Consider the following 60,948-nt stretch of genomic DNA (forward strand, 5'->3'; position numbering starts at 1 on the left):
AACCTGAAGTGCGTTCCACGGGACCAGGCGGAGGTGATGCTGCTACCGAGGCACGCACACGTGTTCAGCGCCAGGGAGCACGATGAGCACGTGCGGGGTAGCTCGGTGGTCACGACGGACGGCTGGTGGTGACGACCAACCCCCGCGCCCTGTACGTGTACGGCCTGGATAGGCCTCCGCAACCCATTCCACCGGCGGTATATTCCCCGTCCCGTGAATCTACTGCTGCTACCTACGACACGCGGTCAGCCCTGGTTGGCCGGTTGCGCGTCTGACGAAAGCACCGTGAGAAAAAGCCTCACGGCCGGTCAATGTTGGAGCAGCAGCAAAACTAGTTTTAGTGAAAAGGTTAGACTCACTGACTGAGTCTGAGTAAGCCCTTGTTTAGTGCCTAAAAATTTCCCTTAAAAACATCGCATCAAATCTTTAGACATCTAAATAGAACATTAAACAGAGATGAAACGAAAAACTAATTGTATAGTTATGCGAGAAATCGTGAGATAAATCTTTTGAGCCTAATTAGTTCATGCTTAGTCATAAGTGCTACAGTAACCCATATATGCTAATGATGGGTTAATTATGCTCAAAAGATCGTCTAGCGGTTTTTAGGCGAGCCGTGAAATTCGTTTTTTTCATTCGTATCCAAAAACCTCTTCCGACATCTTAAACGTCTGATGTGATATCCAAAAATTTTCATTTCCAACTAAACACCTCCTAACTTTATTTTTCACTCAAGCACACGTGATCATATCTCTACTGCTTAACTCTACTGCTTAAAACGTAGAGTCATAAGTCTTCCTTCCTACCCCTCGTCATAAAAAATGTGTTTCCTCCTCACCCCACATCACGTAAAAACCACTGTTTATATTAAAAAGTATTTTCATAAAAATTAGAAAAAAACAAATGATTTATTAAAAAAGAGTTTCTTTTCTCTATGATTTTTATACACTTGTACAGTGCATAATCAATTATATTGACTACTGTCATGCATAGGCGTATTATTAGTAAAAACAAGAGGACTCAACACCCTTTACTTTATCAAACTATAATTCAATTATTTCTATTTATCTAGTGACAGCGTGTTTATTCAATACTTTTACAAATTTGATGTAATAACTACTGAAAGATAAACTTATGTTAAGATAAATAAAATAAAACAAGATACTCCAGCTTTTTAAGACTTTCTAGCTTTTTTAAGATTCGTCAATGTATCAATTTATTTGTTTTGTATAGATACAGATTTATTAGCATATATACAAATCTAGATAATATTAAAATGTCTTATAATATGGAAAGAAGAAATATTTTATTTTGGAACAAGTAAATTTTTTTTACTTTACTACTTTTGAAGTGTTTCCTTTTTCGGCTCCATTTCGTATACTACCATTGAGGCCTTGTTTAGTTCTCAAAATTTTTTTCTAAAAACATCACATCGAATTTTTGGACACCTAAATAAAGCATTAAACATAGATGAACCAAAAAACTAATTGCACAGTTATGTAAGAAATCTTAAGATCAATCTTTTGAACCTAATTAGTCCATTATTAGCCATAAGTGCTACAGTAACCAACATGTGCTAATGACGGATTAATTAGGCTCAAAAGATTCGTCTCGCAGTTTCTAGGCTAGCTGTGAAATTCGTTTTTCATTCGTGTCCGAAAACCCCTTCCGACATCTGGTCAAACATTTGACGTGACACTTCTCCCAAAAATTTTCTTGATCTAAACACCACCTTAATGCTAGCTACAATTCATGAAGGAATTCTGGATGTGGTAGTTTAAGACAAATGCATCAATCACATCTACGGATCTACTAGTATACAACAAATGTACTCCTACTACGTATGTCCGGTCATTTTCTATTCATGTCTAAGACGGTGGACACAGTATGACAGTACTATACACTACAGTATCGATCCACAGGACCTAGAAAAAATGGAGCATGTACAATTGTACCATCGTTGTGGCATCAAGGCAAAATGGACTTACCGGAATGGCCTAAGCACGAGCATCCCATGGGAAAAAAAAAGTCCAACCAAGACATGATTAGAGAGATGTCCAACTTAAGTGGTAAATAAAATGTCTCAAGATAAATTTATTTTTTTATCCCTCTCATTTGTCAGAAATAAGTTTACATTTAGAGTAATCATTGCATTGAAGTTTATAAACCAAGTTGTAAATACATTGGGAATAAATAGAATAGCGGATAATAGTATTGATATTTAATAAAACATTGGGTATTTTAGTCTTTTGTGTTGTTAGTTATGTTATGTGTGAAAATTAAACTTATTCTGGGTCAGAGCAAGTAGGTATTTTTAAAATGTGGAAGAAATATATTCTTTTTATTAAAAAGTGAGGACGGCATAAGGTTTTATCGAAACCCTAATTAAACCCGTCGCCCACGACTATTCCCGGTGGCTGGACACGATCAATTATCGTCGCATTCCTGTAAATCCGGTATTGCTCTAGCCAATGGTTTCGGAAGCAGTACCGGTAAGCAGTACTACAAGATGCTCTGAGGAAACAAGAAGCCAGTACTACAAGTTAAAAGCACATAATTGTACTGCTAGGGTACGGTGCAACAGCATCCGGTTCTGATTAATGTTCGTGTTAACTAAAGCGAGCAATGAAGCAAACAGCATTTGCACTGTCGCACAAACTCCATCGATTAATCACCTGTGGCCTGCCGCGTGATCAACAACACAGTAGCACGCTAGCACTACCCTCTGTCTCCACAGGCATGGTAGTGGTTAATAATGTTGGATTAAAGGTTCACTTTTTTTTTTCACCGTGGTAGAAATGTGCAGTGAAAGAACAAGCGAAGGAGTACACTGTACACGGCGCGTTGGTGGCTTTCCGGGGAGGTGTCTGTGTGTGGGGCTCGTGTTAGAGCAGGTATATAAGTCATCTATAAACATATTTTAAAAAGATAAAAAAGGAGAGAGAAGAGACATGAGTTACTAATTTATAACCAGTTACACACGGGTTTCAAAACAAAATATATATATGATATGTGCAACCATATATTAATATTTTATAGATAAATATTGTATAAATTAACTATTAGATTAATTATAGATGAATTGGAGCTGATGATCGGCTATATACTACTGAACTTGCTCTTGCGTGGGCATGCGTGTAAAACCACACACACGGACCGAGGGGCGTGGGCCCGGGGGGCGGGAGGGACACGTGGCCCAAGCCCATATGGCAGCACGTGGTGGTGCTGCAGGATCGCGGCGGCGGCGGCGGCTGCGGAATCGAAGGCCGTCAAAGTTAACCGGATTTGATGAGAGAAGGTATCTTGGCCGCCGGTGACCGTTTTGCCCTCCCGTCGCAGTGAGCACTCGCACTGACCGCCACTGCTGCTAGTGCTGTCCTTGCTGTAGGCTGTAGCCGCCGGATCTTGTGCGGATTGTCTAGACTGCATGGAGGTGGCTGGCTACTGGCAAGCGCCAATTTGTCTTTAGAACAAAGGCATTCTTGAGGAATTTTGAAGGAATTTAATTCTAGTATGGTTTTTTCTATATGTATAGCTATCTCAAATTCATACGAAATTCCTTTAGACAGGCTCAAAGTACATAGATTTTAAAGAAATTATAACTCGATGTCCAACTTGTTAGAAATAAATTCCTACGTCTATCTCAATTCTTGCGATTTTACTCTCCATTCAATCTGTTGTTCCAACATTTTTCTCTTGTTTTTTATCCATAGGAATTGTATATAGTATTTTTCCTCATATTATGGTACTTTAAGAATCTTGCATTCTAAATAAAACCTCTTTTAGATGTATTGTCCCAAGAAAATGTAGGCTTACTGATCCTTTATATCCAACTTGCCTAACACATAGTTTAAAGAGAGTCATACCTTAGTTAGCAAAATCAATACGTGCCTTGTCAATAAGACCTAAATATAGCTAAGAAACCATGTCTTAAGTGTGGGTACAAATCAAAGAGATCCATAACATGGTCAAACGTGGCTAACTTATGATATGGCAAAGTAAGGTAGTCTTTCGTGATGAATTAAATATCATGTTGGTGCTATTCTCTCTTTTAAAACAATTATATTCAAAGAACGCACTATATATATTATAAAATATAAGCATTTTTTGATTGCTTATAATACACTAAGGTGGGATGATTAGATTTTCTTTCTAAGCACTTGATTTGGTTGATAATCATTGTCATGATTGAAATAGTGGGAATTGGTACAAAGTCTGAATCCTAAAAGTGCCCTTTTTTGGAATATATGGAGTATGCTCTAATTAATGCAAGGTATCTAAGTGAATTACTCGCCTCCAAATAATGTTCGCAAATGTGGTCAAGGCAATTTCATTATGATTTGTAGTTTGCTGCAAAAGAAAAATATTGCCTTGTTCCAAATGTAAGAGTTCCTAATTTTTTTTAGTATATATTAAGTATGACAAAAAAAGATTATATCACTCCTCAATAAATGAGAAATTGATGAGCGTGCAAGAGTCTATGAAGATAAAATAGAAAGTATCTTGAATGAGAACCCAAGAAATGGTTATATTGCGTACAAGATTTAGATCATAAGGGGTCATTGTTGGCTTGTTTAGTGGAAAAGTCAAATGATATATTTGCGGACAAAAACAATTTATAAATTAAACTTTTATATGCATGTTCTTAGTGATCTAAAAGCATAGATTGGAAATTAGACTACGATGAACCCCCGCTAGAAAATCAACTTTAAATTTAAGGTTGAAAAATCAAAATTTGGCTTATAAGTATAGATAGAAGCGAAACAATGAGGGTGCTACATGCTTACATTTTGTAAAGAAAGGAACAGTTCTCATTTAATTGTATAGTCCAATTAAGGTAAAAACATGTTATAATTTTTACTCATTAATGTCCAGTTTTATTTTATTTGTTTTAATATTAGAAACATATACACCAAATTAACCTTTAACTGAAAATGAACAATTTTTGAAGTAAAATAATATACATAGAAGCAACAATGAACCCACTCATAACAAGGTTTTAACTGATTGCGAATGATATGAAATAATTTAATAGATGACGGTTGTTTCTACGGGCGGTGGAGTACGCTATTTGAACTAACTTGCATGCTTATCAACGTCCTCCTAATTTAATAGAAATTGTGTTGATATTTTTATATGTTTAACTATTTGTTTTTTAAAAAACTTTATATAAGTATGTAAAAGTATAAGTTATAATTAAAATATATTTATATTTAGTTATAAAACAACTCATAACAAAATAAACTATAATTTTATATTTTTTTCTAAATAAGACTAAGGATTAAACGTGCATAAAAATCACATCATTTATTAAAATACAGATATATCTCGCTATAATTTAATGGAGTTTACGGTTCAATAACAGTCGTACTTATTACACGGTCTGCCCTACCTCGCAGGCTAGCGACCCACATGTCTGCCTCGTACCAAAAACTCATCATGGTTTACAGCACAGGGATAAACCACCGTCTCCGAAAACTACAAAGGCCCGGTGCGCAGAGAATCACTCTCTTCCCTGTGTAGCCTCTGGAGAAGTACCAAAGCTGAGAAAACAGAACCGGGACAGGCCATCCCACGGAGGGCAAAACGGTATTACGTCCGTCCATATTAAATTTATTTTTTGATTTTTGTGCCTAATATTTAACCATTTGTTTTATTTAAAATATTTTCATAAAAATTTTAAAAAAATTAATTATATATAAAGTATATCTAGTAATAATAAAAATATTAATTACAATCTCTTTTAAATAAGATGAAGAGTCAAAACAGAAAAATAAACGCCCTCCTAAAGTAAATAGGTAATAACCATGACGCCCTCCTGAAGCCAGCTAAGCTCTCGGGTAGTCGGATCCCAGCCCCACATGTCACGGACAGAAACCTCCTCTTTTTTCACCTCAGCCTTTCGTCTCATTACCCTCCCCGAAACAGTGGCAGTTACTCGCCGTCGCCGCCGACTCCGGCTCTGGGCTTTTACCGGAGCGAGCCGCCGCCGCAGCGGCAGTTCGTGGGAGGAGGAAGACTAGTTTTTTTTTTTTAAGGGCGGATTATAAAAGGGAAGGTCCCTGTCGCTGTTGCACCCGGAGCCACCACCCATCCGGCGCCCACTTGCCGATTACTTTTGTGCCCCCGCGCGCTGGCTGGCTGGGCTGTTCTTATCTCCCCCACTCGTGCCTGCCTCCTCCCTCCTTCCCTTTCTCCTCTCCATTCCCCTCTCCCCTCCTCTGCTCTCCTCCAAGGTCATGGCAAAGGAGAAATAACAGCGGCTGGGGAAAAATAGCAAGTGGGAGATCAGCTGGGAGAGGTAGGGAGATCTTGCTAGCTAGCTGTTGCTACCACCCCCTACTCTCATCTTTTGTGCTCTTGTGTGTTTGCGCGCGCCTCTATGCTGTTTATCTTTGTTCTTTTGATTGATGGTTTGCTTGTGATTCTGTAGTATCTTTTTTTGCTTGGAGGATGGTTGTGTTCTTGATAGGTTGGTGGCCTGTTCTCTGTTTGGCTAGATCTTGTCTTCTTTCCAGATATTTTGTGGATCCTAGAGTTGCCTGCGGTAACCAATTCCTGTTTGGCTACTTCTTCGTTGCCTTCTCTACTCCCGTTTAGTTTTTTTCGGGTGATTTTCTGTTCTTGTGCATAGAATTGTTTCTGCCAAGCTTGTGTAAATCCATGGCTGAGGTCAAAGTTTGCAGCTTTTTCCAGATCATGCTGTTTGCCGCCAGCCAGAGAACTAGGGAAATAATTGTTATTTTTCTTCCTTTTTTTTTCGATCTTGAGGTGCTTATTAGATCTCAGAGGTTAACCTAGGCTATCAGGAGTACATGGCCGTTGTAAATTCTGCTCTGGAAATGCATAGTGGTACGGGAGCATCTTGTTTGGCATCGAGTTTATGGCCAAAAGCAATCGTTTTTGGCTTTCTGCTTCCTCTTAGGCAGTGTGCACTTCCATCTGTTCTCCATTTGATGTGTGCTTGATCCGTTTCTGTTTCTTGTTTTCTTCTCTTCTTATGGATGTCCTCCGATCCCTTTTGATAAAGCACATGGCTACATGTTCTTGTTTCCAACAGTCCATGCCTCTCGGGGTAGAGCAAAAAATAAAATCCATAAAAATATATTCTTTTGTGAAATGTTTCTCCCGTGCTTCTATAATCCTTTTTCATCTCCCGCTGTGATATGATCAAAGCATGTTGTTTCATGTGTTTCAAAATACTTTGCGGAAAGGATAAAAAGAAGAGATATTTCACATGCTTCGGTTTCTTTTGATTCCTACTTGATGCAAAGCAGTATATAAATTACTGAATACCTTCCAGCTAATCCTGTATTAAGAGAAAACGTTTTCATGTTCCAGCTTTGACTAATTCTTCCGTTAGTACTTTACGATCATGCCTGAATCATGATACCTTTATGCTCTGCAGTATGATTATGTCACAACAAAAGATAACCATGTCCCATATGCCTGTTAATTGTGTGCTTTTAACTCTGTTAGAGGATTATAGGAGAGATGTCTATGTATTGTCTGATCAGATAAAGACCTCCGTTTGACCAAACACATGCAAAATTAGGCTCTAGTTCTTGCTTCAATAGGCAAAAAACCTAATTTAACTCACATGATTATCCCCTGGGCTCCTGGCTTTCTCGATCTAGGATGTTCTCTCAAGGGAAGCAAACTAGTACTGCCTCTTTATTTTTGGCAATGGTGTAATTGCCGAATTAGGATATGCTGCAGTAACCGTGGCTACTACATCTTTCAACTCTTTATCGTGTCGCACATGCTTTTCAGTTTAGGAGTAACTAACTGTTAATTGCGTTTAGACGAACCAACTAATCAGTTGCTTAATTCCGCAATTAACATAGCTTCTTCTCTTGCTTGTGTTGTGTGCAGGTGAATACTACTTGAGTAGAGGTGTAGAAGTGGTATAAAAGAAGGCTCGTCTAGCTGCGAGTGAATTATTCCCGGTGTGTGTTGCGATGATGGGAGGTGGGCTGGTGATGGACCAGGGCATGATGTTCTCCGGCGTGCACAACTTCGTGGATCTCCTGCAGCAGAACGGCGGCGACAAGAACCTCGGCTTCGGCTCGCTCGTGCCGCAGACGTCGTCGGGGGAGCAGTGCGTGATGGGCGAGGGAGACCTCGTGGACCCGCCGCCGGACAGCTTCCCGGACGCCGGGGAGGACGACAGCGACGACGATGTGGAGGACATCGAGGAGCTGGAGCGCCGGATGTGGCGCGACCGCATGAAGCTTAAGCGGCTCAAGGAGCTGCAGCAAAGCCGCGGGAAGGACCCGGCGGGCGGCGGGGGCGACCTGTCCAAGCCGCGGCAGTCGCAGGAGCAGGCGCGGCGCAAGAAGATGTCGCGCGCGCAGGACGGCATCCTCAAGTACATGCTCAAGATGATGGAGGTGTGCCGCGCGCAGGGGTTCGTGTACGGGATCATCCCGGAGAAGGGCAAGCCGGTGAGCGGCGCCTCCGACAACCTCCGCGGTTGGTGGAAGGAGAAGGTCCGGTTCGACCGCAACGGCCCGGCCGCCATCGCCAAGTACCAGGCCGACAACGCCGTCCCGGGCTGCGAGAGCGAGCTCGCCTCCGGCACCGGCAGCCCGCACTCGCTGCAGGAGCTGCAGGACACCACGCTCGGGTCGCTGCTCTCGGCGCTCATGCAGCACTGCGACCCTCCGCAGAGGCGGTACCCGCTCGAGAAGGGCGTCCCTCCCCCGTGGTGGCCCACCGGCGACGAGGAGTGGTGGCCGGAGCTCGGCATTCCCAAGGACCAGGGCCCTCCCCCGTACAAGAAGCCCCATGACCTCAAGAAGGCCTGGAAGGTCAGCGTGCTCACCGCTGTCATCAAGCACATGTCGCCGGACATTGAGAAGATCCGCCGGCTCGTCCGCCAGTCCAAGTGCCTCCAAGACAAGATGACCGCCAAGGAGATCTCCACCTGGCTGGCGGTCGTCAAGCAGGAAGAGGAGCTGTTCCTGAAGCTGCACCCCGGCGCCCGCCCTCCGGTACCGTCCGGCGGCATCGCCAGCGCCATTTCATTCAACGCCAGCTCAAGTGAGTACGACGTCGACGTCGTCGACGACTGCAAGGGTGACGAGGCCGGCAACCAGAAGGCTGTCGTCTCCGACCCATCCGCGTTCAACCTTGGCGCGGCTATTCTGAGTGACAAGTTCCTCATGCCGGCGACCATGAAAGAGGAGACCACCGATGTGGAGTTCATCCAGAAGAGGAGCGCGCCTGGAGCTGAGCCTGAGCTGATGCTGAACAACCGCGTCTACACCTGCAACAATGTCCAGTGCCCGCACAGCGACTACGGATACGGGTTCCTTGACCGGAACGCGCGCAACAGCCACCAGTACACCTGCAAGTACAATGATCCCCTCCAGCAGAGCACGGAGAACAAGCCATCGCCGCCGGCCATCTTCCCAGCAACCTACAACACGCCGAACCAGGCGCTCAACAATCTGGACTTCGGCTTGCCCGTCGACGGCCAGAGGTCAATTACAGAGCTGATGAACATGTACGACAGCAACTTCGTGGCCAACAAGAGCCTAAGCAACGACAGTGCCACGATAATGGAGCGGCCTAATGCGGCCAACCCAAGGATGCAGATGGACGACGGCTTCTTTGGACAGGGCAGTGCCATTGGTGGCAGCAGCGGAGGTGTGTTCGACGATGTAAATGGCATGATGCAGCAACAGCAGCAGACTACCCCGGTGCAGCAGCAGTTCTTCATCCGCGATGACACAGCATTTGGTAACCAGATGGGCGAAATCAGCGGTGCATCGGAGTTCAGGTTCGGGTCTGGTTTCAACATGTCAGGTGCCGTCGACTACCCTGGTGCAGTGCAGGGCCAACAGAAGAACGACGGCTCCAATTGGTACTACTGAGTACTGAAGAAATAAACCTGTAGTGTTTAAAGAAAGAGCACGTTAAGCTTTTAAGTTCACCATGGTCATCATCTGCTTCCATGGTGGAAGCGTCTCCCAGTCCCAGTGAACCTGGTAATTCTATAGGTCTTTCTCATATAGGTTTTGCATTAGTTGCAAAATGGCTGGAACTTGGAACTGGTTTATATACATGTATGTCCGTCCAGCCAGTAAACCTCCTATGGAAACTTAATGTTATTTCTAGTTTCATTTGTTAGTTAAAATGCTGTTCATATGTCTGGTTGTTAAATCACCTATGCTTGTTTGGGTATCTGGTTCTGTATCTTTTCATTTGGTGAATGTATGAAGTGCTCTCTCTTGGGTAATTCCACGGGCCTGTCTACCTGGTAAGTCTTCTATTGTTCTTTTGGTGTTCCTTTTCTGTCTATCATGTTTTTGCCCACACATGTCTGATTGGTGAGGTACATTTGCCGATGTCAATTGCCAGTTGGGACAAATTTCAACCTAACCTATGCAAAATTTTCCTGCTCCTGTATCTTTCGTTCATGGAAGAATTTGTCAAGATGGTAACTAGACAGCTACTTTTGTTTTTGCCAGACCAGAAGAGAAGGAAATTACCTGCACTCTTGTTCACTTCGATGTTGATATCTCCACTGGTGCTAATCCAGATCCCATTACATTCCCTCTATCGGCGGTGGAAAAAACTACCCTGAATTCCTGATCAAGTTGCTTCTCTTGTTTCCTGTCAATGATCTTAATGTCTTTCACATCAAGATGCTTGGAAAGTTAGGATTTGATAGTCTCGCTTTCCTTAAAGCCGAGTCAATGCAAAGCTGCAACCCTAAGAAAAGTTAGGCAGCCCAAAGCTCTGGACCATTAAGAGGAACAGCAACAATCTTTCCTTGATCTTAAAAAGGAAGAAGATGAATTTCTGGATGCATGGTCCCTTGTTTGATCATCACAACTCCAAAGAACAACCCATCTCTCTCCTAGCCTAGCCTCCATGGTTTCCATGGCCCTTTTATTGCTTGCAGCTGCAAGGTGGCACCTATCATCCGTCCTCATCTTATCCCTTCGCCTGTGAAGGTAGTGTGGGACTTGTCACTTGTGACCCCTCCTCACATGCTAACAGGGACGCCCCCTATCATGGAGATGGATAGATAGATAGATAGGGATCAGGACAGTGACAGCTTAGTCGACAGCACTTGCCGAGTTAACGTGGCAACGGATCCAGTCGCTTGGCCACAAGAAAGGCTTTCATGTACCTGGGACCATTTCTTATCCTTGTCCCTTGAAGACAAATCTTGGGGAGTAACTTGAGGCGAAAATCGTTTTTATGAGGGGAGTTTGTAGGGGTGTAGAAAGAACTGTGGGGAAAGGTGAGGAGTTGAGTCAGTTGAAAGGTAGTACTGCAGGATTAGGCACTGTGAGGCCACCAAATCAGGGGCCTTGTCGGCTCCATATCCTTCTCGAGATCTGCTTAATCTGCCCCTAAGTAACCCCTTGATAATTTTTATTATGAAAAGAGTTCCATTCAAGATACTTAAGAAAAGGAAATGGCTAATGTGACTTGAAATGGTCAAATTGCCTTTGGGGTATTCGTGAGGCACCAAAGGTCCTCTGTGGATTAAAATGAAAAAAAATGTTTTTGCAATTTTAGAAAATTAGTCCAACAACTTAAATATTTTATGACGTAAAAATAGTATATTGGGATTCACATATGAAAGTGCTTCTACATGGTTATAAGGTTTCATACTTCCTACGTTCCAAAAAAGAAAAAAAATTCTACGAATGAATTTAGGCATCGTGGTTTTTTTTCGAAAGGAGTTATTTATAACATGTTTAAAATTAAGAGAACGATACTTCCTACGTTCCAAAAAAGAAAAAAATTCTGTGAATGAATTTAGGCATCGTGTTTTTTTTTTTGAAAGGGGTTGTTTATAACATGTTCAAATGATGGTCAAGGTTCAACAGGAACGACCTTGGAAAATCAAGTCGTTTTACAATTTCCTGGCCTAAAATTGTCCCCAAAAGATTAAACTCTAGAACTTAAAAAGACATTTCATATAGACAATTTTAAAAGTCTGATAACGAGAGTAGAGAACAACTCACCAAAACTAATCAGTAGTACTACTAGTTATTCCGCAACACGGGCGTGCTAACACGTGCTTAGGACTTTCCATTCTTTATTTAGGCCCGTAGGATGTTGTTTATTGGTCGAGTCGTTTGGATCGGCCACAAGCCCTCGGAGCTTTAAAAAAGGCGATTAGAAAGCAACCGCTAATCATTGTTTAGCGCCAAGAGGCACTAATAAAATGACCAAAAGAGGTGGGAAGAAAGGACAGGATCAAACTGCCCATAACAAAGAAACGCAAAACGTGTGGCGCGAGATCGGATTACACCCGAATAATTAGTCTCAAGACCCAGGTTCGTCGCCCAATTCAAAGGACGCTCCTCTCCTCGTCATCGGTCATCACCGGCCTAACAAAAGCGTCAGCCACTGGAATTAACCCATATGCATCTCCCAGATCTTCTCCGTAGTACTGCTAACCGAACGGAGCTGACGAGACGACGACGTGAGCGGCTAGATAGGCCGAAGTGAGGGACAAGAACGACGCTCTGGCGACGCAATTCGGTTAGCCGGGCGCATCAGCGTGAGCGCGCGGATGATGCATGCATCGATCCAGGAACCCACCAGATCGACCAGGGTGGCATGTAGATGCAGTGCAGGGGATGATGAGGTCGCCGGCTGCGCCCGCCCGCCCGCCTGAAAGCAACAGGTGCGAGGCGAAGGGGAGGAGCACACGCGCGGCGGCTTACGATCTGAATCCGCGTTTACCGTACGTACGTGGCGCCTTGGCGGGAGCGCGACCCAGGCTGGGTCGGTAAGCGCTGGACCGAGCGCTCGTAGATATTCCTACGGTACGTATCATCAATGCGGTCGACGACCACCGGGACGGGATCGGTGAATGACCAACGATCGGGGAGGTGTGAGCGGAATGATCGTGCACCTGTTCACCTGCCGTTTCGGCGGTGCGTGCATTGGCGGGACGGAGGCAAAGGGCGTAGCCGGATCGGTGATCCGGGATCGGATCCGCTCCCGCCTGGGGACCGTCCGATCCGCCGAAGAGGTGGGCGAATCAAATGAGTGATGACTAGGGATGGACCAGCATATTCCGTGGCGCGCGCTCGCCGTGGGGTGTGCGCCGCGATCTCATTCTCGCGGGCGCACGGGTACACCATGATGATAGCCGGGCAGCACTTGCATCTGGATTCCCCTGGCTGGCTTTGGGGCCAGTGGGCACTTGGGTGCCTACCAAGTTGGGCCAAACCACTAGGCCTAGGCCTAGCTAGCATATCTCACCTCCCATATGCATCCTCTGCTGCTGGGCAGGTCACAGGTGTCAGGTGTGCCATGACTGACTGACTGGCTGTGCACAGTGGTACAGTGCACCGGTGAGATCTGTTCCTGCATGCTGCTGCTTTCGCTGACTGCTTCAACAGTACTCCCGTCCAGCCGGTGCACCGGTGAAATATGTTCCTGCATGCTGCTTCTTTCTCTGACATCTTCAACTCTTCCATCAGGTTGGAGCGCACAGTTGCATCTCGCGCGTGTTCCGCTGCACGTTTCTTCTCTTCTGCATCAGTGCACCGCGCATGCGCGTGGGAGAAAAAATGGCCAAAGAAGCGAGCAGTTCTACCAAGACTGGGTTCGTCCATCGAATTATCCTTGGATATTTTTTCGTTTTTTAAACTTTCTATACAAAATGTTATCACTCCGTCTTTGTAAAGTAAAGCTTTATCTTTACAGTAGTTATTTTTATTATTAAATAAATATAAAAAATCAGATAATATTTCATTTTTCATTTTTCATCCACCAAAGACAGATAATATCCCAAGTGTCCAACTTGTTTTCGCGTTTCTTGAATATCGATAATGAAGAGCGCGACAGGTCACAGCAACTACCTTCGCTGCTCCCCCTGATGCATATACAGGGTCTCAGGAGTAACTACGGTTTGCAACCTGTCTGCAAGTTGTAGACGGCCACTAGCGAGGAGATTGCCGGTCCTGTGACAAGTAGCGCATGACGCATCGGCTTTCGCCCTTAATGGCGGGTAACCACCGGTGCAAATTGAGCTGCGAGTTGCAGATCCTGCGTCAACATCTTGACAAAGAAATTTACATGGGCAAGTGGAGATGTACAGTGGCGCAAAACCAGTGGTCCAGTGCTAGTATTGATCTCCCTGTTTTTCCTGTTTGGAGCAAAGATGCGGCGTATATATTCTGGTGGTTCTTCTCTACGGAGCGTGATGGCTGTCGGCTTGGTGCAACGCACCCAGATTACGGCTGTACGTGTTGTTAGTGTTGCTATCGCTGTCAGGAATTCAGGCTTTATTGTTTGTGAGGAGGAAGGAATTCAGACTCGGTTATTGAGTAGATGGGCTCACATATCACATGGGTATGAAAAGGCAGGCCTTCTATGCTTGACGGGCTTCCCGCTGTCTCAATATGAAATAGGACAAAAGTCCATTTTATCTCCTTGCTGGAGTCCATCAAATATCAATAGCGGGTTATCTTAACTGACTTGGGTTTTGGAGAACGATTTCATCCTACGTGACACATTATTGGTTACCCAGTCAATAAAAATAATTTTAAAACATGTGTGAAACCCACATGTAAGTCTAAACCCCAGGTAGGGGTATCAATGGCATCTCAATTGCGATGCAAGCGCCTGGCCACGCTGCAGTCCAAGCTTGCTATGCGGTTGACGGAGAGCGAAGATGGCCTCGGTCATTGTGGCAGCGAGTTCAACTTCGCTCTACTCGCGAGGCCGGCGTCAGTCAGCTTCGTCGGTTGCTAGATGTAGCATAAGGTCGGGGAAGCTGATGAAGACAAAGACGTAGATTCGTGACAAAGACGGTGATAGAGGAGTCTTCTACGTACATGTCATTAAAAAAGTTGCTCCTTACCTGTGTACCTGTGTGCCACTAAAAAATTTGTTTACACCTATATGCCACCTGCACACCATTTTGGATGGCTGAAATCTTAACGGTGTTAAATAGAGACGTAAAAAGACTATTTTGTCCTTGTTAGTAAATAAATCACAAACATTATTTTAAAACAGTAAGTAAATATGAAAAATCAGTAAAAATTTACAAAATGACAGAATTAATTTTAATCAAGAAATAAGTAAGAAAATTCGTAATTAAATTATAAAATGCCTATAATTTCATAAAATTCAGGAAAATTGGATCATAAATCCGGAAAATTGTAAAAAATAATGGAAAATTCGTAAATAAATCCAAAAAATTCGTGAAAATCTGGATAATTCAAAAAATCAGAAAAATACCCAGAATAACAGTCAATAAATATGGAAAAACAGTAAAAAAAATTAGAAAATTACAGAATTAATTCTAAATCAGGAAATAAGTTAGAAAGTTCGTAATTTAATTAAAAAATGTCAAGAAATTCACGAAAAATAATGAAAATCGGCTCATAATTCCAGAAAATTGTAAGAAATAATGGAAAATTCGTAAATAAATCCAAAAAAATCACAAAAAATCAGGATAATAAAAAAAATCAGAAAATTATCAGAATAAATCAGAAAAATATGATAATAAATCATAAAAATATGGTACAATAGTTAAAATACATGACATTAGTACTAAATTACTTGGGTCATATCATCAACATTCAAGTAGGTGCATGACCATTGCATACCTACAAAAAAGAATGGCATAACCATTGCATCCATAGCAATAAGTTCATATGAGCAACATTTAAAGTAGTTCATCAGCACACTAAGTCTACACATAACAAGATCATCAACATTTAAAGTAGTAATTCACCACACTAAGGTCACACATAAAAAGTCCGTATATGTCTTAAATTACATCAAAAGTAGTAGTTCTTCCACATAATTTATTCAAGCTAAAGTTTCTTTTTGCTTCTAGTATTAGAAGCTAAACTGGATGGGTTGGCCAATTCAACTGGAACCCTTCTTGGTGTACACTTCTTCATGACAGCTTGCTTCTTCCTTGGTGTCTGCACTGTCTGTGGAGAGACTTCATAGGATGCAATGTCTTCACGAACAACTAGAGGGTGCTCAATTTGGAGAGCAAAGGGATCATTTGATCCAGTTGCAGACCTCGTGTGAAAGTGAAAGTGAGGTTGTAAATGAGATCGGTGAGGTTGTAAATGACAAGATCAGGAGAAGTGAAAGTGAAAGATAAAAGATATCACCATTACCATGCATTTTAATCAACTGAGCACGGGAAAAAAAGAGCATTCTCAGCACGGGAAAAAAGGCTAAAATTATCAACATTACCATGCATTTTAATCAACTGGAAATTTACAATTCAAGTGCAACCATATGCAATCATGGTTATGTCATGTCATTGAATAAGAAAACATTTGAGACCCAAAATTGCCTCACTGGCTTAGTGCAAGATGACTGTCTATTCATAAAGAAATCTAACAACATGACACCTGAACTCTGAAGATATTACTTGGACAGTAGGGGAATGTCTCCTGCTAAAAAGGTGCAGCAACTAACATACATCTAATTTGTCCAGTGAAATTGGTTACTTTCCAATTGCCATGACTGCCTGCCTGAAACAGAGATGCGTTCAACATGATCAGGGATAAATGAACCTGTCATATTAACTTACAAATTGGTAATGTAAAATTACATGATGTAATTTGTATTTCACACCAACATAAGCAAAAAGTATTTACTAATAAACAATACGCTGGGGGCTCACCTGCTGGCTAGCGCACGGGAGGAGGAGGGCTGGCACGCGAGAGGAGGTCGCACGGGAGAGGGCGCTGGCGCACGGAGGAGGAGGCCGTGCCGCCCGCTGGCGCCCGAGAGAGGAGGCCGCCCCGCTGGCGCACGGGAGGAGTGGGCGCGCCGGCCGGTGCGCCGGCCTGGCCGCACGAGCGCACACGGGAGGAGTCCTGGCGCACGGGCGACCATGGGAGGGAGGCGCTCCGGGGGCGGCGACGGTCTGGCGAGGCGGGGGTCCGCCCGATCTGGCCGGTCCGGTGGCGGCGACGGTCTGGCGAGGCGGGGGTCCGCCCGATCTAGCCGGTCCAACGGCGGCCCGGCGGCGGTGGTCCGGCGGCGGCGTCGGCTAGGGTTTCACGAGCAGGAGAGAGGAGGCGCACGGGAGGGAGTACTCGGCTGGGATGGACATGGGGTAATTTTTTTAGGTGGGTCCCATGTGTAAGAGGTTATTTTCTAACGGAAAGGGGACGGAATGGCATGTAGGTAAAATAAAGTTAGGTCGATGATATATAGGTGTCTAAAACTTTTTATCGGCTGGGACGGACATGGGGTAATTTTTTTAGGTGGGTCCCATGTGTAAGAGGTTATTTTCTAACGGGAAGAGGACGGAATGGCATATAGGTAAAATAAAGTTAGGTCGATGATATATAGGTGTCTAAAACTTTTTAGTGGTTACTATCTCTCTTCTATTTAGTAGACCCAAGGCCGAAACCTCACCAGAAAAAATCAAATAAAATATGCTGCTACCGAGACTCGATCTCTATGCTGCTACCGAGACTCGACCTCTAGTCTCCTGGATAGAAGAGTAGGTCAATGACTACTGACCTATGATAGTAAATGTGATTAAACAATTACATATGTTATACATATACGTATCTAGTCGCGGTTCGATCAAAAAATTCCCGTTTCAATAGAAAAATTCCCGGGCGGCTTGGCAAATTTTGCATTTAGGCCCTTTCCGCCCTCTGTAAGGCGGAAAGGACCTAAATGCAAAATTTGTTGTGCCACCGTAAGGGCGGAAAGGGCCTAAATGCAAAATTTTCTGTGCCACCGTTTCGGACCGTTCGTTACGACCGAGTGACCGTTTGCCACATCACCTTTCCGTCCTCCTAGAGGGCGGCAGGAAGTTAGTTTTGTGATTTTTTGAAATGCAAAATTAAATTGGTAAATTATTTAATAAATAAAATTAAAAATTCTAAAAATTCTCGGACGGCCCGCGTGGCTCGGCATCGGCGGCATCACCCTCGGCGGCCGTCATCATGAGAAACTTTCCCGTCGGACCAAAGTAGGAATGGCAACGGGTCGGGTTTGGTGCGGGTAGAGCAATTAGCCGTCTGCTAACTCAAAGGTTGCAGGTAGAATTTTTTACCCGTACCCGTACCCGCGGGTAAAATATGATACCCGTACTCATACCTATCGGGTACCAGGCGGGTATCGGGTATCCGTCGGGTCTATCATTTCACATGTCAAAAGCACATCAAAATAATCATTTCAATATATACGACAAACTAAGTATACCATTCATAATACAATATTGCATCCCAAAGAAAGTTCAACAATACAACATATTGCTCATAATAAAATATTGCGATAAATACAACAAACTAATCATAGCAATAATAATAGCACATGGCACACTATCTGATGTTCAGATTCAACCATTCAATATTGTATCACACATCAAAAGATCGAGATATAGGTCACATCAATTTTTTTAAGCTAAAAAGAAGTACATCACAAATATTATTATATAATAAGGTTTTTAGCCAAAATTCAATTTGTGGGCTACGTTCGGGTACCCGACGGGTTACCCGTGGGTGAAAAAAATACTCGTACCCGTATCCGTGTTGATTCATACGAATACTATCCACGAATAAAAAATTATAGTCGTACCCATACCCATTGGCTACTCGGTACCCCGGTACCCATGCCCAAATTGTAATCCCTGTACCGAAGGGCGTAGTCGCCGAGAAGGTTGCAGCGGTATCTCGCTCGATGCATTCGCGTGCCCGACGTTGCAGCGGCCCGCGCCGCGTAAGCAGGGCACCGAGCCTGGCGTCGTCGCGAGCACCTGTCGGTGCATGGGACAATGACCTGGGGAGCAATAAGCCGTACGGCCGAGGATATCTACTGCTTCTGTGTTTGTATCTGTTCAGCGAAGAACTTGTATGGTTCTAGTATAGTGCTTAGAAAGATATAGATGCAATGGTTGTCGAGTGCTTAGTTGCAATAGCCTTCTCTAGTTGTATTCATCACGTACGGCAAACATAAGCCGTGTAACGGAAAATTAATATGATGTTGGATCGTTCAGTGTTTATATATGTATCGCTAATTCAGTGGTTGCTTTTACAGCTAAGACGTCAATTGGCTCCTGTTCCATTTTGGTGTCTTGTAAGAAAAATACTCCGACACAAGTAATGTGGAACATTCTGTCTCGTCCAAAAGAATTACATTGTCTTGATAAAAATTACAGCTTATGCATACCAAAACAAACCAAACTCATTTGAGGGTGATGACAAATCTGGTAATGATGAAAAAAATTCACAATTACATTTCTGACGGATCACTGATCAGCAGTGCCATAACTTCCAAAAGGAAATAAGAAAAAAATAAATGCAATTTCACCAGGGGAAAAGTTACTCCAGCACTGATTAGAACCCAATCTTCACATTAGGAATTGCATTTACTCTCTGGGCGCCTGCGTTCTTGCACCAATCCTCCAGAGCCGGACATCCAGCTAGTGTCAGACAGGAGACACTATCAGGCAATACCAAATCACCAGCGTCTATTCTCAGGTTAGGAATGTCATGAATTTCAATACGTCTAAGAGATCCCAAGTTGCAGAAACCTGTCGGAAGAGCTTCCAGCTTGGTGCAATGGCGAAGCTTGAAATCCTTGAGTGATTGCAAGCTCACAACAGAAAATTGCTGGAGATCTGTGCAGGATGATATCTCAAGGAACTCAAGGGAAGAGAGCGCCTCCATGCTGCTATTACCAGTCACTGACAAAAGCTGTTTGAAACCTCCAATCTTCAATCTCTTCAACGCACTCAAGTGCTGTAACTGCTGTATATCCGTAGTTTCTAGAAAGTGCATCAGCGTTAGTGAAGTCAGAGATATGAGCCGGCTGATCCATACGATTAGTTGATCACTGCCTCTATGAACAACCAGATCACGAAGATGTTGAAGCACAGGGAGAGAACACAGTGTGCCACAGTTATTTATCTCCAGCTTAGAAAGCTCAGGAGGAAGATTTGTCATAGCCTGCAATCTTGGGCAATGGCTTATATGAAGTTCCTTGAGCTTAGGAAATTCTGCTTCCTCCGATTCACACCATGTTTGAAGATTAGGCATGTCCCATAAAGTCAAAACCTCTAGCGACGGAAAACCCAAAAGAGCACCCATGCTTTGCAGGCTATGCATGCCTTCAAGATGCAATTTTTTGAGATTTGGCAGTTCGCCAACAGATGGAAGAAGCTGAGAATTTTTGCAGTTGCAAATCCACAGATCTTCAAGATAGGTGAAAGAACTTTCCCCCATCCATCCTGGAAAATTTTTCCCAGGGTACCTATCAATCCGGAGGCTCCTCAGCTTAGAATGAGGACGGAGTGATTCTATAACCCGTGTGCTTTCTTCGTCTACTGCTTGACTATTGTTGTAACTCCACTGCAGCATCAGATTTTCAACATATTGTTTTCCACTCAAATTGGATTCCTTGACATTCTCATGGGTGGCATATTCCAATTTCAGCAGGCAAAGTTCCCCACGTATGTTGATGTTCTTTAATTCCTTCATGTTGCAGTAGGCCTCACCATCAGCAATTACAGTAAATCTGGAAAGTGTTTGAAGGGAAGTTAACTTGTCGATCCCTCTTGGCATTGCTATTGGTACCACTCTATCCCATTCAAGGTGCAAGTCAAGGTGACGTAAGTTAACTAACCGGCTCAGCCCTTCAGGTAACTCAGTAAGGCGGTAGCATTCCCTGAGATCTAGTGTCTGCAAGTTGAACAAGGCGCTAATAGATTCAGGAAGCCTTTTAATAAGTGTTTTGCGAAGGCCAATGTATCTAAGGTGTGTCAAGCATCCAACCGAATCTGGCAACTCCTCTAGTTGACTGTTACTAATATCCAGTGTCCGCAAACACCTTAGCTTGAGGAAAAGATCTGAGGGAACACATTTCAGAGGAATCCTTACTTGAGTAGACAGTCTCAATATTCTTATATTTTCATAGATGTAGAGCATACTCAGTTCAGGGGATTCATCCTTTTGACAAAGGATAGATGCATATCGGACCAGGTCAGCGTTTATGTCAGCCTGCAAGTTACCAGGCTCGATACACAAAAATTCAGATTTTGAAACAAGTAACGCAAGCTCATTCATGAGACTTGGCACTCTGTATCTTTGATTTGTGGAACTGTCAGAGGATACAAAGAATGATCTCCACAGAAGCTCGTCAAAAAATCTTCCTCCTTCTGCCTCCAAACGCCTCCTACCATTGCATTGAATCAGGCCTTCTGCAATCCACAACCTAATCACCTCATCCTTCTCAAATTCATGCCAAATAGGAAACAAGCAACAAAGGGCAAACATCTGCTTCAGATGATATGGCAAGTGATGATAGCTTATCTGCAAACTTGGCAAGATATTGTTTTGGTCTTCATTAAGAATCCTCATTTGATTTGATATATTGAGCCATTCTTCTTCCTCTCCATTAGTTTCAGACAAAAGCATCCCAAGTGATTTGGCTGCCAATGGGGAACCTTGACAGTCCCTTGCAATCATCCTCCCAATTGTTGACAAGGAATCATTCTCCATACCTTGCCCATTCAATAATGCATACTTTTTAAGGAGAAGCCAGCATTCTTCAAGGCTCAAGCCCTTCAAATGTAAAGGGTGGATTGTAGACGTCCTCCTCCAAACTCTTTCATTCCGAGTTGTTATTAAGACCTTGCTTCCCTTCTCCCCAGCAAGCAGTGGGCACCGCAGTAACTCCCAGAAGTTATAATCCTCAGCCCAGAGATTATCGATCACCAGTAGAAACTTGGTAGTGCTCAGGTGCTCACGAAGCTGCTGCTGCAATATGTCCAAGCTCAATGCATCACATTTTACTTTGGTGACAGCTTCCATGATCATCTTTGTAGCCTTTGTCACACCACATTTGTCAGACAAACATACCCAGATTTTAGTTGGAAAAAGGTCCTGTACCTTATCATCATGGTACACCCAGCGTGCCAACGTCGTCTTCCCAATGCCTGCCGCGCCGTAAATGGAGATCACCGGAAGAGAGATGTCGTGATCCGACAAAAGTGCTTGTACAACCTCCTCCTTCTCCTTGCCACGACCGATGATCTGAGACTGGGAGCTCTCGTCAGGGCAAGTCGCAACTTCAAGAAAGCGCGGCCGCTGTCCTGGCTGCGCCCTCCTCGCCGCATCCCCTTGCTGGAACCTGAACCTCCTGCGGCCCCTAGCGATCTCGTCGAGCCGTTCGTTGATTTCAGCGATCTTCGCGTCCAGCCCCCACCGCTGCCGGGGGCCGAGCTGCACGGGAAGCCAGGAGCGCTTCCGCTTCCGAGACGGCTCCGTGCTGTCCAGTTTGGCCACGGCGGTGAAGGTGGTGAGGCGGTCGAGCAGGGTCTCGGCGTCGTAGGCGACGGCCTTGAGCTCCAGGAGCCAGAGCTTGACGGATTCGTCGTCGATGTAGCGGCGCTGCTCGGCGTCCGTTAGCAGCGCGCGGATGCGCTTCTCCGTGCGCCGCAGCTTCTCGGCCTCCTCCTCGACGTTCCACAAGCGTGTCCCCTTGGACCAGGCTAGGTTGAAGAGGAAAGTCCCGATTTTTTCGGTGATGTCTTTGGCTTTGAGCATCTCGAGCCAACTCTTGTCGGAACTCATGGCGGAAACCAAGAACGCGGAGGCGTTGACTCAGAGACTTGGGGGCTGGAGCTGGTGAAGGAGACAAAATGAGTGCTTGGCCTCAAGCCCTCGACGGGTTCTTGTAGTGGCCCGATCTCATCATCAATCTACTCGTAATTGGGTTCGAAATTACAGCGAGATTGCCGAGCTGCTACCTGCTAGTATGTCGGAGGAAGAAACAGCAGGGATCTTTGCAAAGACAGCAAACAGCGTGGTGAAGTTTCTTGGCAAGTATGGTGAATTGGTGATGGAGCTTCTCACAGGCAAACGAGCGAACACATTGCGTGCAAAGACGAGGGGGCCATTCGCAGAGTAATGAGGAATTGGAGCGGCCGCAGGAGAAGGACGCAGAGCACGGGAACGATCGTTTGCCTGGCTGCGGCGAAGGAGAAGGAGACTAGGGGTTGACCCTGCGACAGATCGGGGCGGTGCGGAACTGCGGACTGTGGAGCGGTGTAGGCGACAAGAGCGACGCCAAAGGGAGGAATCCACGCATCCGCAAGGAAACTCGGTCGAAATTGGGCACGGCTCACGCATTGGAAGTGACAACTCGCTTCCACCCCATTACTTCTGATTATAGTTATGTGGTGTTTAGATTTTAAAAATTTTTAGAAAAAGTGTCACATCAAATATTTGATCGGATATCTGAAAACAACGAATTTCACGGCTAGTCTAGAAACCGCGAGACAAATCTTTTGAGCCTAATTAATCCATCATTAGCACATGTTGGTTACTGTAGCACTTATAGCTAATTATGGGCTAATTAGGCTCAAAAGATTCGTCTCAAGATTTCTTTCATAACTGTGTGCAATTAGTTTTTTGTTCATCTATGTTTAATACTTTATTTAGGTGTCCAAAAATTTGATGTGATATTATTTTAAAAAAATTTTGGAACTAAACAAGGCTTAGGCCTAGTTTATTTTGCAAAAACATCACATCAAGTTTTTATACATATTTAAAGTATTAAACATAGTCTAATTACAAAACAAATTTTAGATTCCGCCAAGAAACTGCGAGACAAATCTTTTGAGCCTAATTAATCCGTCATTAGCACATGTTGGTTACTGTAGCGCTTATGGCTAATCATGTCCTAATTAGGCTCAAATGATTCATCTCACGATTTCCCCCATAACTATGTAATTAGTTTTATTGTTCGTGTATATTTAATGCTTTATTTGGGTGTCCAAAAATTCGATGTGATGGAACTAAATAGGGCCTTATAAAATAATATTTATTTTTTTACTTTAATTTTAAGCTGTTTTTAATTTTTCATCGAAGTATATTTTTCATCTGATTGCTTATAATATATACATAAAAATTTTATTTATAAATTATTTTTTATTTACAGGTATACCATTTGACAAAAAAAAACTGAACAATCGCCCCAAGTCAAGTAACAACCATTCACACATCGATAAATAATTGAATATAAACATGAATACTCATTTTTTCTCATCTTTTTACTTATAGGATAAAATTTAAACTTCTACTTAAATTTGAAGTAATTTTAGTGTTTTTCATTATAGTTTATTTTTTAACATTTATTTTTGATAACTAAGAATATTCATAAAAAATATTCATAAATTATTTTTCATTTCAAATACACCGTTTGACCTTTTCTCTTAAAAAAAATCAAAAGATCACCCAATGCTCTCTTCATACCTGATTAAACAAATATCCAAATTTGGACATACAAACATAAACATTTTTTAGGAACGAACCTAGAACTATTCATTCCATGAAATTCATTTTTATTAGGATGAAAGGATTACTTAGGGATAAATCTAGATATAGGTTCTGGGAACGAATCTAAATATAGATAAATTTGGATGTACCCTACGTCTAGAACTCTACAGTGTTTGTTTTTCTATGATGGTGAGTGTTGGATAGTAGAGGAAGGGGAGAATATTGCGAATATTAGATTTGTTGTATTGAGTCTCAGGAGGAGATAAAAAAGATTACAGATATAGAAGAGTCCACATAAATCAATTCTATCCTATATGACTCTAAGTACCATATCTCTAACAGCGAGTGTAGGTGAGAACAGTGGTAAGCTAAGACAAGTACTGGAGGCCTTCATTCTATCTTTTTATATTTACTTATTCTTATAAGCTAAAATTTAAATCTTCAATCTTAAATTTGAGGGACATTTAACTTTCTGCCACTCTTAAAATTGGTTGATAACATATATGCCACTCGCTGTCTACGACATGTGGACCCTCATATGTTTATGACATGTAGGTTTAGTGACAAATCTGTTATGACCAAATATAAGAGTAGCAAAAGGTTAATTTCCTAAATTTGGAGTTGATTTTAAGGGTATTTTATCCAAATTTTATTTTTTAGCCTTGACTTTTAGATGGCTAAGAATACATGTAAAAAGTATTTATTCATAAATTATTTTTCATTTGCAAATACGCTAATAAGCCAATGCTGGAAAACTTTTATATACATACTATTAGCGATCTAAAAGCCAATGCTGAAGAATAAACTTTGATTAATAAAATCTCAAAATCAACTCTAAATTTAAGATTAAAAATTCAAAAACCCAAACCAATATCCAAGAAATGTCTAAATGAAGCAAGAAGTTTAATTTGGATCATCATATGTAAAACATGAAAATGGGATGATAATAGCAACTCATCCAACAATCTTAATCAAATTTTATGTTTTAAAAATCTACCTGTACCAAAGGAATTGGGATCACCCATGATACAACTCCAAACACCGGGAGTGTGACACACTAGAATGATTTAAATCAACTTTACAGAGACTACCTAGGTTTACCCATATGATATAATGATCAGATCGGAATCAAGATAACATAATCGTTCAAAAATCTCACATACTGGGGGCATTGTTTATCATAGTAGTCGAACTCTTATCAGGGCCAAGACAAGGTTAGTTTATCTTCACACTTTCATAGATCATGATGTTGTGTAGTCTTATCAGGCCCCCTCCACATGCTCACCCCAATATTCTTAATAAAGCCATCCAACATTCTTCCAACAACGCTAAACCAAAATTATTTAATTGTGTGGATGAACATCACATATATTATTTTTCATGGTATAAAGGGTTATTTATATCCGCTTGGATCACCGTAAGGTCCATAACTACCACTTGTTCATGCATATCTAGGATATGCATAACCTCCAACCCACGGACCCACCCTAACCGAGTCATAGATTATAAAATAACTAGCATCGTGGCCCGTGCAGACTACACGGCTATATAATATCAAATATATTTTCATATTATATTGTAAAGTATAAATATTAAAGTGCAATATAGTGCTAAACTTGGACCTAACTTAGATCAAAATATTACATTTGACGTTCCATGCAAATTAAAGCAGTGGTTCCTTTTATATTATCTTAATAACATAACAAATCTAACAATAATACTACAATAGATCAAAGTTGTACAAAATTTATAGCATAATATCTATCATTTCCTCCGTCTTCTTCAATCACATATATTTCATATATACTACCTCCATTTCATATCGGAAGGCTTTCTTGCCTTGTATAAATTCATCAATGGATAGACGTGTGTGTGTATATATATATATATATATATATATATATATATATATATATATATATATATATATATATATATATATATATATATATATTAGTATTCATATGTATCTATGCAAGTCTTACCATATATACTACCTCTGTTTCATATCGTAAGACTTTTGAGGATTGTTTAAATTCATCAATTGATGGATGTATATAATTTATACATATGCCTAGATTTATTAGCATTCATATGAATCTAGGCAAGTCTTACATTGTCAACCGGAGAGAGCATTACTTATTTATGATTGTCCATAACCTGTTTCAAATAACATAACACTCACTTATAAAATAAATTAAATATTTTTTAGGCAGATGAGAAAATTTTTTAAGTTTAATCTTGCACAATATCCTCATAGGATCGCGCGTCAACAATGATTAAAAAAACTGATTTTTTCCCTTTCCTTATCCGTTTAAAAAATATTATCTTTTCTTTTTTATCTCTTATTTTTCTTCGACTGCTCGAGCCAAAAAACCGATTTTTTCCCTTTTCTTAGGCGGCAGTAGCGCCGATTAAAAAAAAACCTGATTTTCCTCTTTTCTTGTCTGATTTCAAAAAAATATTATTTTTTATCTCTCATTTTCCTTTAACGGCTCGATAAAAAAACCTCAATTTTTCCTTGAATCCAAAAAAACATTATCTTCTTCATTTTTCGATTCCAAAAAATTCACCTTTTTAATCCAAAAATCACGTTCTTTTCTCTGTAAAAAACTGTTTTTTTCTTTTTTATCTCTTATTTTCCTTCAACATCTCGATAAAAAAACCCGACTCTTTTCTTTCCTTGTCCGATTAATTTTTTACCGAATTATTGACGTGATTTTTTTTTATCTTTTCTCTTCTGATTCTGATCAATTTGTTGGCACGTGTAATTATAGAAACACCGAGCGACGTGATCGTTTTGATTCTCTTTTTTACTGCTATAAACCGGAATTACCGGATCTGTCCGGTTAACCTTTTCTCCTAAAAAACTCTTTTTTTTCTCTTTATCCTATTTAAATTTTTTCCGTTCTTTCCTTTTTTTTTCTAGTTGTTGTCCGATTCAATTTTAAAATATCTTTTCTTTTTTTTCCTATTTTTATCTGATTAATCTCGGAATTTCTAGTCCGTGAGAGCCTACCTGAAAGCTCTTTTTTCTATTACAGATAGATTTAAAAGGGACAAACCACTTAATGCCCACATAATATGAGGTACGCTAAATTGAAATCCTAAAAGAATGGGGTAGGATATAATGTGGCCAACAAACAAATACTCTCAAGGTTTCGCAATACCGGTTTCGCAATACCATGTTTAGTTTAGGAACAATCCGAAGTACTTAACAGCCCCACAATTCACGAGCATCGTCCCTCCTCTTTGCTGGGCTGAATCGCAAAACGCCCAAACCCATAGTACTACTGGTATCCAAGAAGGAGAAGGTCCTTTTCATAAACCACATTGGAGAGAGAGAGAGGACTGACCGAGCGACCGCTATGGCGTGGAAGTGCGTGCGTTGCCGTGCGTCGCTTGCGTGGTTTTGGAAAGCCGCGCGTTCCACCGCGCCGCTCCCACCCCCAACCGCTTCCCCCCTTCGTCTCCTCGCCCCGATCCCCCAGATCCGACCCCCTCGCAGCTCGATCGGGAAGGAGCCCCCACCCGGCGCCAAGGCAAGCAGCGGCCGCGGCGCCCGCGCCTCCCCCCTCCTCGGATCCGCCCACCTGTCGGTCCCCGACCGTGCGTGCCGCGCGCCGACCAGATCCCGGCCATGGCCGCGCGCCTCCACCCGCATTGCTGCTGCTGCTGCTAGCGCACATGGCCGCCGCGGCCGCCTCCTGCCGGCGCCCGATCGCCTGGTTCTTCGGCGTCGCCGCCGCGCTCTTCTTCGCCTCATGGTACCTCCTCCTCGACTCCGCCGCGCCGCCGCCGGCGCTGCTGGCCGCGCGGGGACAGGGGCTCCGCGCCGGCTCCACGGCCCGGAAATGCGACCCGGCCGCCGCGGCGCTGCGGGTGTTCATGTACGACCTGCCCCACGAGTTCCACTTCGGCCTGCTCGACTGGAAGCCCCGGGGCGGCGGCGGCGTGTGGCCGGACGTTAGATGGGGCGGGGGCGTGCCGGAGTACCCCGGTGGGCTGAACCTGCAGCACAGCATCGAGTACTGGCTCACGCTGGACCTGCTCGCCTCCGAGCAGGGCGCGCCCACGCCGTGCGGCGCCGTCAGGGTGCGCGACGCCGCCGCGGCCGACGTCGTCTTCGTGCCCTTCTTCGCCTCGCTCAGCTTCAACCGTCACTCCAAGGTGGTGCCGCCCGCGCGGGCCAGCCAGGACCGTGCGCTGCAGCGGAGGCTGCTTGAGTACCTCGTCTCGCGCCCGGAGTGGCGGAGGTCCGGCGGGAGGGACCACGTCGTGCTCGCCCACCACCCCAACGGGATGCTCGACGCGCGCTACAAGCTCTGGCCCTGCGTCTTCGTGCTCTGCGACTTCGGAAGGTACCCGCCCAGCGTCGCCAGCCTCGACAAGGACGTCATCGCGCCGTACCGGCACGTCGTCCCCAACTTCGTCAATGACTCCGCCGGCTACGATGACCGGCCGACGCTGCTCTACTTCCAAGGCGCCATTTACAGGAAAGATGTGAGTGCCTTGTTACTTACTACTCTTTATGACAACCAGATTCTTAGGTTTAGCCAATTCGGGAAAACTTCTCCACTCCATGTGATCTACCTCAAAATGGAATTGACAATGTTGCTATGTGTTATACTAGTTTTACTTTGCTGATTAAGTTTTCATTAGTCCCCCTCCATGGCACTCCTCCTTTGCTTTTTAGTTCATTAATTCTGGACACCGAAGTGCCATTGCTACTTATTAATGTCATTAGTTTCGCCAATTGGAATGTTTGCCTTGTTTATTAGTCCATCTCAGTTTGGTAGGAAATCACTTGTGGTATTGTCGCTACCAGCATACTTGCTGTTCTTGTCATAAGATCTTACTGGCTCTCAATGGGGTCAGACTATGTGTTACTTCAGTAGTTTTAGAATCTTACTGTTCAACTCATTTGCAATGAAGATGTAAGATATATGTTATGACTTATGATCTGTCTGAATTGAGGAACTATGGAGCAATATTTGTCATTCAGATTATCATCGATGCTCTTTTGACCTGTTAACTGCACAAAATTGCAGGGAGGTTTCATCAGACAGGAACTGTATTATCTCCTCAAAGATGAGAAAGATGTACATTTTTCCTTTGGAAGTGTGGTGGGCAATGGAATTGAGCAAGCAACACAGGGGATGAGGGCTTCCAAGTTCTGCCTCAACATTGCAGGCGATACGCCATCCTCCAATCGCCTATTCGATTCCATAGTCAGCCACTGTGTTCCTATCATCATCAGTGATGAGATTGAGCTCCCGTTTGAAGATGTCCTTGATTACTCCAAGTTCTGCATCATAGTGCGTGGTGAGGATGCGGTCAAGAAGGGTTTTCTTATGAATCTGATCAAAGGAATAAGCCGAGAAGATTGGACACGCATGTGGAACAGGCTGAAGGAAGTAGAAGGGCACTTTGAATATCAGTACCCATCTCAGAATGATGATGCTGTTCAGATGATCTGGAAGGCCATAGCTCGAAAGGTGCCCTCAATTCGGTTGAAGGTGAACAGATTACGAAGATTTTCTCGGTTTGAAACTAACAGAATGGATGAGACTCCGACGAGATCTCCCTGGCTAGAAAGCCAAGCTAGTTGATATTAGAGGGATAAACTCTCGGCAAATTTTTGACCCTCTGCAAGATGGAAGTGTCTAACTGTCGATAATGAAAAGTGAGCTTATTAGACCACAAGCAGGGATCAAATGCTACAGTCGAAGAGATTGATGGAGTAAAGTACACCGGCTAAATTTTGGCGTCATAGTATCACAGATATGAGAGGCACATTTTTTTTCCCTTCTCATTATTTTACGAATTTTCCACTGAAGTTTGTTCAGCCACAGATAGGGACAATAAATTGTGTCAGAAACTGTATATTCTAGGCAGTAGTTTGATTGCTGATTAGCTACATTCGGTTGCACTTGCACATTGGTTCACTTGAACTGAAGCTCACATTTTTCAGGTGTAAGGGAATATTTTGGCACCTTCAGATTCTATCGGTTTTGTTTTCTACAAAATTGAAGGCATGAATTGTGGGGTCACGAAACTGATCCGAACTTGTGAAGTACCTAAATGCTGCCAAGCAAAGTTGCATGTTGGCCAGCCGACTCCCTAATTAAATTCCACACTGGCCTGGTCCGGCGAAACCCTGCTCGGCAGCTTCAGGAGTCAGGACAATAGTGCTGGGCATGGTAATTTGGCATGGGGTGGGCGTCTGTCTGATGCAAAAGAGACCATTTTCTACATGTAACTGAAATTATACTCGATTTCAAACTTCCATTCACTTAATTTTTTTTTCTCGTGTCACTGCCACTAAAGTCCGTTTGGTTGTTGTTACCTGGACTGACGAGTGGGTCCTGATTTTACTAAATCCCTCTTGCCTCTGTTCTCCCTCTCTTCCCTCTCTTGCATCCATTCTCCCTCCCGTGAACCCTAGCTGGAGGCGGCGGCCAGGGAGGCGCGCGGCGGGCTGCGGGCAGCCGGGGAGGCGCGCGGCGGGCTGCGGGCGTCAGGGGAAGCGCGCGGTGGGCGGCCGGGAAGGCGCGTGGCGGGCGGCCTGGTAGGTTGTAATGAAATCATTTCACTGAATTTTGCAGCACCATCGCCGCTGGAGTCGTCGGTGCAGCCTAATGCGGCGGTTGATCCCACGGTGATGTCGCCGTCGCCGCCGATCATCCAGGGGCAGAGGCCGCTGTTGCTGCCGAGCTTGGCGTGGAGGAGAGCTCATGTGTCCATGGCGTCTGTTTCAGTAGTGCTACTGATAGCTGCATCATTTTGGCTTGATTAGGATGGATTGAACTGGAAATGAATGTTTTAGCACAGGAACTGAAGCATGTTCGGTCCATTGCATATAATTATTTAGCATTGGGAATTGCACGGGGATTCTTGTAAGAAAATTTTGATGGCTTTGGGTTGTTCATGTAATTATATTTCTGGTGGATGAATGAAATGCTGGCATGCATTTGTCTTTGATTTGGTACTTAATTCCAAGTAAAAGGTTACTAGCGTACATTCTTTTTTACTGGTTTTACCTAAGAAAACTTTACTGCTAACTGGGGACAAAATGTCTACATGAATATATTATTTCACTAACAGCCAAAGGACAGTTGCGTGTCATTTTAAATTTATCCGAAAATATCAATTTTTAAATTTTATTCAAAAATATCAATTTTCAAATCTGTTGTCTTAATTTCAAATGTTATTCGAAAATATCAATTTTCAATTCTATGGTTCGGGTCATTTGGCATGTAGTGGTATAAAAGGAACGTAAGCAAAATATTATTATTTAACGGAGTTGATGGAAAAGTTAACGGCAGTAGCATATGAGGAAAAAAATTAAGTAAATGGTACATAGAGAAGTTCGATTTTTTGCATGGTACAGAAGAAACATGGTATAATTTCAATGGCATACAAAGGAATTGTCTCGATGCAAAATGCCTCCGCCGATGCCGTTTCCAATAAGCCAACATTATAGACTAACTTGTTTTCTTATAGCTCAATTTCTCTCTTTTGCCTATACTTATAGATAAAATTTAAATTTTATACTTAAATTTAGAGTTAAAGTTGAACTTTTTTCATCATAATTTATTTTCTAGCATTTTTTTTATATCGCTAAGAATACTTACTTACTTACATACACACACACATATATATATATATATATATATATATATATATATAAGTTTTATTCATAAATTATTTTCATTTGTAAATACATCATTTTAAATAGGAGCAGCTGAAGAGGAATGAAAATAGAACTGCAATAGAAAATTTGGCGCAGCTTTGCTGCGCTCTTATGGTGTTTGGCATGTGCTTGTTTATAGTTTTATAGTTTTAGTGAATATTTGAGGTAGACCAATCATTTACTATTTTGATTTAGAATTGCATAAAAGACATTACTCTCTCGTTTATGTTTATGTTTATCTTTACCCAAAAATAGATACTATGGAATAAATTATAAATAGACCGGTAGGATCTCAGTCAAATAAATGGACTATAATACACCACATAGCAGCATAAAACCGGATAGCAGCATAAAACCGGATATAAGGAGTTTTATAGTATGAATTAAACTCCTTATTAAGTGCATTACTAATGCCAAGTTATTTTCTTCATATATTCTTAATATTTTTCTCAGCTTTTGCACGCACAATTTCCAAACCGTTAAACGATGCCTTTTTAAAAAAAGTTTTCTGATCTTTCTAAAATATATTTTTAACTTTGTAGTAGTTAATTCCATTGTTTATATTATTAAATAGCTATTAAGAAATTATATATTTTTTCTTTCACCTTCAGCTAAGTGATGTTTTGCATTTCCGAAGGATCATCGCTTACTTCTAAGTGTTAAACATACCGAAAAATCATGGTATCTTTCCTGATTGCATATGCACAGCTTCGTAAAAAAAGCTAGGTACTAATCATATCCAAACTAAAGGCTTGGAAACATATCTATCAATAAATTAGATTCCAAACCAAAAATACACTTGGTAGACATCAATCAAAATAAAGCAGAGTAGCAGAAATAGCAACCAAATAGAAATAACAGGGAAAAAGATCGAGCAACCGGAAAGGTCACAACCTAGATAAAAATAGTCACAAACAACCGTGTTCAACGCAAAGGCCAGAAACAGAAAAAGATTAATGACTTAACCGATATCTTCAAAGAACAAATATTATCATAAGGATAACCTCATGAGTTCCGTCATTACAAATTCAAGGTTATATTTTTTTGACGTAAACCAAAGTAAAAATATCAATAGCTAGGACTCATAACTTTAATGGCTGTCAGTAGTACTATATTGAAAATAAACATATACATCTTTTTCCTAGAGGAGCATAATCTCTTGTTATTTATAGAATAATCCAAACCAGAGCAACTAAAAGGAAATGTCTAGTGATTACCAGATAAGTATGTGCACCAGTATGATCAAATATGTGCACCAGTATGATCAAAGGGATTGATCAATTCGATTTCTCAACACTAAAATCTCAACACTAAAACATTACTTTACTATTACTTAGTAGTATATTGTGACCAGAGCTATTGATTATCATATAAGCATTACTTAAAATACTTGAACCAGCTTGCGCCACGTGGATGCTCTCTTCGCCCAAGAACTTGCACTGAATTCGTATATAGAGATTGTCCTATGTGTATGGTCCTGCTTAGATTTATCTATGGATAAATAAATATATTTAATAGATGTGTTCAGATTTATTAGCATCCATATAAATTTAAAAATATCTTATAATATTAAACGAAGGTAAGACATTAGATAGACTCTGTAACTTCAGTAGAATGATGAGGGAATTGGCCTAGGGGTACAGAACCAGCCAAAAGAGCCCTGCTTGGTTCTTTGGAATTAGAGTTATTTTCAACCAAAATGCCAGAAATATAGTAGTTTACAGGAAACGCATCACAGAAGCAGAGGGAACAATGCACAACACAGAAACAGTAAATGACATAAAATGCATGGTTATGGACTTATGGCGGGTGATTTTGTTTGCTCTTCTATTTAAAATGCTTACAAAAATAGGTTTAAAGTCCAGAGATTACTGGTCTGATCAAATCAATAACGGCATCGCCTGCAGTGATTCAGTTTATTGCCATCTGGATGGACAAAATGTGTGCTATCATGGGAAATAGGGATACTGAAGCTCAGACGCGGACACCGTATTCAGATATTTTGTTGATCCTTTCTTCTAGGACATATCTCTGGCCTTTCAAATCAGAGGCCATGGAAGCCACCTGAAAAATGAAGAGCATGACTATGTCTGAAAGCAACTTTCATTAGATGGTGGAATACAATATACATAAAGCCATCGAACTTGCCTCTGCTCGCAGTTCAAGAGATTGTCTGGTTGGAATTGTCCGGAGTCGATCCATCAAACCTGGGCCAATAAGAATAAGCGAACATGTAAACAATCACAGGATATGAAGCCTCTTTTTATGAAAATACATCTTCTCAAATTATTAAGAAGCAGTATGATCAATGGGACAATGGATTTTTGAGGAAGGAACTCAATACCTGTAGCAGTGGATTCAGCCTTGTAAATGGAACTAATAAGAGATCGAATCTGCTTACCAGTAGACCTAGAAAAAACACAAGCATGATATTATCAAAAACACCAGTAAGAAAATGTGACATTATTCAAGAAAACAATAGAAGAGATATAAAAGCAAATGCCAGCCCAAACTGTACGCATAATTTGCATATTACCTGAAATCAGTTTGACCGCGCTGCAAATCACTTTCACCAATGGCTATTTTGTCTAGGGTGTATTTTGAATCCTTTTTCAACTGTTTGATAGATGTCTTGTACTCCATCATACTTTGCTCAGCATCATTCAGTAAATCCTATTAAAAACATTTGGTGAGAATTTCAGGTACATTCGTCGAAGAGCTTGTCTGCATTGGATATTAACCTTGCTGAGCAAAGTTGTTTATTGACATTAAAAAAATCAGAATCATGACAGCGAACTTCGAAGTATTTACTAGCTCAATCACAGAAATAGGACTTGAATACTTGGAGGAATCATTGTTACATGCTGTGACATCATAACTATAAGCATATACTAGAAACTATGAAAATTAAGCACAATAATATGTATGTTCAAGATCATCAGGTGAAAGCCTAGTACCTAGCATAACCACATATTGTAAGAACTATACCTTCTCAGTTTTGAAACGGCCCAGAGTATTGCGGTATAAAAATCTCCGAGGACCTGACGAAATTTATTAACATTTGAGGCAAAAGTTAGCATTTAACCTGCTTCATAAGAAGCAAAAACACAGCACTGTCTCAGTAGAAGAAGAAATGGTGGCTTCTGTGGCCAACTAATAAAACATATTTAACAGCAAATAAAAGGTGAACAGGAGCTCTATTACAAGGGTGCATACACTGTACTTCACATAAATGACTAGGTGATTCTAATTAAGTTAGCCCAACATCCATGGTAACAAGCATCCAACCCAAACCTGCAACCCAACTGTTCATCTGCAATATTCAGTCCCTTTTAATTTGTTTCTCTTGGCATTCCTAGATCATTGGAAATGTGGCAAGGCACAATGCAGAGTAGAATGGCCACTATTGCCAAATGGAGGGTACCTTTGTAGTCAATCATGCACAACTTTGCCAAAAATCCATTATTCACAAGTAAAATCAAAGGCACCTTTTGCAGATCTTTATTATTGGCATTAGCCTACAAAAATGTCTATTAAGTAATTTTCATTTACCAATGCCACATACAACAGCAAAGCATCAAACCAAAGACGAGGACTAGCTACCAGATACACCCCACTGGGCTTAATATGGGTTTGGATCAGTCACTTCTAATATCAAGTCACACAAGAAGCAACTCAAATTGACAATTCATGTCCAAATGTCATCTCACATGAGTTATGAAATGTGACTTCCATATTGCGTGAATGATGTCTATACTAGTACATTTCACTCAACACAAGTTGATAATGAATGGCTACTCTTTTTCTACAGAAATTGCTACAACAGAACTTGCGTGCCTCCATAGCGAACACCCTACACTCCTGGTTCATGTAATATTTGGATCGCTGTAGAATAAAACATAATATATTCAACATTCATCCTAACTAGGATGAATCTTCACCAAGTTTATAATGCTTGAAATTCGTATCTAGTAATACTACATACATGAACAGCATTCCCTCAGTTCATAATATTTCCTCAACAATCTCTTCGCCAAAGGTGCAGAAAATCTAGGTGCTACTTAATGAAATTGAACCATGTTACCTATATTAAATGACATATATCAATCATTCAATACCTTTCACATTCTTACTAGCAAGGGTAGGAACAAAAAATTCGAAAACTACATTTGATATTACTAAGAGGGTATTCACAACAATCTGGAAATAATATTGCAAAAGGCAGTGTGTATCTATATTCTCTGGTCAACATCATTCCCCGATAATGTATTTGTGGGCATAAAGATATATTAGGTGTAACCAAGCCAGTTCCAAAAAATCTAAAGCGATAAGCCTTGTGTTCTGTGGGCAGATCAAACCTTCAGGTTTCATGATTTTGCAAACTACATGTTCTTATACTTCTTAATTCCAATCAAATCAGTTACCCTACATCTATCTGTCTGCTATCTAGGCTCATAGGATAACCTCACATTTAATAAACGTGATGAGAAGGCACCCAGTTAGAGCACATAAATACATCTGCAACATGTCAAGAATAAAAGTACAAATATGCAATTAATCTATTGTGAGTAACAGAGATGATTCCATTCCTCAATACAGGCACAACAAACCAAAAGCAGCAAGCTTCCAGGATAACACCAGAAATGTACCTCTCAATAAGATGAATCCTGCCACAGTGGCACACCCAATTGCCTCTGCCTGGTGCTCGTTCACAAGAACCAGTGCATCCGAAACAGTTCCTACAATGGAAATTAAACCAGGTACTGATTGTTGGACCATCAAAATCCAACATATGCACAAAGGGGAAAATAACTATCACCTTTAGCCATATGCACAAATGCATCCTCGTAAGCTTTGTACTGTGACCACAGCCCTGGTGTAAGGCTCTACGGATGCAAGCTTAAAGAGAGTGAGCACAATAATATAAATCATAAATATATAGGCAGGTCAGGAGCAAATGCAAATATCTTCTTCCTTAATCCAATCGAACAAAATGTTGCAAGCAACAATAATGCAGCTTCGCAAACATCTTGCACAACGCAAATGCTAGAAAAATTCTGGTAATATAAAGCATGTACCAATACTACCTCCCAAGTACCAAGAAATGGAACAGGAAAACCCTATTAACTTTCAATTGACACCTAAACGCACAAAATCACTAATTAGACCGAACTCGTAATGTTAGCGGCAGATCAGTTCGGCCAAATTACGTGATCCCGCGCAGCGGGACACCGCATCTGAGGTAAATACAGGTGCCCAGGAACACGAATCCGTCTGGGATTGAGGGGAAAGAACACCGGAATTTTGGATAGGATTACGAGGAGGGAATGGACCTGGAGCTTCCGAAGAGGCCACGGGGAGGTGGAGGCGGCTTCCTCTCCCTGCGCCGGCCCGCGGCTGGCATCCGGCGACGCCATCGACTAGGCGGCGGCGGGTGCTGCTTCTCCGGGCGACCGATACGGTGGGGGGGGGGGGGGGCACTCGCGGCGGATCTCTCGGGCTCTCCTCTTCGCCGCCCGAAGCTGAGGGACTCGAGCCGTGGCGTCCTCCGACTTCTTTGGCCCAAGTATAGGGTTCATGTGTAGCATTCTAGCCCATGAACGAAATGGTCTTGGGCCCTCCATGAGAATTTGTTTACTAATGATGGCTTTATCACTTGATTCTGTTTCAAATAGATGCCGTTTAATAATAGTTAGGTACTTGAATTTGGAATTGGATTTTATAAATTTGGATCCACAAACATGTCGAAATGAAAGATATTGATTGGCACCTAGCCCCTTGCGATGGAGGCTAAATCAATTTCTGAAAAGGACAGGGAACGAGATGGTATCACAGGGTTTGCTTGTTCAGAAAACAATGTGTCAGGAAGAGAAAATAAACGCCTGTGTTAGTTATCATCCACTCCAGTTGGTGACACAATGATGATATAAATCTATTGGCCAAGATTAACAATGTTTATTAGTATTACCAACTGAGGTGGAGGCTACTTTAAAAAATGCAAGGAGGACAAGGCTGAAACGAAATAGAAGACGTGCAGGGACACAACTGACATCAGGCTCCTGAATATACAATCTCGCTTCTACTTGTCAGAAGGTTGCAAAGCACCAAATTCTGCTGCTGCCCCAGTTTGATCGAATCAAAGTTCAGCTCAGTTCATCACAGCAATGTCACCCAGTTCGTCATGGATAACGCAGCCAGAGAGATCAACTCGTCCAAACCATTTCCGTCTCAATCCCATCATCTCGTCCTGTTTCGTTTTGTGTGTGCTCGGTCACGCTACACCATTCGCAAGACCTCGTGCCCTCGTGGCCCATGAAAGCAACGGAAGCCATACAAAAAAAAAAACCAAGCTTCAGAGTCTCCGTAGAATTCATCGCTCGTTGGCCTTGTCCAAGCAGCAGCAGCTCTCGTTGCGGTGCGAACAAAGTAAAAGAAAACAAAACACAGTCCATAATTATCAAGAAACCCGTTGATACAAGAGGCCATCAGTTATCCCAAAGCGCCCACAAGTTTAATGCCAACTAGTTTGCGTGCATCATCTCCTCTCTCCTCCGCTGACCTCTCCTCTTTCTGAACTTTGGCCGTGTTTCTAGTTCCTTCGCTGTTCTAGATCCTTCTTCTTGCTGACCTCTTGTTTATATTTGCCCTGGTTTTGAAGCTTCTCTTGTCTGGCGATTGAATCGAAGAGGATAGGAGGTTGTTCTTGGAAACAGACGTCTTGGCCGGTAAGTTTTTACAGTTTTTTGCTCGGTTGTGTGATAATGGTTCTGTATTCTTGCGTTTTTCTTTCTGAATTCTGAAGCTTCAAAAGAAATCACTAGTTAAAATTGGCACCTTTTTCTACTGGAATTTAAATGAGATGAGAAGCCATTTCTGATTGGTTTGATTCATACGTTGAATCCTCAAGATCGAATTCTTTTTGGAGGAATCTCCATCTGCCCTAGTGAATTATTTGTTCCTTTTTGCGAGAAATTCACCTAGTAATGCGAATTTCCGTTCTTGCGTGTAGCTCTGCAAGCAGAAGGAAGAAGACGACACGACACGGCAGTAGAGCGGATACATGGAGGAGGAACCGAGCGGAACGTGTAGGTACTTTTGCTACAGGTGCTCGCTGATCGTGAGGCCGGAGGTGGGCATCGAGGAGGTGCAGTGCCCCCACTGCCACTCTGGGTTCGTGGAGGAGATGGCCGGCGCCGAGGACGATGGCCGGCGAAGCGGAAACGCCGTCGGAGGCCGCCGCGCTGCCGGTGAGGAGAACGCCGACGACGATGCGACGCGGGCTCTGCCTCCTTGGGCGCCTATGCTCATAGACCTCCTTGGTGTCTCGTCCCGACGCCACGGCCTCGACGACGACGGCAGCGGTGACCTCGCGGCCTTCGCGCGGAGGCAGTACCGCAACATCGCATTGCTGCAGCTGCTCAGCGCGCTCCAGGACGACGACGAAGCCGGCGGCGGCGACACGCCCACCAACTCGGGGCGCGAGCAGGTCGTGTTGGTTAGCTCCGCGGACGCGCGAGCCATGCTCACGGACGGCAATGGCGCCGGCGTCGCCGCGGCGTCAGGCTTCACGCTCGGGGACCTGTTCCTCGGCCCCGGGCTGGACCTGCTGCTGGATTACCTGGCCGACGCCGACCCGAACCGCCAGGGCACGCCGCCGGCCAAGAAGGAGGCCGTGGCCGCGCTGCCGACGGTCCGCGTACACGACGCTGCCGCGACGTGCCCGGTGTGCCTCGACGAGTTCGAGGCCGGCGGCGAGGCGAGGGAAATGCCGTGCAAGCACAGGTTCCACGACGGATGCATCCTGCCGTGGCTGGAGGCGCACAGCTCCTGCCCCGTGTGCAGGTATCAGCTGCCCACGGACGAGCCCACCGCCGGCAACGCCATTGCAGCCGAGGGAGGCGGCGGCGAGCTCATTGGCAATGCACGCGGCGGTGGCGATGGAGAAAGCAGCGGCAGGAGGCGCTGGCTCTCGTGGCCTTTTGGCGGGTTATTCTCGCACAGATCGAGCGGGAGCTCCTCGTCGTCGTGATGGCAAAAGGCAGCGAAGGAAAGAACGCTGATTAGCCCAGTTGTCTACTTGCACTTGAAATATGCAATTCTTGTATAGCTGCCCTTGTTCTTTGGTAAAAGAAAAGTGTTTTTTTTGGGGTGATTAAGGTGAAAGATGATGCATTTAATCATCTGTGATAAAAAAAACTGTCATAAACCGGTTTAAGAACTTGAGTTAGGGACTGTCTAGATCCATTTGAAATAACAAATGGCAAATGACAAAAGTTTTGGTGACAAAAATTTTAACATTGTATTTTTTTAACTTGTGTTTAGAGGCATGCGAAATTTGTTATTTTTTGGTAAAAGTGAGAGATGGTCCGTATCCCTATGCGTTTTTTGACGAAATTTGCTACTCTAGGCTGCCAAATGATAAATGCAAAGTTACCATTTTCTTACCATAGTGTTTAGATTCATTTTATCAAAAAGTGCTTCAAAATAACAAAACTTTTATCATTTTAAAGGATCTAAGATGTCCTTAGTAGTTCCTTATGCTGGAGCGCTTTCTGGAACCTGTCTTGTTTTGCTGCTCTGGAGATGATATGACCACATGTCAAACAGTTTTTGTGCCATTTGTGCTGCTGCCTTTCCAATGTTGTATCGTCCGGTCAGGAGACGATTTTGACCATGTCGGACGGTTTTTGTGCCATTTGTGCTGCTACTTTTCCATGTTGTTTGGTATACGTCGTATCGTCCGGTTATGATTCAAAACACAACCGATAATGCTTTCTGGCTGTTAGTATCCTACCCATCAATGACTGCTACTCCGTCCTAAAAATATAAACCTCCGTTCTAAAAATGTAAACATGACTAGAAATTAAGGTTGACAAAAATACAATATCTCTTAATAAGAAATCATCTTTTTGCTTTTTGGAGCAAAAATTCAAATGACGTATTTGCAAATGAAAAATAATTTATGAATAAAATTTTTTATATACGTGTTCATGGCAAGCTAAAAACCAATGTTGAAAAATAAACTCCAATAAAAAACCTTAAAATCAACTTCAAATTTAAGGTTGAAAAAACAAATTTTGACTTATAAGCATAAGACAAAAGTTTCTGATAGGGCGATTCTCCTAATAAATGAGAAATGCAATAGGTGGTAGGTGAGAATAATTTTCAATAAGAAATTATTGATAAAACAAGTAGGACTGTAAATATATAAATATATTTTAAATTTTAAATTTTAAAAATAATTATATTTTAGAATGAAAGTAGCATATATACTTAGGCCCCGTTTGGTTAGAGGGACTAATATATTAGTCTCTCTATTTTAGTCACTTTTAATCCTTAAAAACCTAAATAGGAGAAACTAAAAAAGACTAAAATACTATTAGGCTATTAGTCGAGGAACTTATTGGGACTAATTTTCCTTCGTTACGCAGATCGCCGCGGCCCACGCCGGAGGCAGCCGTCTCCTGCTGCTGCTTAGCGCTGGCTCCTGCTGCTGCTGCTTAGTCGTTGTTGCTGCTGCTGATTTATGATTTAAAAAATAATTACTTTTAGTCTCTTTTAGTTCCTGTAACCAAACAGTAAGGATTAAAATATGTTTTAGTCCAATGACTAATTTTTATTTTTAGTCATATAACTAAAAAAACAAACAGGGCCTTATATAGATAGATACAGCAGTAACTGATTGCCCGTTCATGTTCTCATTCCCCAGTATGGTCCATGCAGTCGTGACTTGGTCGAAATGTACACCGTTGTCATAATCGAGAATAGCAAGGATTGGATCATTGGATGGTTTGATTTGCTAATTGCTACTATTTCGACGGTCACCTTTCTGAGGCTGATGCGTTCTGGTATGCTGTCGAGCCTTCATTAGCATAGGAGTTAGACGTCATCAACCACCAATTGATCTTATCTTGACCTTAATGAATGAAAATACTCAACCCGATTGCTGAATTGCCTACGGCAATCATATGCGCGGCGTCAGTCATCGCACCTCAATGGAAAAAAAAATCAAATGCAAACGTTCTTAGCGATCACCTCACTTAACAATCTATGCATAACACGAAAAACCAAATCATTGGATCTTGTTATAGATCTTTCAAATACTCCTAATAATCCATCGGTATAACACAAAAACTAAATGGATCGGACAAATTTGCTAACACAATACAATAATTTTTTTTGGCTTATAGGCATGGCATAGAACAAAATGGAACGCACCAACCTCATTAAGCAATGATCCCATAACAAAACGTCTAAAAACGAAGCATATAGGACACGAGATCAAAAAGAAGTACATATGACTCAATAAAACATGAGATTAGAAAAAAAAAGGTAAATATATAGGAATTAACTGACATAAGATTAGCCAACAAAATGCAGTGTAGCTGAGCATAGTATATAGGGCTCAAGGACTCGAACTGATATTGGACTAAACTGACATAAGATTAGCTAACGGTAGCAAGGGTCAATAACCTCTAACAAAATTTGCCCTTGCAAATATCCAACATCGGCATTCTACCCTTACAAGTATCAGAGATGGACGGGAAGGAACTAGGTGACAGTCACAATCTTGATCATGGAATAACCGCCGACACGATGCAATGCAACTACTGAATCTCCTGAATTGCAGATACCAAGTTTCTTTGCATAATCTATTGCAGAGTTGATAGCTTCCTCAGTGGATTCAGCATCCGATGCCTTCGAGCTGACGGTGCTCAAGAATGGAATTAAGCCTCTGACGATAAGACTGTGTCTCGCGGGTGCCTCATCACTACAAACCCAGTTAAAACTGTCGTCAGTCTTTAGCTCTGGGACAACCACAGACAACACAGGCATGGCCGGTCTATACTTTGCAACAAGCCTTGCAGTTGTACCACCCCTTGTGAGAACCAAGATGAGTGAAGCATGGGATCCATTGGCCGCCTGAACAGCTGAGGATGCCAAACTCTCCAGTGGGCTCAAAGGGACTGGGGCTTCTGAACAGAGTTTCTTGAAAATGAAAGGATAGTCTAGGTATGACTCTGCTTTTAAACAGATATTTGCCATAGTCTTCACTGCTAACTCTGGATATTCCCCTGCTGCAGTCTCACCACTGAGCATCACACAGTCAGTTCCATCTAGGACAGCATTGGCAACATCAGTTGCCTCTGCTCGTGTAGGACGAGGGGATTTAATCATTGATTCAAGCATTTGTGTTGCAGTGACAACAGGCTTTCCCTTCATATTACATTTATGAATCATCACCTTCTGAGCATAGAATATCTTCTCAATCGGGATCTCCATTCCCAAATCTCCTCTTGCAACCATGAAAGCATCTGAGTTCGCAATTATCTCATCAACGTTAGCGACACCTTCCTGATTCTCGACCTGCACGTAGGAACATCATAAGAAAACAATAGACATAATAAAAACAACATAAATAATAACAAATTAACAAGGAGGGAATAGTTCATAAAGAAAAAACAAACCTTTGACATGAGTAAAATCGACCTGGCATGTTCACCAAGCACACTTCGGACCAGCTTAAGGTCTGATCCTTTACGCACAAAGGAGAGTGCGATCATGTCAATCTTGTTTGGGACACCCCACCGCAGGATGTCCACCTTGTCCTTTTCTGTTAGTGTTGGGAGATCAACAATGACCCCAGGAAGATTGACATTCTTTCTCTCTCCTAGAAGGGCAGAATTCTCACATCTGCACTTAACTAGTCCATGCTCACGATCACAAGAAAGCACTGTGAGTGTTATGGTGCCATCAGCACACAGTACAGTGCTCCCAGGCTTTAGGTCCATAGCCAACTTATGGTAGCTCATGGAAATCAAGTTCTCGTCACCCTTTATGGAGTAATCCGTGGTAATAGTAATCTCTTTCCCCTTCTTCAGTTGAATGGGTTTGCCATCTTTCAAAAAACCCGTGCGGATCTCTGGTCCCTGTATGAACATAGTGGACTTCTTAGCACGCTAAAGAAACAGAACTGCATATTTCATTCATTCTTTATTTGCTAAATTGAATTATGAAGGATGTTCGAATAACAAGTACTCCGTAGTACCATGTATTAGACCCGTTCTATATCATAAGATGTTCTGACAATCCCTAAATTTATATGGACGTTAATAAATTTAGACACTTATATAAAACATATTCTTCGATAATGTACGCATCTAGATAAAACCAAAACATAATGGTGGGAGGAAGTAGCAGTGAAACAAGCTGCACGTGCAAATCTACAGAAATTGTGCAAATCTCTTTACTATGATAGAGGGATCATATTCTTGACAGCTTCTCAAAAAAAAAAAAACACAATACACGTGCTACTACCCATGAGGCCAAAACCTAAATTCCAAACTCCTACTTTCTAGGAGGAGCCCGCAAAGTCAGAGTCTAAACATATATGATTATTATGTCATCCAGAAAGCTGCGGAGTTTTAAAATTCTGATTATTTTTTTTTACTCCTATGATTCATGTCACCCGATCAGAGGCTAGCAATGAACACAACATAATCACAAAGATCAAAACAAGGTTGTTGTGAAGTCTTAAAACTTTATGATTCATAGATTTCATCCACCCAGAGCCGCGAAGTGATCTACCCAACATAAATCACCAAACAACAAACAAACAACAGAGAGAGAGAGATATAAACTAAAAGCGGTAAACTTGTAGTAGTAGATCGGAATATCGGATCCAGACCTTGGTGTCTAGCATTACGGCGCATATGAGGCCGGTGAGCTCCATGGCCCTGCGGAGGTTGTCGAGCGTCTCCTGGTGGTACTCGTGCGAGCCGTGCGAGAAGTTGAATCGCGCCACGCACATGCCGGCGCGGAGCAGCCGCGCGCACATCTCCACGGAGCGGGAGGCGGGGCCGAGCGTGCACACTATCTTCGTCTTGGGCCGCCGCCGCCACGTCTCCTCTGGCCCGGCGCCGCCGAGGTCTAGGTCTAGAGCCGCCTCCATTGCGCGGATGGAGAGGGAAGGAACGACGAGCTAACTGAGGGCGCGGAGGCGGAGGAGGAAACGCACGCGTCGTTGTGCGGCGCTGGACGGGGAGGCGAGGCGATGCGAGGCAGAATATATACCGGCCGTCCCGTGCGGAAAGGCACGGTGGGTAGGGTTTTAACCATATATACGATTTCCACCGATTTCGACTACGTTTAAAGGTTTCGTGTTTAGGTATATAATAAGTTAATTAATAACTTTATGATAGCTATATAATTTATGTAGATCTTATGGTATGTATGGATGTGAAGTGAAATTGGTTTTTGACGTGTGATACAGGCTAGCTTGACAAATTGACCACTAAAAAGCATGCATTGCATGAATTTACTCCATAAATTTGAATAAATGTTGTGTACCTGGGACAAGAGGTTGATATCGATCAACATTGGAGTTTTCAGGTTATTTTTTGGAAAAGCTAGCGTACGGCATGTCGTACGAACGGGACGGTTAACGATCGCATCTCCTCCACACAGCGTGCCTCCTCCGCGTCGCACGTCTCCACGCTGTCGCGCCGTGCACCTCCTCCTCGCTTCGCCGAACCTGCAGATCATAGCCCTGCAGTCCTCCACCCCGAGCTGCTGACGCTATGACCCCAGCCGCCTCAGCGTCCGCCGAAGGCTCGCTGGCGTTATCACTATCGTCTACTCCGCCGTGTACATGTCGAACGCCCCCCTCAGGCAACTCATCCTCATCTCTTCTTCTTCTGGCTGCCCAACAAGCCTTAGGAACTCATCGTGGCCCAGCAGCCCGTCGTCGTTGGTGTTTGTCGTTGCGAGGATCGCCACAGCCTCCTCGAAGATGCCTTCGCCGAGCGTCGCTGTCATGCAGCTGCAGCTTGGCCGCCGACACCATACCATCGCTGTCCTTGTCGAAGGTCGAGAAGACGGACAACGACGACGTTGTTGATACATGTGTGATACCTTCTGATACCATATGATACCACTTAGAACCTAGTGGATTTATACCTGTTGATACCTTCTAACATCTTTTGGTATCATCTGACACATGTTGATAATAATCGGTATCATCTAGGTTTCCATACGAGAATCAAGCGACACCTATCGATACTTATTGATACATACTGACATTATATGATACCACTTAGAACCATATGATACCGTTTGGTACCACTTGGTAGCATGTGATACATGTATCTTTTTGAGTTTTCCTTGTCGCGCGACGCAATGATAACAGATGATACCAACTGATATCATACTACTGGTATCATCTGATACCAGCTACACGCTGGTACGTGAGGTGCATCTGAGCGCGAAGGTGGCGGAGGCGTATAAAATTGTTTCCTAGGTGGAAACCACCCCCGGCGATATCATTGATTATCATGATTATTGTGCAAAAACGACTCAAAATGGAATCTAGAAGTTCGAATGGAGCCATGATGGTTTGGATGTGAAAATCGCGAGATATCTTGTGCTTATCGCGATAAATTAACTAACAATCATGGTGGAACTATCCATATCAATAATCATGATATGTCTGTTGATAATCAGAGTGGCACAATCAATATCAATAATCATAATATATATGTTGATTATCGCAAGTATTCCACATATAATCGCGTGTTTTTAATGTAATATTTCTCGGTAAATAGGGATTGCAATTTGGGTACGGGTACCGGGTACCCGCCGGGTACCCGATCCGACGGGGACGGGTATGTGTACAATTTTTACCCGCGGGTACCCGTACCCGACCCGAATCAAGCAGGTATGGGCATAGGTATTTTTTTCCACCCGCGGGTAACTCGTTGGGTACCCGAACGTACCTCACATATTGAATTTTGCCTAACAGCTTATTATGTTATTCATGTAATAATATTTGTGATATACTTTTTTTTAGCTAAAAACTTTGATATGACCTATGTATTATGAGCAATATGTTGTATTTGTTGAACTTTTCATGTGTGATGCACTATTATATTATACGTAGTATATTTAGTTTGTTGTATATATCGGAATGGTTATTTTGATGTGCTTTTGACATGTAAAATGGTAGACCCGACGGGTACCCGATACCCGCCCGGTACGCGACGGGTATGGGTATGGGTATCAAATTTTATTCACGGGTACGGGTAGGAAATTCTACCCGTAGCCTTCAAGTTGACGGCCGGGTAATTGCTCTACCCGCACCAAATCCGACCCGTTGCCATCCCTATCGGTAAATATGGTTTTTGTTGCTAGTTAAAAATTGGCCAGGATGAACAGTATGGTTATTCATTTATTCAAATGCAATTTCGCTTTCCGGTCATAATTTGATGCTAAATGCGATATTTTTGAAAAATTTCTTCATCATGAGGTTCTAAAACGAGAACAATCACCATGGATTTTTTTTTTGACATTTTGCCCTTTTCAAAACTATACCATACTAAAAAAAACTCTAGTAGTATGCCACCACCACTAGATTCAATGATGTGTGGACCCCAAAAATGCTGCAAAGAGAGGAGGGAGTAGCCGTTGAAGAGGGGGCCGACGGAGGGAGGCAGGCGCGACGCTGGCGGAGGGAGGCGCAATGCTGGCCGAGGAAGGACGGCACCGGCGGAGGGAGGCACGCCGCCCTGAGCCTCACCGGCCACCGCGTCGATCCGCTGCCCTGACCCGTCATTGAATGCGAGCCATCGAGCGGGCGAACGTCGGCGACGACGAGCGCGGAGCAGCGTCAACCGAGATTGACGGTGCGGGCGGCCGACGTTGGCGGCGGCAGAGAGGAGGAGAGGGGGCATGGCAGCGCCGGGGCAGGGGAGGAGAGAAGGCACGGTCGCGGGAAAGGAGAGGAGCTGAGGAGGCGCGGCGGCCAACGCCGGCACGCACCGGCGCCAGCGATGGAGGCGCGGAGGGGAGAGGAGAGGAGGCGGCGGCGGCTGAAAGTGGTCGGGTGGGTGGGGTGGGTGGGGGAGAGGAGAGATGAATAGGGTTAGGTTATACATTGTGTGCGTGTGTTGGGCCTATGGACCAAATTTATCTGTAAATTTATATTTCAGGTCTCGTGGGCTTCCTCTTTTAATTGATGTACATGGTACATACGCTAAAAGCTTATGTGTATAGTAGGCTATTCTATTTCTTGTGGAAGAAAAAGACCGGGATTAATATGCTCATATTGATAATAACATTTTTTAAAATATAAAATTCCGATACAACCGACGGACAATTTGCTACTGATTTAAAATCTCACAAAATTTGGCAAACCGTACCGCGGTTTACCGAAGGCACCACCCGGCAGCTCATGTGATTACCGAGATAATCATCATGATTATCGTAAGTAGTTTTGTATACCCTCGTTCCAAGTTATGTATTATAAATTCATTATTAAAAGAATTGTTATCAACACTAATTTTGATCATAAGTGACAGTTGCCCTAATTGTTAGAGTTGGTTGTGGCGACTGTGCTTCACACTCCCTCCGTTTTATTATAAGTACATCTCTAGCATTGTAGAGGTAAATTATTTCTAAGAAAAATGGATTAAAGTGCCCCTCATCAAAATAAGGAGATGGTACGTAGCAGGAGGTACGTAGGGGTAAAATGTAAGCAAAATTTGCTACAGGGCATCGAAAAAATACGTAATTAGCTGGTGGACACCGTAAGATCACGAATTTGCTGCAGGGCACAAAAAATATGGTAATTAGCTACCGGGCACTCCGGCCAATTTTTTATTATTTTCAGAGTCAAAATTTTTAAAAATGACGAGATTGCCCTCGGTGGCCAACCCGTTATGCGTCCTCGTCGCCGCTGGGTCGCCACCGTCATCGTCTGCTCACCCGCCCTGTAGGTTAGGATTCGGGTGTGGTGCGGCGCCGAGACCAACTAAGTTTGGTTCGCTAGCTCCAGTAGACGTAACGGGTTGGCCACCTAGGATAATGTCATCATTTTTAGAATTTTTACAACAAAAATAACAAAAAATTAGCTGGAGTGTCCTATAGCTAATTACCACACTTTTGTGGTGCCCTGCAGCAAATTCGTGATCTTACGGTGTCCACCGACTAATTACACGTTTTTTTGATGCTTGTAGTAAATTTTGCCTAAAATGTATGCATATTTAAATATAAGGTGATTTATGGGACAATTAATACTCCACAAATATACTTTTTATTAGACACGTTTGAATTTCAATGCACTTATTATAGAACAAAGGTAATACTTCCTTCTTTCACAAATGATCTAGTACATATTAGCTTTTCTTCCATTTCAAAATTAATCTATCGGGCATATGTCTCTTAGGTTTTGTTATCTTATTGAGTGGATATCGCATGCCCAAGCATACATACATGTGAACTTGATGATGAATAACGTTTGTGTTGTTCTCATATGCATGAGACTTCCCCTTAAAAGACTTCCCCTTAAAAGTAGCGTTATTAGAGATAATTTAATACACGAAAATACGTATACATTAAGCCTTGAGATCCGGTATAAATATGAATATGTAGATTATTTTTGGAAAGAGAGTATAAGGGCACGTACAAATGTGCCTATTAGCTGACTCTTTCAATCGCCACGTAAGAAAATTTGGTGATAGGGGAGGAAAGAGAGGAAAGGAGAGAGAAAAACTATTGTCATACATGATAACGGCTTATAGTCGACTCTTAGTATTTATTAAAAAACTTTCTTACATGAGAATGTATAAAAAGGAAACTAGCTTAATAAAAATATTTTATTGTATTAATGAATAAAAATATTCTATTGCATTAAAATAGACTATTGTTACTGACGTGGTTTAAAATAGAGCCTACAACAGACTCTACGTTTGAACATGCCCTAAGACTTATAATGTGATATTCTACGTGGGTCTTACACAGAGAGGAACCGCTTGTCCGCTTATCTAAGATGTAAACATGCATGGAACAGCCCCCCATCATTCGAGGTGATATTTATGGCCGTGTTTTTACCGGTTTTTTTTATATTTTTTCACATACAAATTTAACAAACTACTAAATTATAATTTTCAGGTTTTTATATAAAAATTTAACATCATATATTTTGTAGTTAGCTCTATTGTTTATAATGTTAAATAACTATTAAAAATCTAAATATCTTTCTTTCTTCACCCTTTTATCTCTAACGGGAACAAATAGCGTTGCCATAACAAATGCTCAGCTTACATCGGCTGCAATTTATTATTAGATGAAGATCAAAGGTAAAAGATTATCTAACTTTTGTGATAGTTACTTTTTCTGGTCAAAAATATTTATCGTTTAAATAAGATTTGGGCAAATTTCTAAAATTTCGATCATCAATAAATTCTTAAATACTTAGTTTAAGTACAAGACAAATGATATACTCGTTTCTCCTCGAAAAATACTATCATTATATCATTAACTTATTAGATTTTATAAACTTATTTTAACACAAAATTATTTGTATAAATTTTAGAAATTTGACATAATCTTGTCCTAAACGATTTTTTGACCGGAGGGAGTATTTTATGTTATAAATGATGAGATTAATAGCTAAAAAGTTAAAAATATACGTTAGAAATATGAGACAATCAACTTCTATTTAAAATATTTTATAAAAATGTTGATCATAAAGCATGCAAAAAACCAAATAATAATCTAGAGAACACAATCATTATGGCATCCACACTGTACATGAGAAAGCAACCTTAAGCAATTGAAAAATTATCATAATCTATCTTTATGCATTTGAATGAGATCATACACCAATATATTCCTAAAGTGAAACTTAAGCTTAAGGCTACACCATACAGAATAAGAAATCGGTTTATATATTTTTAATTGTATGCATATCTTGAATCATTGGTGATTTTTTTCGGGTGGGTCCTAGCTTAAGATGATAAAATAACTCTAAAAATGGTAGTATTTCTTATAGGTAAAAAGATACATTTATATAAGTCTCACCTATACGGATTATGGATTTTAAGAATTAGAGCATCTCTAAGAGATGTCTTAAATTGATCTCTAAAACCAAAATTTAAGAATTGGACTAGAAAATATATCTTTAACAGGTTATCAAATGCATTTTTAATATTTACTCATGCCTAAAATTATCTCAATTGTATCCTAAATTTGGGACAAAAAATATGTATTCATAATACAAGTTGTTCATTTTAGATTTTTGTTGAAGAAGTGTGTAATTTTTATGCCCCAGTATTTTTTAGATGAACCTAATATAATTTTTTTAAATAGTAAAATATTAGCATTATACTCTTGTGATACACTTTACTCATTGTCTTTGTTTGTTTAGCGCCTCGTGCTGCACATTAAAGAATGACCGGCTAGCCGGCTATGAGACTGTTCGGATATATAGATTTTTTTTTTAAGTTCTTGTTACATTAGATTAGGGTTGGTAATTTGGGTACGGGTATCGGGTACCCGCCGGTACCTGACCCGGCGGGACGGGTACGGGTACAATTTTGTACCCGCGGGTAGTATCCGTACCCGATCCGAATCGATATGGGTACGGGTACGGGTATTTTTTTCTACCCGCAGGTAACCCGTCAGGTATCCGAACATAGCCTACATATTGAATTTTGTCTAAAAACTTATTATGTTATTCATGTTATTATATTTGTGATGTACTCTCTTTTAGCTAAAAACTTTGATATGATATATGTATTACGAGCAATATGTTGTATTTATTCAACTTTTCATGTGTGATGCAATATTGTATTATAAATAGTATATTTAGTTTGTTGTATATGTTGGAATGGTTATTTTGATGTGCTTTTGACATGTGAAATGGTAGACCCGATGGGTACCCGATACCCGTCCGGTACCCGACGGGTACGGGTATCAAATTTTACCCGCGGGTACGGGTACGGGTAGCCTTTAAGTTGGCGGGTGGGTAATTGCTCTACCCGCACCAAACCCGACCCGTTGCCATCCCTACATTGGATATTTGGATATTAATTAGGAGTATTAAATATATATCTATAACAAAACTAATTGTATAAATAAAAGTTATTTCATTAGTCAAATTTTTTAAGCTTAATTAATCCATGATTAGCAAATATTTACTCTAACATCATATTCGCTAATCTAGATTATGATGTGTATTTTATTATCCCTCAAAAAGAGGGTCTATATTAGATATGTCTCCTTTTCTTCTTGTTTGGAACAGTACTAGATTATGATGTGTATTTTATTATCCCTCAAAAAGAGGGTCTATATTAGATCTGTCTCCTTTTCTTCTTGTTTGGAACAGTACTGATAAGTTTATGTCCGTTCTAAAATAAGATTATTTTTTAGTTTTTACATAAATATTTTAACTATTCGTCTTATTTAAAATTTTTTGCAATTAATATTTTTATTGTTAGTAGATTATAAAATATGAACAGTGTTTTATACGTGGCTGAATTTTTTAAAAAATTTTAGATAAGACGAGTTATTACGAAAGTAGAAACTACGCCGGCCTGCCTGCTGCTAGCCTGCTAGGTGGAAACAGGAAAGGCATTGCAGGTGCAGCAGCACGCTGCGAGGGAGGCCTGCAGTCCTGTCTAGACCCTTGTGTACATTGCGTTTCGCGTATGCGGTGAAGCAAGGCGTGTCGTTGCAGCTGCAGCCCGTGGATCCAAGCGCCGACAGAACAGAACAGAACAGAACAGAACAGCGGGCCTGTGTGCCGCGCACAACCCATCGCAGTGCGCAACAACTACCGCAAGATATCTTCGCGAGATCTAGCGGCAGCATTGCGAAGTCGATCGTCACACCGCCCAGTCACGTCACGTCACGTCGACTCCCAGCACCCCGTCCCCGTCAGAGCGGACGCGCGGCAACCGTGTGCCGGGCGGATACGTGCGCTGGCCGGAATTGCGAAGCAACCGTCCCAGCGAGCTCGCACGTGCCGGCCGGGTGTGTTTATGGGTTGCTTGATGCCCTCACCTCTTCCATCCTATTTGAGTGTGCTATCGCAAGTGTGTGATTATTTTATTATTTATATCAGATTAGTCTTATTAGTATGGGTCTGGGTCTGGGTTTGGTTTCAGTATAAGAGATACTGTCGAGCAAAAATTTTATTCGGTTAATTACATACTCCCTCGTTCCAAAATAAACCAATTTTTCACTTTTTACCTTTAATTTTTAACTCTTCGTCTTATTCAAATTTTTTATGATTGGTATTTTTGTTTTTATTAAATGATAAATTATGAATAGTACTTTACGTGTGACTATTTTTTTTAATTTTCTAAATTTTTTTTAAATAAGACGGATGGTCAAACGTTAGACACGGAAACCGGAGAATTCGTTTTTTTGGGACAGAGAGTATACCATATATAAGGGTATAAATATATTTTTTTATTAAATAAACAATAGATGAAATCACTCTAGGATCTTGTATGCTATATAAAACAAATATTATTTTTTCAAAAAATCAGTGGGGAAGGAAAAGATAAAGAAAAAAAATGTAAGGAGTGTCACCAGCGGCAGACGACGTCGAGTAGCTAGCGTGACCGCGATGGCCCTCGGCGATTGACGGTGTCGAGCGACGTGGGCACGACGGCCATTGACGGGGCCGACGTTGAGTGGCGGCGACAGAACTAGGGAGAGGCACGAGGATGGCGTCGAGCGGGTAGATCTAGCCCCAGGGACTTTCGGTAGCACGGCCTCGATAGGGAGGAGGAGGCATGGGCTTGAGCTCGTCGGTGCCTGTTTCACACCCACTTGTCGCCGTCTGTAAGGGCTATATTGGAAAAACAACCGCTGACCAACTATCTGTCGTTGCCATGGCCCTACTCCCTCTACCATGTCAGCTAACACGTTTTTTCAAATGACGTTTTATATATCGCACTCTCTAGGCGCGAGGAGATTAGATTTACAATATTTTTGAAGAAAATATAGTTATGTAAATATTTTTTTAAAAAAAATTAAAAATAAAAAATTCGAGTCCCAACTCCGAAAGCCCAAGCCGTCCACCACCCGTGGCCTGCTCTCCTGTCTCGGGCCGCAGGGCTTTGTAAGTTTACGGGCCGCACCGCGCCATGTGTCATACCGCACACGAATTGCACGGTCCCATTGTTGGGTGCCAAGCCCTAGCCAGCCCAACAGCGACGTGGTCGAGTCTCTCTCAGCTTTGCCTCGCCAACTTTGCATCTATCGCAGACTCGAACAAGGCATCTGAAACAGGGGTCTACATATCATATGCTCACGAAGTCATGACCTTACAAATAAGCATGTGTAAAGACTCCACTGCTGTTCTGCTTCACTTTCTTCGGACACAAGTTTAATAGTACTGCAGCACAAAAAGTCTTTACTCATTACAGCCTACGCATATAAGCCCTATTTGTTTTCGCTTAGGTTATTGTAATATAGATTATTAAGACATATTACTATAAACTAGTAGATAATACATGGTAAAATGAGTAATTAATTTAAAGTGTCTGAGGGTAATGAGTCTTTAACCACTCAATAATATGGAAAAGCATTATTAGAGGAGCTTATAAGATTATAATAATCTAGTTTGTAGATTATAATAAGTTGGCCCAATAATCCTAAACTAAAACAACCTAAGCCTAAGTTCAGGGAGCCAACCTACCCACCTACAAACAACAGTTCACACGTGCTGTTCATTTGCAAAACACCGCCGGCGCCGAGAAACAAGGAGGCCGGCGCGGACAACAAAATAGCCACGCACTCAACTCTCAACTTCTCAAGAGGTGATATATATTCCTCCTCATCTTTACCAAGGAGAAAAATGATCAGCGTCGCGATTCTCTGTCAGCATCGCTTTCCCTTATTCCTTCTTCCGGGATCGCGTGCGTGCGTGCCTGCACAAAACAATAACGTCAAGAGCTCACCCAAGGTCAGGAAGAGAAAGAGAGAGAATATGATTCCAGGCTCTTAACAAGTAACAACTGAATGTAATCTAACTAATTAATACATGCACAAAGGTAAAGTTCAACCCCCTTGCCCCCATTCATTGGATTCATCACAAAAAGATAAAGCTATGGCCAGAAAGAGCTTATTCCATGTTCTTATGCATAGTAGTTTTAGTTTATGCTCCTGATGATCGGCTATCATTGTTCACAATTCCAAGCCAATGCTCGAGGTATCGAGCACCAAATTAGAGCAACAGATATGCACCAGCATGCCGCACTCGAACAGGAACCCATGCACAATTTATCGTGTCACAAGGACTATCTTTGCTTGTCTTAATAAAAATGAGCAGAGGACATTCGTAATTGCTAATAAGTACAGGGATTCCCAGAACAACTTTGGGGAAGACTGTTTGATCCACATAATAGCAGCAGGCAAACCACACAAACAGCAGACGTAAAGAGCAACAAGGACACTGTCTTGGACCACTCATATCAGTTGCTTTTGATTTTTGAAAGAACAAGCTTGTCAAGCTTTTCTTTTTAAGAGGTCCCGCAATATCAGATTTCAATATATTTTGTTAGATTTACCATGCCAATTATTTTTCTGGAAAATTGGGGTGCATCCTGCAAATGTAACATGGAACATTAGCCTGAACATTAAACGGATTGCAGCACAAATAGGGTGGGAATGAGAATGACAGCAGGTTGAATTCTATTAGTTTTTTTTTTGTTGGTTTTATATTCCTGTGTCTATCACATGTGGGGGCGGTTGCCAGTGAGGATATAGTGGCAATTCATCAGATGCCAACCTCTCAAAGTGTATGAGCTCTAAGTTAGAACTAATCAGTGCAGGCTATTGTAAATACTGTTGATTATATGCCAGTTAAACTTAACTAGACTAGAACTTGAGGCAGTTTTTTGTCAACACATGAAGGAAAAATAGTGTAAATAAGATTGCAAGAGAAGCAATCATCTGTACAAGTGCATGTACAAAGCAAGCAACATAAAGCACTGAACACAAGAAAATGAACCGTCAATTTTAAGCTCCTACTTTCTGCGCTCTATGTAGAACAGATAGCAATCGAACTCAGAAGCATACACATGCGCATCCTATTAGATTCGCCTATCCACTTTCCTTTTGACTGATAGCTGAACAAGTACAAAACTTACCAGAGGAAAACAAAAGGGAACCATATGCTTATTCTACTATTCCATGCTCTGCTTTTGTGCAGTTCCAAGAAAGGCATCACTAATAGAATGAATTCCTTCTTCGCTTTGTCTGTATGCAAAACTTTATCCAATTCTTCTTCTGGATGCATCTCGTCAAGAAGGAATTTTAAAACTTTGCTCTCATGTGAATCGATAGAAATATGTTCCTTAATCAATTGTTATCATACTTGTGTACGCTGAACATATATCAACATGCAATACCATATGTGATTGAAGAACATACAGAATCCTAATGAATGCCGACCAACCGTAAATATTCCCTTCCATTTCACAATATAAATGCAGTGGACAGCGGAATTAGTTCTGAACGAGTAAGATGTAATCCAGGAATCTAGTAAAGACAATACTACAAACCACAGCCCAAAAGTTCTCAAGAGAACAAGATTCCCACTTTTATCTACAAGACCAATAAATAACATGACTGTCTCTAATTTCCCCCCTTCATGTGTGCTAAGTTAATGCAATATAAACTATAGTTGCTAGTGCAGAATCAGAATGCAAGAGTGTTCATGGAATTGACAAATAAAAATATCGGTGTACATAGGGTCCACAGGTACCTAAAGGAATAAGGATAATATCTCTTTTCAGTTGATGCAAAGATTGGGTCAGGCTTGAGTGTTTGTTCCAACGATTCGAAATTCTCTGCTCACTTGCCTGCCTTATAAGACCAGTCTCTGCATAATATCTTCACATGAGAGGCCATAGTTAGTTAGAGTAGCTAAAGGCCATCTCACTCCCAAAGAATAGAACTCCAGCATACCATGAACTACCCCTGATAACCAGAAACAGAGGGCTGACAAAACATCAACAGGCGGTTCCTCAAAGGGTGGAAGCAGACATCAGTACATAACAAAGAGGTATAATTTATGTATTCATGTGATGCAAGTAAAGTTTGGTTTGCTCAAACAAAGAAAATGAGATATCTTGTCAAGATCCTAACTGAGATATATTCTTGTCAGATGTATCATCAACAACAACAGATCCAAAACCACAGCCAACTCTTGTCATCTAGGCAGAGTTTCCCTTCAGAGCGGCACTTGCTTATGCAAGGAGGAAGTGTTCCAGGGGAGTCAGGGCTTGTACTCTCAACTGATGCAAAGCCTAGGTTAAAATGGACCCCTGAGCTACATGAGCGATTTGTGGAGGCAGTAAATCAACTTGGTGGTCCAGAAAGTGAGTATCTGATTAAACCTTTCTGACATAGGAGCAAGCACAGAAAAATCATCATCTAAAGTTTAAACACTTCAATCTTGCAGAAGCCACTCCAAAAACAATTATGAGGCTCATGGGTGTACCTGGGCTAACATTGTATCATCTCAAGAGTCATCTACAGGTATATAAGGAACTTATAGTATCACAAGTTTTTCATCTGTTTGATAATGAACGAACAGATACCACACCTTTTCTTCATTTTACATGCTTTCAAACAATATACTGATTTTTTTCTTTTACACTAGAAATACAGACTAAGCAAAAATCTCCATGCTCAAGCCAATGTGGGAAACGTGAAAAATGGTAAATATTAATTATCAAAGTATCAGCTTACCATTAAGCTTAATATTGAACTTCCTTTTCATTCGTCAGCGCTAGTTTGCACCACAGCAACAGAGAAACCATCTGAAGGAAACAGATCACCCGTTAGTCACCTAACTCTTGGAACCCAGACAAACAAGTAAGAGACAAGTAAATTTTTTCTTCAGAACGTTTGCAGAAGGTAACATACCTTTGTTTTTTTTATCAGATCTGTGCACATAGGTGAAGCCCTTCAGATGCAAATTGAAGTGCAGAGACGGCTACATGAGCAACTAGAGGTACAGAAACAGCACAAGTGCATAACATAAATTTATATTTTATTATAATAATAAACACTTATGACATCCTTTTGAATACATTGAATATAATATTTTCTTGAACAGTTAATGTCAATAGGTGCACATAATATAGGTTGAAGTTTATGATTGAATATTTAATAAATGTATGTATAATTTATTTGGAAAATATATACTAGAGAATGAAAAAAAAACTACAAAGTGTACTATTCGCAGGATGAAGGTTCATAGTGTTATGGATGTAAGTAAATGTAAACAAAACATCCAATTACAAAATGTGCCAGTGATAAATAAGGCTCCATGAACCAAGGCCAACTTAAACTATGTTTAAATATCTTTAGCATCATATCTGCTACAACTAAATCATCATTTAATCGTTTTTACCCACTCCGATCTGCAGTCAGGAATTAACTTAATCTTGATCCTGTATAAGAGTATGATTCTCTTTCATTGACGAACCTACTTTGTCCATTTTCTTAGAACATGTGCTCAATGTCATTGCATGACTTCCATGAGATAAATACACAGGAAATGCTAAGAGGCCAGTCACCATATTGCATAGGGTAATAGATAGTTTATATGTGAATATTTGTTTTCCATTACTAAAATCATGCCAGAATTTTTAGATCCAACCTAAGTATAATTGAAAAAATGTTGTGCCATTGAATTACTTTATGTCAAATTATTGCTGCATCATTGGGTAAACATGATTATGATATGCAAATTGATATAATACATAGCTGAGGTCACAGAGTTCATTACTTAGTACTTCCACTATAAGAAAAGAAACAAAAGGTTACCTGTCATCTTGCATGTAATGAGCTAGCAATGACATTTGAACAGGTACAAAGACACCTGCAACTCCGAATTGAAGCACAAGGAAAGTACCTACAATCGGTCCTGGAAAAGGCACAAGAGACACTTGCAAAGCAGAATGCAGGTTCAGTTGGTCTAGAAACGGCAAAGATGGAATTGTCAGAATTGGTCTCAAAAGTGTCAACAGAATGCCTCCAGCATGCTTTTTCAGGCTTTGAGGAGATTGAAAGTTCACAAATGCTACAAGGGCACACCATGCATCTGGGTGATGGATCGGTTGACAGCTGCTTAACTGTGTGTGATGGTTCCCAGAAAGATCAAGATATCTTATCAATTAGCCTTTCAGCCCAAAAAGGAAAAGAGATTGGGTGCATGTCATTTGATATGCATGTGAAAGAAAGAGGAAGCGAGGATTTGTTTCTCAACAAGCTAAGCAGAAGGCCATCAAATCACCAAGAAAGGTGTGAGAGGAGAGATGGCTTTAGTATGTCATGCCAAGCAACAAAGTTAGATCTGAACATGAACGACACTTACGGTGGACCTAAACACTGCAAGAAATTTGATTTAAATGGGTTCAGCTGGGCCTAGAAAATGCACTAAAAACTGTTGGCGCTATCGGTGAGAACAAGTGAAAACGGAATATTTCTTCCAATGATCAATGGTATTGCCATGTCATCCATCTTAAGACCAACGTGAAGCTTCATGGTTTGATCATATCTGTTTAAAATGTCCATTCACTGAAATAAGTGATGGAATTGGCAACAAGATGGGCCACAAAAGTTGCCAATTTGGCCATATAGATGAATAGATCACATTCCCGGCATCAGTAGTATTCAAGAACTTGGGCATTCTCCATTATTCTGCCTTACTGTGATTGTAGTCTGTACCATAGAAATATAACGAATTTTGTTTTAAATCCCATTTAAGCTGATGATTACTGAATTGGCTATGCCAGTGAACTGATCTTTGTTCTCTTTCTCCAATGCATCATACCTAGATTCTGGAATTGGCGGATCTATGAGACAGGAGTGTGGACTCATGCATCTCCCCACGCTCTTGGCTCTCCTACTTAAACTAAGGAATAAGGATCACTGCATCCCTGTAGCACAAAGGTGCTCTCTATGAGTAATGCTCTACTACCAGTATTATCGTCGGTAGAAGAATCTTGACCATCGATTTAGAGCTCTACTACCAATAGAAACAAAAATATTCTACTACCAGTATTTAACCGTGGTAGTATAAATAAATCTGATACATTAGATGAGAAAAGATAAATGGTTTAGATTAGTTCTATTACCAGCAGAGAGCATAGTAGAAAACCGATTGTCTCTTTAAGGCAACATGCAAGCAGTTTGCAACGGTAATCGGATAGCACAACGGCACAGTTCCCACATACAAATCCAATGAGTAACTAGATCGACTTGGACATAAATGATGAGTAGCCATTAATCTGGAGCAAATTAGCCCAAGTGTAGCACAAAGTATCAGGGAGTTTCTGATGCCCCAGTTGTATCATCAGTGCTGCGGTGCTCGTGCGAAGTATCAGGGGGAAAAAAAAATACAGACAACCAAATGAAATCGCAGAACAGAAGAGGCAAATCATCACGAACCGCGATGGCGTCGAGCTCCCGGCGAATTGGCGAGGAAAGCTCCCAGCACAAGCGTCGATCTCCACGGCGAGGCAGCAGCTGGCCCCTCCCCTAGCTCGCCCCTGCCGCGCCGCCTCTTCCGCTACCAGGGAGGGACCCCCCGCCGGGAGCCGTCCCCGCGGCTGACGGCGCAGCTGTTAGAAGTCCGGCATGAAGATTGAAGAAGCTTCTGGTGCTGGCCCATTTATCAAACCTGTTGTAATCTGGGCCTTAAAGTGCTAATGGGCCCATTTTAGAAGCCCGTGTAGCTGTGAAGTGGCCTCTGGTCCATCTTGTAGCCTCAAGAGGAAAGATCCTATCACTCTGTCAAACCCTATTTAAAATTACTAATTTGTATATGATCAGCTAGGCAAGGTTATAATAAATGAGGTCTCACGTCGGACCTATTTCTGCAAAAAAAAAAGAACAGCTCCAGCATGTTAAGCTGCTTTCCAAAGTGACCACAGCACAGAGGGAGCCAATAGATTCAGTGCCAAACTATAGCCAAGTTCCAGCATTAGCGCCGCATCACGCTGTTAATCCTCTTGTGCATTTCAATCACATGGCCAGGATCATCCATGCGCGAGCTAACCCACGAACCAACCTGGCTATAGCCTATATGCACGGCGACAAGACAGGATCACCAGTTAATCATGCAGAGAAAGGTGTCGCTGATCATGCGCAGCCGCAGCAGCGTACACCGGCCGGCCG

At 42.0% G+C, this 60,948-nt stretch overlaps 7 protein-coding genes and 1 long non-coding RNA gene across 8 annotated transcripts; 4 read left to right on the forward strand and 4 right to left on the reverse strand.

Moving 5' to 3' along the window:
- The first annotated feature begins 6,160 nt into the window (after positions 1–6,160).
- Positions 6,161–10,246, forward strand: LOC102713994 (protein ETHYLENE-INSENSITIVE 3-like 1a). Its single transcript, XM_040521671.1, has 2 exons — positions 6,161–6,301; positions 7,876–10,246. The coding sequence occupies exon 2, from the start codon at positions 7,962–7,964 to the stop codon at positions 9,879–9,881; it is 1,920 nt and encodes a 639-aa protein (XP_040377605.1). The 5' UTR covers positions 6,161–6,301; positions 7,876–7,961; the 3' UTR covers positions 9,882–10,246.
- Positions 10,247–19,322: 9,076 nt separating this feature from the next.
- Positions 19,323–22,559, reverse strand: LOC102709261 (putative disease resistance protein RGA4). Its single transcript, XM_006651271.3, has one exon. The coding sequence runs from the start codon at positions 22,557–22,559 to the stop codon at positions 19,323–19,325; it is 3,237 nt and encodes a 1,078-aa protein (XP_006651334.1).
- A 5,144-nt stretch (positions 22,560–27,703) lies between these two features.
- LOC102709547 (probable arabinosyltransferase ARAD1) lies at positions 27,704–31,248 on the forward strand. Its single transcript, XM_006651272.3, has 2 exons — positions 27,704–28,769; positions 29,318–31,248. Exons 1-2 carry the CDS (start codon positions 27,954–27,956, stop codon positions 29,876–29,878), a joined length of 1,377 nt encoding a protein of 458 aa, XP_006651335.2. The 5' UTR covers positions 27,704–27,953; the 3' UTR covers positions 29,879–31,248.
- A 2,352-nt stretch (positions 31,249–33,600) lies between these two features.
- Positions 33,601–37,459, reverse strand: LOC102714271 (RGS1-HXK1-interacting protein 1). The gene is made up of 8 exons (XM_006649952.3): positions 37,296–37,459; positions 36,782–36,848; positions 36,612–36,701; positions 34,951–35,003; positions 34,499–34,635; positions 34,307–34,371; positions 34,111–34,169; positions 33,601–34,026 (listed from the first exon to the last, which is right to left on the reverse strand). The coding sequence occupies exons 1-8, from the start codon at positions 37,377–37,379 to the stop codon at positions 33,937–33,939; spliced, it is 645 nt and encodes a 214-aa protein (XP_006650015.1). The 5' UTR covers positions 37,380–37,459; the 3' UTR covers positions 33,601–33,936.
- Positions 37,460–38,281: 822 nt separating this feature from the next.
- Positions 38,282–40,369, forward strand: LOC102714543 (E3 ubiquitin-protein ligase SIRP1-like). The gene is made up of 2 exons (XM_006649953.3): positions 38,282–38,687; positions 38,972–40,369. Exon 2 carries the CDS (start codon positions 39,023–39,025, stop codon positions 39,989–39,991), a length of 969 nt encoding a protein of 322 aa, XP_006650016.1. The 5' UTR covers positions 38,282–38,687; positions 38,972–39,022; the 3' UTR covers positions 39,992–40,369.
- A 1,765-nt stretch (positions 40,370–42,134) lies between these two features.
- LOC102709826 (pyruvate kinase, cytosolic isozyme-like) lies at positions 42,135–44,990 on the reverse strand. Its single transcript, XM_006651273.3, has 3 exons — positions 44,651–44,990; positions 43,431–43,892; positions 42,135–43,329 (listed from the first exon to the last, which is right to left on the reverse strand). The coding sequence occupies exons 1-3, from the start codon at positions 44,912–44,914 to the stop codon at positions 42,514–42,516; spliced, it is 1,542 nt and encodes a 513-aa protein (XP_006651336.1). The 5' UTR covers positions 44,915–44,990; the 3' UTR covers positions 42,135–42,513.
- Positions 44,991–54,277: 9,287 nt separating this feature from the next.
- Positions 54,278–60,400, reverse strand: LOC102715098. The gene is made up of 4 exons (XR_423277.3): positions 60,220–60,400; positions 57,688–57,769; positions 57,511–57,581; positions 54,278–54,683 (listed from the first exon to the last, which is right to left on the reverse strand). It is a non-coding gene; the product is annotated as an uncharacterized LOC102715098 (long non-coding RNA).
- On the forward strand, positions 56,656–59,607 carry LOC102714816 (myb-related protein 2-like). The gene is made up of 7 exons (XM_006649954.3): positions 56,656–56,821; positions 56,924–57,137; positions 57,221–57,297; positions 57,422–57,479; positions 57,549–57,636; positions 57,706–57,775; positions 58,637–59,607. The coding sequence occupies exons 2-7, from the start codon at positions 56,924–56,926 to the stop codon at positions 59,195–59,197; spliced, it is 1,068 nt and encodes a 355-aa protein (XP_006650017.1). The 5' UTR covers positions 56,656–56,821; the 3' UTR covers positions 59,198–59,607.
- Positions 60,401–60,948: the final 548 nt, after the last annotated feature.

Source organism: Oryza brachyantha, chromosome 3 (assembly GCF_000231095.2).
Source record: "Oryza brachyantha chromosome 3, ObraRS2, whole genome shotgun sequence".
Taxonomy (NCBI): domain Eukaryota; kingdom Viridiplantae; phylum Streptophyta; class Magnoliopsida; order Poales; family Poaceae; genus Oryza; species Oryza brachyantha.

Coding starts and splice junctions, on each gene's coding strand:
- LOC102713994 (XM_040521671.1), top strand. CDS start 7,962: ATGATGGGAGGTGGGCTGGTGATGGACCAGGGCATGATGTTCTCCGGC.
- LOC102714543 (XM_006649953.3), top strand. CDS start 39,023: ATGGAGGAGGAACCGAGCGGAACGTGTAGGTACTTTTGCTACAGGTGC.
- LOC102714271 (XM_006649952.3), bottom strand. CDS start 37,379: ATGGCGTCGCCGGATGCCAGCCGCGGGCCGGCGCAGGGAGAGGAAGCC. Junction 34,170..34,306: donor GGCTGAATCCACTGCTACAG/GTATTGAGTTCC, acceptor TTATTGGCCCAG/GTTTGATGGATCGACTCCGG. Junction 34,027..34,110: donor CTCTTGAACTGCGAGCAGAG/GCAAGTTCGATG, acceptor TTCATTTTTCAG/GTGGCTTCCATGGCCTCTGA.
- LOC102709261 (XM_006651271.3), bottom strand. CDS start 22,559: ATGAGTTCCGACAAGAGTTGGCTCGAGATGCTCAAAGCCAAAGACATC.
- LOC102714816 (XM_006649954.3), top strand. CDS start 56,924: ATGTATCATCAACAACAACAGATCCAAAACCACAGCCAACTCTTGTCA. Junction 57,138..57,220: donor TCAACTTGGTGGTCCAGAAA/GTGAGTATCTGA, acceptor TCAATCTTGCAG/AAGCCACTCCAAAAACAATT. Junction 57,776..58,636: donor GGCTACATGAGCAACTAGAG/GTACAGAAACAG, acceptor ACATTTGAACAG/GTACAAAGACACCTGCAACT.
- LOC102709826 (XM_006651273.3), bottom strand. CDS start 44,914: ATGGAGGCGGCTCTAGACCTAGACCTCGGCGGCGCCGGGCCAGAGGAG. Junction 43,893..44,650: donor CCGTAATGCTAGACACCAAG/GTCTGGATCCGA, acceptor ATGTTCATACAG/GGACCAGAGATCCGCACGGG. Junction 43,330..43,430: donor CGATTTTACTCATGTCAAAG/GTTTGTTTTTTC, acceptor TCCTACGTGCAG/GTCGAGAATCAGGAAGGTGT.
- LOC102709547 (XM_006651272.3), top strand. CDS start 27,954: ATGGCCGCCGCGGCCGCCTCCTGCCGGCGCCCGATCGCCTGGTTCTTC. Junction 28,770..29,317: donor GCGCCATTTACAGGAAAGAT/GTGAGTGCCTTG, acceptor ACAAAATTGCAG/GGAGGTTTCATCAGACAGGA.